The sequence below is a fragment of the Heptranchias perlo genome, chromosome 4, assembly GCF_035084215.1.
Source record: "Heptranchias perlo isolate sHepPer1 chromosome 4, sHepPer1.hap1, whole genome shotgun sequence".
Taxonomy (NCBI): domain Eukaryota; kingdom Metazoa; phylum Chordata; class Chondrichthyes; order Hexanchiformes; family Hexanchidae; genus Heptranchias; species Heptranchias perlo.
The window spans coordinates 134293336-134365424 of record NC_090328.1 but is presented as its reverse complement, the minus strand read 5'-3'; positions in this window follow the sequence as shown (position 1 = coordinate 134365424).

Genomic DNA, 72089 nt, shown 5'->3' with positions numbered 1-72089 from the left:
CATAGTGTTACTACTGACTGCTCACCCTTACTGATATCCCCTCTTCCTGTTGCTGTAATAGTGTCCCTTATCAATATTGCTACTGCTCCTGCTTTTCCAATTTCCCGTTCCATTCTAAAGACCTTATAACCTGGATTATTGATCTCCCAGTCATGCCCAGCCTGTAGCCAGGTCTCAGTGATGGTCACTACGTCATGCCCTTTAAGCTGAATTTGCACTTCAAATTCACTTGTTTTATTTCTTATGCTACGTGCATTAGTGTATAGAACTTTTAATTGGGCAATAGGCCCTGTCCTGCCCTTATGTTCTGATGTTTTTAACACACATTTTTTCATTTCTGTTGTATTTTTTATCAGTTATTTTGCTGTTATTTCTTGTACTTTTTTCTGAACCTGAAGTAGTTATATTAACTTTAACATTATTGAAGGCCGGGACTTCACTCTCATCCATTTTTTTAATCATTACACTATTTTTATTGCTGCCTGAGCCCTCCACTGTTACCCTCACCGAAAACAGTTACACAGTAATTATCAAAGCTCCGCCTCCCATTAAAATCAATGGTGATCGCGAGTTTGCTGGATTAATGCCAGTTTTCAAATCGCTTCCACTTAGACTTAAAAATAATGCCACTGATGGCCTGGCTCCTAGATCGGTTCCTTTAAACATATCTCTAATGCACTTATGATTATAGTGTCAACTAGCAAGCTTTTGCATTAGCTTACACAATCATTAGCTTTAGCAACAGCAGTTGATCGGAAGCATTTCTGTGGTTAGAAAACCGGCTCACCACACCCGTGGAACCTCCATGCTCAAATTCCACATAGAACAACGTGGTCTAAGCAGAAGCAGGCTGACTCTGGGATCTGAAATAAAAACAGAAAATGCTGGAGAAGCTCAGCAATTCAGGCAGCATCTGTGGAGAAATTGTTGTAATTCCTGCACACGTTCTTTAAATATTAGCCATTGCCTATTCACCGTCATCCCTTTTAGTAAAGTTCCCCAATCTATCCTAGCCAACTCGCACCTCATACTTTCGTAATTTCCTTTATTTAGATTCAGGACCCTAGTTTCGGATTCAACGACTTCACTCTCCATCTTAATGAGGAATTCTATCATGTTATGGTCGCTCTTCCCTAAGGGACCTCGCACAACAAGGTTATTAATTAATCCTTTCTCATTGCACAATACCCAGTCTAGGATCGCCTGTTCTCTAGTTTCAGGTCAAAGACCTTTCATCAGAACTTGCATCTTCGACCTGAAACGTTAACTCTGTTTCTCTCTCCACAGATGCTGCCTGACTTGCTGAGTGTTTCCAGCATTTTCTGTTTTTATTTCAGATTTCCAGCATCCGCAGTGTTTTGCTTTCGACTTTGGGATCTAATTACTCTTTCACCGTTCCCAATGAGAAGAGATTGTCCTGGTGGGAGAAGCGCTTTGGAAGAGTGCCATACTTTGGCTTCGCATAAAAACTGGGTGTTTTATGTCTTTAAATTGCCACTCAGTTTCTATTAATGTCGCATCACTTCTGATTCTCTGCCATGCTCGTTACGGTGAATTCTAATTACAAATGCAGGAAAATTTGGAGGAAGTTATCAATGGCAAGATTGGCATGCTAGACGGTGACATTTATGGTGTACACCATCGCTGTTGCAGGAAAATCTGGGCCGGTATTTTTTGGTTCAGCAGTAAATAAGATGGAGTTACCACTAATTTACTGACAAATGTGTCCTACCGCCTACCAATGTGAAAATCGGCTCCTTGATGTTTTCCCACAGAACAGAAACATTCTTCACTTTTGCTTTAAGTCCTTTAAAGCGAGCCGTGGAATACGTAATGTAAATTACAGTATTAGATTAGTTATACTGATGCAATCCAATTTTCGTAAAACTGCCTGCTTGGATAAAAAGCCTACAACTTTAAAAGGTAATTGTGAACTGCAGCAAAATTCCTCCATCAAATGAGGGCTCAGTGATGGGCTTCTGTGAGGAGCACATTCATTAACTGGAAAGATGAGATTGGCAGAGATGAGCTCAGACCAAATCTGCCAAAGCTTCATGTCAAGCTTGAAATCAAAACTGAATTTGAAGACTGGTGCTTTAAAGACTCAGCATGCTCAGCCTTTTATCACTGGAGCTGAGGTACCTAAATTGTAATTGGACCTGTCCAATGCTACAAGAAGCAATTGAAAGATAGTTTACAAAAAAAATTAAATAAAAATCTACTTAATAGGTATTAAATTACTATGAACTAGTAATATCTTTCCTTAAAGAAAATCAAATTGTTATTTGAGCCATCATCTCATTCCATCCCTTGCTGTCCATTTTTACTCAGGCTGAATGGTAAATTACATCTGCCGATGATTAATGGTTACGCTATATTACCTCATCAGATCACTACTTTGCAATTTGAATTTAGATCTCTGGGTTATTAATTCACCTGAACATCAATGTAGTGCACATTTGAAAAAGTAAGCTGCTTCTGATAATTGTCCAGTCTGCAGCCTCACAAAAATGCATCGGCTGTTTGCAACGTAAAGAAAGTTATCTGTTTTTAATTCTCTTTACGATTAGCGATTTCAAAATTAAGGGTGATCTGAAATGTTAAATCATACCTTTCCTCACCAAAACAAACTAATTGACCTGCTGTAAAGCCACCGCATTGACAGTTTGGAGCTATTTATTCTGCATACTAATATATAACATGGAGACAGCTTCTTTCAATACACTAAATCATGGACAGTCACAGTAATATATCAAATGCTTCCTCTTCCTGGTTCCTTTATAGCATTCGATGCTCAAATAGATACAAGAAAATTAGAAGGGAAAATGTAACTTGTTTTGCAGATGAGTTTCAATCTTGATGTGCATTAGATGCTGCAATTGGACAGCGCTGTAAATAAGATTGCAATAATTCACAAAGTTTAGTTAAATTTGAGCTTAGGAGGTGAAAAAAAATGATAGTATGTCGGCAAATGTGAGGTGGTACATTTTGGTAAAAAAAAGTAGTAACTATCTATACTTTTAACGGGAAAACCTGGGTGTTGTGGAAGAGTCGAGGGATTTGGGGGTTCAGATTCATAAGACATTAAAAGCAGCATTTCAACTGGACAAGGCCATAAAAGGTAAAGGAACACAGAGTTTAACGGTAAGAGATATAAAATATAAAAGTCGAGATGTAATAGTGAATCTCTATAAAACTTCAGTAAAACCTTCGTTGGAGTACTGTGCAGTTTTAGGTTCCATACTATAAAGGATGTTAAAGTAATAGAGAGATTACGCTGCAGAGTCACGAGGATGCTGCCTGGTCTGAGGAAATGCAAATACAAAGAAAGACTGAAAAATTGAAGCTGTTTTGATTAGAACAAAGGAGATTAATGGGTGATTCGATAGACGTGTTTAAAATTATGAAGGGATAGGACAGAATAGATAGAAACAGACTGTTTCCAATGAATGAGGGGTTTAGGATGATAGCACATAGATATAAGACTAAATGTAGGAGATTCAGGACAGAGAGCAGGGTTGTGAAGCTGTGGAATGCACTTCAGGAGTTTACGATTGAAGCAGAGACCAAGTCAACATTTAAGAACAAGGTAGAAAGCTGATTGAAGGGAAAAGAAATAAAGGGATACGGGAGCAGGGTGGATACATTGAATTAGGGCTATTGCTCAAGTGGGGGCTAAACACTAACATGGAATGGCTGGGCAGATTGGCCTGTTTCCACATTGTAATTTCTATGTAATTCTATGTCTTCAGGATAGAAAACAGATAACATGAACATAAAGGTTCAGATACGATGAAAACTTTTAGTATAACATATGATGCTTCTTATGGCCATTGCTTTTGCAACTTTTTTGCAGAATTTGCGACTTTCTTTTAATGACAAAGATGTGCAAACACTCTTACATATAACGATATATTTTATGTTTGAAATCTAAGTAAATTTGGCAATTCAAAGGCAACTATTTCAGGAAGCTACCTTTGCAATTTGTTTTAAGAATCGTGGTGAAAGGACTGAAGATACAGCACTCTTGTGGAGCGCTCATGTTGTGGCCTCTGTCTGGCTGCTAATCAGCCTACGAGTCCTTCGACAACTTCACACTAGACTCCAGTGTGAAACAGTGGAGAAATAACGCCAGGAAAACAAATCTATAGAATAAGCCACATTGTCTGGATATTGAACCCCATGAGCACCTACTAGTTGGAGCCTCTGCCTCCTTGGCCAATCTGGCAGTGCCTTAACCGCGTACACTCTGTTCTGGTAATTCAAAAGTAATGATGCAGGAATGGGGTTACAATGCCAGTAACTCAGCGATGTGCAACTGCGGTGATGAGCCGCAAATGCTGGACCATCTGCTTAGCTGCCAACTCCTGTCTTAGTCCTGCAATGCTACTGGCCTTGCCAAATGCAATGATAATGCCAAGGCATGTGTCGTCTTGTGTAAGGGAAGTGTGAGAAGATAAGATAAGATGACTGCTGAGGTTATGCCATTTATCTATCAGTTGCAGTATTATTTCATCATGATTTGCCCTTTCCTTTATGCTATACACATTTTTCCTGTATTTCCTTACTGATTTCATTGAATTTTTCTTGGGTGTCCAGATCTGAGAAATTGTTATGGAGCCAATAAAATTCTTACCGAAATATTCCGCAAAATAGCAAATAAGCATAGCACTTTCACTTGTTAGGAACTGGCGTGCCTCATCAATTGACAAGTATCACTCTAAAATGGGCTTCCGTATTGCAATTGCTCAGTTAGATCCGCAAGGATGTTATCTGTATCTTGCCTGTTTCAGGAAACACAGAGAACCATGACGTAGGTAAAACTAGGAATGAGGTTCTGCTGAGGGAGTTTGAGGAGCTCGGGTCCAAATTAAAAAGCAGAACCTCAAAGGTAATAATCTCTGGATTACTACCTGAGCCAGGTGAAAATTGATATAGGGACAGACAGATTAGATGGTTAAATGCATGGCTGAAAGAGTGGTGTGTGGAGCAGGGGTTTCAATTCACGGGGCACTGGCACCAGTACTGGGGAAAGAGGGAGCTGTTCCATTGGGACGGTCTCCACTTAAACCAGGCTGGGACCAGTGATCTGGCAAATCGAATTCCTAGGATGGTAGATAGAGATTTAAACTAACAAGGGGAAGTGGTGGGGGGTGGTGTTCAGGTAAAGAGAAAAGTCAAGGTGGTAGAGCAGAGTAGCGATTTGTGTAAATACAAGCAAAGTGTGTCAGGAAAGGACAGAGAGTTTAACAAAAGTAATAAGGCATAAGTGACTAAGGTCATATCAGGAAAAAATAGTAAAAAGTTCAAATTAAAGGCACTATATCTGAATGCATGAAGCAGTTGTGACAAGATAGATGAATTAATGGCACAAATAGAGATAAATGAGTTTGATGTGCTAGACATTACAGAGACATGGGGCTCAATTTTAGTCCCCAATATCGGGTAAGTCGAGAGCAGGGAGACAGACAAAAGCAATGTTTTTGGGAATGGGCAGACATCCCGGCTGGAACCCGCCCATTTTTGAATTAGGCACAGCAGTCACCAGGAAGTCCTGCCTCCACTTAAATCCGGCGGGCCGATACTTAAAGGGGCAATGTACCTGAGGTACTTATGGCACTTTATATTTTGTGTATTGGACAATTAAAATGATTTTAACCTTACCTGAGCGCCTTTCCCACTGCTTCTGATTCTTTTTTTATTACTCGTTCATGAGATGTGGGCGTCGCTGGCGAGGCCGGCATTTATTGCCCATCCCTAATTGCCCTTGAGAAGGTGGTGGTGAGCCGCCTTCTTCATTGCTGCAGTCCATGTGGTGAAGGTTCTCCCACAGTGCTGTTAGGTAGGGAGTTCCAGGATTTTGACCCAGCGACGATGAAGGAACGGCGATATATTTCTAAGTCGGGATGGTGTGTGACTTGGAGGGGAACGTGCAGGCGGTGTTGTTCCCATGTGCCTGCTGCCCTTGTCCTTCTAGGTGGTAAAGGTCGCTGGTTTGGGAGGTGCTGTCGAAGAAGTCTTGGTGAGTTGCTGCAGTGCATCCTGTGGATGGTACACACTGCAGCCACAGTGCGCCGGTGGTGAAGGGAGTGAATGTTTAGGGTGGTGGATGGGGTGCCAATCAAGCAGGCTGCTTTGTCCTGGATGTTGTCGAGCTTCTTGAGTGTTGTTGGAGCTGCACTCATCGAGGCAAGTGGAGAGTATTCCATCACACTCCTGACTTGTGCCTTGCAGATGGTGGAAAGGATTTGGGGAGTTAGGAGGTGAGTCACTCGCTGCAGAATACCCAGCCTCTGACCTGCTCTTGTAGCCACAGTATTTATATGGCTGGTCCAGTTAAGTTTCTGGTCAATGGTGACCCCCAGGATGTTGATGGTGGGGGATTCGGCGATGGTAATGTTGTTGAATGTCAAGGGGAGGTGGCTAGACTCTCTCTTGTTGGAGATGGTCATTGCCTGGCACTTGTCTGGCGCGAATGTTACTTGCCACTTATCAGCCCAAGCCTGGATGTTGTCCAGGTGTTCATGCATGTGGGCTCGGACTGCTTCGTTATGTGCACGGAGTGTGAACGGAGATCAGACATTGCACACGTAAAACACAGAATGCACGTCCTGTCCCTATGTTTGCACACTGATGAGTTATATTAATACACTGAATAAAGGTTGCGCATTACTAAATCCCACATCCTCCAATCTGCATGCTGGACCTCACCAATCTACCGATCTGAGTTGGTACCAGGCCCTGCGAGAGTGCATGCACCAAGGTTCTCAAATGATGCACTCGAATTTGGTGCCCGAAAATGAAAGCAAATGAATTTCTAGACCGGAGTATCTCCACGTAGTTACAGCCTCCCATCTGCAAGTCCCTTGCTCAACATCTTGCTTTGCCTGTAGAATGATCAAGCCCAGGAAGGTACATTTTAGGAACACTCAACCTCTCGTTGGACAGAGAGTTCCCAATTACTCATCCAGCTTAGAAACTTTGAGCTCTGGTGCAAGCAGTCAGAGACACTTCCTGCCCACACAAAGCATCCTGGACCTCTCATAACATGTGGTATTGTACAGCATGGGTTTCAGATTCCCCCATATTAAACTAAACTATCTTATTTCAAAACTCTAATTCAAACCCGTCAGCTCAGCTAATTTCAGATGTGAACAATAGCGAAGTGTCTCTCTATCTGCCTGTCTGCCTGACTCGCTCTCTCCATCTCTCTCTCTCTCAGCATCACATGCTTTCTGAAGTAAAAAATAATTTTTATTTAAAAGTCTTGTTGTAAACCTATTCAAATTCATCATCCAGTTTATATTAAGATCATTTTAAAAAGCACACAACCTGAAATATTAGACACCATATGACTTTTCCACTGAGAAAAGTAAATAATGGATTGTTTATAAATTGAACATAAACAAAAGCTGTCATTGTTCATGTGGATCTCTGCTTCTTTCCTTCTTTCTCGGGGTGAGAATCGGGGGCTGAAGCGGGCAGCAATCCGTCTGACCTCCTGGAGCGTCATCTCAACAAAACAAAAATTAGATGGCTTGTACGAAGCAGGCGTTCCTCTCCGCCAGGTTACCACCCAGGCATGAAGTTGAAAATTACCACCACAGCGTCAAAGTATTGGGCATGACTCCCAGCCAAAAGAGAGTTGCAGAATCACACTGCTTTGTGTCCTTTCACCTTCCTGATCTGTTCCTGCCTGTGGGCCACTATTACAGGCTCAGCACCGTCTCCTTAATAGTAGCGGTGATTTTTAGAAGCAGTAACTGGGCAGAAACACAGAAGTATCTTGGGCTGGGTGGTGCACTTGGCCATGCCCTCTTGCTTCATTTAAATGAACCAGGGCATATTCTAGCAAGTAGATTAGGGTCACACGGGGATCATGAAAGAAAAACCGCCATTTTTGGGGCGAAGTTTGTGTGGAAGGCCTCTCCGCCTCATTTTATTTGTCAGATAACCACTGACATGGAAAATCCATGCTAAAAATTTCAGTCACTGAGACAAAAAATTACAATTAAACTTTTTATCGATAAAAGCGTTTTGAGTAATTCAATTGGTTCACTTTGTCCTTTCTTTTATTGGTAGCTTCTCCTGACTGTCATTCAGGATTGATTGCTTTCATAAGTTTTTAGTCATTTCTCATTGGTACTTTCTAGCCACTTTCCTTACTTTTGATTCATGTATCCCCTCTATCTCCAGTTCTAATTTGCTGCTGTTTTCAATAATGCGTGACAGGAAAGTTATGATGACAAATTTGTGATGGCAAACGTGTGACATTACAGGAGGCAAATGTTACACAACAGGAAGTTCATGCAGATACAAGACCTTTAATATATAACTAGCAGATCTGCCTTGGCATTGCTCATTGTTTATATTGTTTCATAATAATAGAGGTGTTATCACCAAATTGCAATGGAAGAGTATTAAAAGAAGCAATTGTTACACTTACACAAGTGCATGTTATACACAAGACTATATTTATAGAATGTCAAACAAAAGGGAAATCTTCTTAACAAATAGTTCTTGTCAAAACATTAGATTTTCAATCGTCGTATTCTTTTTTTTTCACCATTTCAGATTATGCCCGGAATATCTTTTAGGCTACATAAAGGGGCATTGTCATTTTACTGAAGAATCAACCAGCTCAGTCAATAAATATGCCACATGTGATGATGTAACCACTTCACTGATTGCACATATCAAGATAATTTTAAAACTTCTTATTAAATAATTATTATTGGGAAAAATGCTTCGGAAAGAATATATTCTCCAGAGTAACAAAATGGCAATCTTTTGAAGTGAATGGTTCTAAGGAGTGAACCTGCTAACTTACCGATGGCCCTTTAAGAGCTGAATTTACATCAAGGACTCAAACCATAGTAACGCACCATAGAGGGAAGGTAGATCATCACCCTGCTGAGTATAGTCATCAGAACCCACAGTAATTTTACAAATACGTTTCAAGAACATCAGTTTGGTGGAAAGAGCTATTCTAAATTACACAAGTAACTACCATTTATTTTGAAATGTTTTAAATTTAGGTAAATCTACTACCTCTAATGCTCTGTTCCAAACCAAGAGTATTGTGAAGCCAAATCATAGCTTTGAGTGTTATTTGAACTCATCTGGTTCTCGCTAAATGAGCTCTGCCCGTTCCAGTGGGAGCAACAATGACCAGAGTCAGCCACTCTCTCTGGGAATATTTCTCCTGTGATCCAATCGTGCAATGAGATGTTCGATGACCACACATTAAATCAGGCTGTCTTGCTTCAAGAAGGAAATGCAGTTGGGGAGGCATATATAAAGGGGAAAAATGAGCAAGTAAGTATATTTCTGTTTTTTTTAACGGCTTTTATGTCTCAGATTTTTTTGTAACCTCCATATTGATATTTTAGAAAAGATAGGGAGCTCATAGAAACACAAAATGAATTTTTATAAAACAAAGCTTCAGCCTCAGATAAGACCACATTTTTTCAGATTAGTAGTTTTAAGAAGCGATTAAACAGAAGAAGTCCTTATAGAAAATTATCTTGAAAGATATTTCGTCATGGTTGAACAAAGAAGAGGAAACAATAATTATACAATGGCAGTGCAATAATGTCATTGATCAGTCCTTGTGCTACAATATTTTTACCTTTTTTGGCCTTGAAATTATGCCGTGAGATACTAGCATACAAATGAATAATGTGTTCATTTCAAATGTGGTCTCAGATTTTTCAATATTCCATTTAAAATTCCAGAGTGTCTATCTAATTTTACATCCCAGACCAGTTGCCTATGAGCTGAGCAGTTCAGGAACTATTGTGTTGCACACAGCATTAAATTATTTCTATCTCTGCTTATCCTTATAACCCTCAATTCTGCTCTTAATCACATATTCACTCAGATCTTTTAACAATGTTGATTGGCACAGAATGAACTGTGTTATCTGGGAGTGAAGGAAGCCTCTCCTCCCTTCCAAACACATGCATACGTCCCATGGTGATCGTGGTTTACTATATTTTTTTTAGTAATAGTGTGTTTGCCAATATTGTAATTTCTGAGAAAATGCAAAACAGGTTTTGCTGGTTCAGACGTAATGGCTGGCATGGAAAGTTTGAGAATTGTAAGGGTGACAATGCCCCAGTCTTTTTTCAGTGTTTCATCATATTTTTGACTGAACTTCTTGATGAAAATGCTGACTGTGAGCTGTCAGGGACATTTGTCAGAACTAGCAGTCTACCTTTGCCTGGTGCAAATTGATTTCCTGCAGCCAATGGTGAGATGTGAATCTACGACATGAAAATGAAATTAATCTCCCATTAGGTCCTAAGCATTTGCAGTAATGCATTCCTTTAGCATTTGGAATCATCATCACGGGGGGAGCACATATGAAAATATTAACAGCAAATATATCTTTCTTTACCAAAACCTATTGAGATGTTACAGCAGGTCTATCAGTCTCATCGAGCAATTTTGTAACCTGCGTTTTTCAGCTAGTGTCCACTGCCATAGGCACTAAATCTGGCAGCGAACGGGGAAAATTGAGTAGGTAGTGGAAAAGGATGCTGCCAACAGAAGTTACAGACCTCCAGATCAAGAGTGGCACTAAAAACTTCAATGCAAATTGTATGTTTCCTCATCCTAGTAAGTTTGTTATGACCAATTATGGAGCATTATTTGCCTCACCAGCATTGCCCTCCACTAAGCTTTTTTTAAGTACTGTATTTGTTTGTTCCTGTTTTGAACATATGGGAATGCAGCAAATGCTGGGTAATTTTCAGCATGAGCAGCACTGATACTGTTTTTATTAGTGAAAAGGCACAGAGCAGAGAGAGGGCTAAAAAGGAGCACAGAATGCATAGAACTCCCACAGCCATTAGACACGCTTGGGAACATGTCTACTGTCTCTGTGCAGAGCACTGCACGCAAATTCTGCTTTGAGGGAGGCGGTCGCTGGGTTATGCACGCAACCTACAGGGGCACATCACAGTAGTGAGCAAATCTCTGTTTGTGGTTCTTAAAGCGACCACATCCCAGAATTGTTATGCATGGGGGGATGACCATAGAATAGATGAAATAGAAATAGATGAAATAGAAGTAAAGGGAATTAGGGGTTACGGGGAGCGGACAGGAAATTGGACATGAATTTAGATTTGAGGTTAGGATCAGATCAGCCATGATCTTATTGAATGGCGGAGCAAGCTCGAGGGGCCGATTGGCCTACTCCTGCTCCTATTTCTTATGTGCTTATGTTACTATGACATCAATGCATCCACAATATTCCCAAGGATCTGGTGAGGCATGCCCCCCTCTATGTGCACATTGGTCCCCATCTGCTATAGTGGAGATACAGGAAGCAACACTTTTTAATATTGACAGTTTCCCAAGGGTGCAGGACATCATCAATTTTATACATATGGCCATCAGGTCAAGCAATGCCCTAGAAATAGAAAATAGAAATGGATATCGTTCAGTCAATATGTATATTCTTTATGGTGTTAAGCTCAACGTCCTCCAAGTTAATGCAAGGTATCTGGGGAGTTGCCATGACTTACACCCTGCAACAGGTCAACGTTCGAGGTCTCTTTCATGGAGATTCCAAGCAGGATAGATGGATATTGTGTGATTCTGGGTATTCTCTTTTACCTTGGCTGATGACATTGGTTGCCATGACATACAACAGGGCTGAAATCACTACTAATACAGGGGAGGAATCAGAGATCTGAGGCCTGTAAATGAAAGATTCAAAGATGTGGGAGCAAGGATCACTGAGCAGCTGCAGAACATTCTGGAAGGGGAGGGTGAACAGCCAGAGGTCGTGGTCCATATCGGTACCAACGACATAGGTAGAAAGAGGGATGAGGCAGAGTTTAAGGAGTTAGGAAAGAGATTAAGGAGCAGGACATCAAAGGTAGTAATCTCCGGATTACTCCCGGTGCCACGCACCAGCAAGTGTAGATTTAAGAGGATAGAGCAGATGAATGCGTGGCTGGAGAGATGGTGCAGGAGGGACGGCTTCAGCTTCCTGGGGCATTGGGACCAGTTCTGGGGGAGGTGGGATCTGTACAGGCCAGACGGGTTGCACCTCAACAGGGCTGGGACCAATGTCCTCGCAGGGAGGTTCGCTATTACTGTAGGGGGTGGGGGGGGGGGGTTTAAACTAATTTGGCAGGGGGATGGGCGCCAGGATGTAGCATTGGAAAGGAGAAACAAGGGGCACAAAGGATCGGGGGAGAAAGAAAGCATGAGAGCAAGTAATAGTACAGTGTTAGGTGGGATCAGACTAAGAGTACAAGGAAGTCTAAGACTGGTTTGCAGTGCATGTGTGTAAACACACGAAGTGTGGTAAACAAGGTTGGGGAGCTGCAGGCGCAAATAGCCACGTGGGAATATGATGTTGTGGCAAGAACAGAGACCTGGCTCAAAAAAGGACAGGATTGGGTACTAAATATTCCTGGATACAAGGTGTTCAGGAAAGATAGGGAAGGAAAGAAAGGAGGAGGGGTGGCAGTATTGATTAAGGAGAATATTGCAGTGCTGGAGAGAGAGGATGTCCTGGAGGGGTCAAGGACAGAATCTATTTGATTAGAGTTAAGGAACAATAGAGGTGCCATTACACCACTGAATGTATTCTATAGGCCACCAACTAGTGGGAAGGAAACAGAGGTGCAAATTTGCAGGGAAATTACACAGAGGTGCAAAAGCCATAGAGATGTGGTAATGGGGGATTTAAACTATCCCAATATAGACTGGGATAGTAATAGTGTAAGGGGCAAAGAAGGAGAGGAATTTTTGAAATGTGTTCAGGAGAACTTTCTTGACCAGTGCGTTTCTGGCCCAATGAGGAAGAAGGTGTTGCTGGACTTAGTTCTAGGGAATGAGATGGGCCAAGAGGAGCAAGTGTCAGTGGGGGAGCATTTAGGAAGCAGAGATCATATCATCATAAGGTTTAGAATAGCTATAGAAAAGGACGTGGACCACTCTAAAGTAAAAATACTCAATTGGAGGAGGGCCAATTTCCATGAGATGAGAACAGATCTGGCCCGGGTAAATTGGAATCAAAGGTCGGCAGGCAAAACTATAATTGAACAGTGGGCAGCCTTTAAAGAGGAAATGATTTGGGTGAAGACAAGATACATTCTAACGAGGAAGAAAGGTAGGGCAACTTGGGTTTCATTCATAATCTCAGGTAGGCTTGCTATTAAGATTGCAGCCCATGGAATAAAGGGGGCAATAGCAACATGGATACAGAATTGGCTAAATGACAGGAAACAGAGAGTAGTGGTGAACGATTGTTTTTTGGACTGGAGGGAGGTGTGCAGTGCTGTTCCCCAGAGGTCGGTGCTGGGACCACTGCTTTTCTTGATATATATTAATGACTTGGACTTGGGAGTACAGGGCACAATTTCAAAATTTGCAGACGACATAAAACTTGGAAATGTAGTGAACAATGAGGAGGATGGTGGTAGACTTCAAGAGGATATCGACAGGCTGGTGGCATGGGTGGACACGTGGCAGATGAAATTTAATGCAGAAAAATGCGAAGTGATACATTTTGGTAGGAAGAACGAGGAGAGGAAATATAAACTAAATGGCACAATTCTAAAAGGGGTACAGGAACAGAGAGATCAGGGGGTATATCTGCACAAATCATCGAAGGCGGCAGGGCAGGTTGAGAAAGCGGTTAAAAAAGCATACAGGATCCTGGACTTTATAAATAGAGGCATAGAGTACAAAAGTATGGAAGTCATGATGAACTCTTATAAAACACTGGTTCGGCCACAACTGGAGTATTGTGTCCAGTTTTGGGCACCACACTTTAGGAAAGATGTGAAAGCCTCAGAGAGGGTTCAGAAGAGATTTACTGGAATGATTTCAGCGATGAGGGACTTTAGTTGTGTGGATAGACTGGAGAAGCTGGGGTTGTTCTCCTTGGAACAGAGAAGGTTGAGAGGAGATTTGATAGAAGTGTTCAAAATCATGAAAGATCTAGACAGAGTAGATAGAGTAGATAGAGAGAAACTGTTCCCATTGGCGGATGGGTCAAGGATCGGAGGACATAGATTTAAGATGATTGGCAAAACTTTTTTACACAGCGAGTGGTTAGGGTCTGGAATGCACTGCCCGAGGGGGTGGTGGAGGCAGATTCAATCATGGCCTTCAAAAGGGAACTGGATAAGTACTTGAAAGGAAAAAATTTGCAGGGCTACGGGGATTGGGCGGGGGAGTGGGGCTAGCTGGATTGCTCTTGCAAAGAGCTGGTGCGGACTCAATGGGCCGAATGGCCTCCTTCCATGCTGTAACCTTTCTATGATTCTATGATTCTATGAACAAGAGAGACCTGCAAATAAAATAACAGTACATTTTAGCAATGATAGATCAGTAGCTCTGAAACTGCAAAAAAATCAAAACTAGTCAATAGCAACACCTCCAAACAGCGTTAATGGTTCTAAATATTGTCTTTCTGTGTGATAAGTTCATCTTTTCTACATTGATCTGTCTGCCATTTACAGAAACCCATAAGTGTCTTGTTACTAGCACAACAAAAAGAAATGCTTAAAATTATGCTCATAACAACTTATGAATAAATTGTTTTATCCAAATGGACTTACAAGTTCAAACTAATGCAATCAGGTAAAAAAGGATACAGAAGGGCAGCAGTGTGCTTTTAATGGTTAGCCAGGTGTCAGACACGTGTGTCGAAACCCATCACCATCCTTAAGAGTCTCCAAAACAAGTAACTGAGATATCCATACATGTAGAGTTTTGGTTCGTCCCATATGGAATGCATACTCTTATCCTTTAGGGGTCACACTCCATTTAACTATAGCCAGTGGGTCTGGCAATAGGTGGACAAGAGATTAGGTTTGGGGATCCCCAGGGATGCACAGGATTTAAACCTGCTAAAACCATGCACTTTACCAGCATACTAGCCTAGTCCTTATGGCATTGGTTGGCAGCATTATTGAGTGGGGAAAAAACCAACTTCCCTTCCAGTTCATATTAATTAGCCACAATGGCTGGTCAGTCAGTCCTCTGGAGTAAATGTCTGCTTTAAAGGTCAGATTACCAAATCTGTCACAGAGAGTTGACTTTGTTCCAGTCTTTCATCTTGTTAACTTGGAGCCAACTTGACCACAGAGCTCATTTACTCAAACTCCACCCCCCACCTTGAAGCAGGCAGCACAGGTACAATTGAAGGGTTCAGAAAATATCGTAGATCATGAGAGTATATTTAAATCTCAGAGATTATGAATGAAACGTTAACACCCTCACATTAATGAACTCTATGTAATATATGCTGATTTATTTCCCAGTAAATGACTGTTGGTTATCACTCAATATCTTAGTGATGACATTACAATCCTGCAACTGTGGACACCATCACATATCAACAAAGTCCGAGGGTCCGCTTGTAGTAAAGAAAGAGACAAACGCAAAAGACAAAATGGTGTTCCTTACTGTTAATGACTCTGTTAAAATAATGAACACAGGAATTTCATCAGAATATATTAACCAATTCACTAAAAGATGTATGTAACACACTGGGGTAGGAATGACTCGATGCTCCATTTTTAACAAATAGGTTTGACACATACAGATGAGAGATCTATGTTCACTATTTCAACAGTCACAAACCCAACTTCATTATAATAATGAACAGAGGAATTTCATGTGAATGGGCGAGACAATTTGTTAAAAATAGCACAGTCTAATTTCTACCCTGTAGGGAACAATTGACTCATAGGGGTGACTACAAAGCTGTAATCTTAATGAGGGATTTAAGCGATTGCCATTAATAATTTGAGTTTTGTTGCAGTTTATAACATCATCTGAATTCTGAGGTGAGATCATTACCTTGCAGTCACTCCGAGCTTACTATTATTCTCCATAAAATATAAATTGAATGCACAATTTCTCGATAATCAATTATTTATCAGTAAATTTGGAATAATTTAATCGCAGCTGCTAACTTATTACAGAAACTTGCAAGAGGCTCAAGAGGTGTAACTTCAATAAGTAAATCAATAAATTATCTCATCTTATGCCAAGTTCTACATCATTTTTCCTTGGCTCCTAAAAGTAATCTTGTAAAACTACAGAACATCTCCCGACCACCATCTTCCCACAATAAAACCCTGGCTGGCTGCATTCCACAGATGACACTTCTTGGGCCCAGTAGCACAGGAACTATGCGGTGTTTCACTATCTTTGCCTCAAATTCCTTTCCTAAGCAGATATTTATCTAGTTCTTTTAATGCACATTGTATTAGTTGTGTTTGTTTGGAGCCTGTTCGATGTATCCATTGTTCTGCAGGGGAGAGGCTATAATTTTCGTTATCTTCAGGGTGCATTAATATTACAAGTTTTGCTTTGGTACAAAATGGTATCCACTTTGCACTGATGCTAAAGTCATACAATGTAAATGTGGAATTGAACTCCAGCCTGACTATAGAGTGCATCATTTTGTTTTGCTCCAATGTCAGTTTGAGCTACACATGAGTACAGTCGTGTCATGGTCATGGTACCAGAAACTTAACTGGACCAGCCACATAAATACTGTGGCTACAAGAGCAGGTCAGAGGCTGGGTATTCTGTGGCGAGTGACTCACCTCCTGACTCCCGAAAGCCTTTCCACCATCTACAAGGCACAAGTCAGGAGTGTGTTGGAATACCCTCCACTTGCCTGGATGAGTGCAGCTCCAACAACACTCAAGAAGCTCGACACCATCCAGGACAAAGCAGCCCGCTTGATTGGCACCCCATCCACCACCCTAAACATTCACTCCCTTCACCACCGGCGCACAGTGGCTGCAGTGTGTACCATCCACAGGATGCACTGCAGCAACTCGCCAAGGCTTCTTCGACAGCACATTCCAAACCCGCGACCTCTACCACCTAGAAGGACAAGAGCAGCAGGCACATGGGAATAACACCACCTGCACGTTCCCCTCCAAGTCACACACCATCCCGACTTGGAAATATATTGCCGTTCCTTCATCGTCGCTGGGTCAAAATCCTGGAACTCCCTTCCTAACAGCACTGTGGGAGAACCTTCACCACACGGACTGCAGCGGTTCAAGAAGGCGGCTCACCACCACCTTCTCAAGGGCAATTAGGGATGGGCAATAAATGCTGGCCTAGCCAGTGATGCCCACATCCTATAAACAAATAAAAAAAACTGAACTAGTAATCACAGGCCTGAACTAATAACCCAGAGAATGTGAGTTTCAATCCCACCATGGCATTTTATGAACTTGAATTTATTTAATCTGGAAATAAAAACCTGGAATCAGTAAAAATGACCTTGAAGCTGTTGGATTGTCATAAAAACCCAACTGGTTAACTCATGTACATTCGGGAAAGAAACCTGCATTCCTTACCTATATGTGACTTCAATCCCATGCCAACGTCATTGACTCGTAACTGCCCTCGGAAGTGGCCTAGCAAGCCATACAGATGTATCAAACTGCTATAATGAATTCAGGGCAACTAGGGATGGGTAATAAATGCCAGCCTTGCCTACGGTGCCCACATCCCAACAGTGAATGTTAAAAGAAAATTACACCATTGGGATAATTTTACAAGTTTGCTCTACTGGTGACTGAAGCTCCCCATTGGCAGTGCTGACTAATTAAACTGTGGTGTTGATGCAAAGTGAAACTGCTTTCATCAATGCTACAGTTGTACTGCGAAAGCACCCTGTCTCACTTGAGGCTTGCTAATTTCTCTCTCACTCTATGCTTGCAGTCCAAGTCACTAACATACATTGCATCATCCCTGTCACTCAGTATTTTAAAGAGCTGCAGCCTTGCAATGACTCCCTTCTGTCCATTATTTTAATGTATATAAAAGTAGAATTCAAATTATTACATGGGTGCTGAAAATGCCAGGTGACCTGAATTGCTCACACCCTTGTGGACTGATATCATTTGACAACCTTTGTTATGGAAAGTTACTCTTTTCAATTGCGGAATCATTCACTATATTTACAACCTGATACACATTATGGGATCAATAATGCAATGCTAAGTGCCTAAAGCACAGTGATACTTCTGGCTCAGGGGCCCTATATTACCAGGCCTGGGCACTATTCTGCACCCAAAGCTCATAGAGCACTATGGAGGCAGGGAAGATGTTTCAGCACCCGGAGCTTCCATATAGGCTCATTAAAGGATATAATTTTATTTAAATTAGGGGCCGTCCCCATATGTGATTGGGAAGCAGGACCAGTGCTCAATAGATTGAGCTTCTGCTTAGAATGCTCTTCAGTTGGATCCTTGTTGTTAAAGGAACATTGCTGTATCTCTCACTATTTCTGCACTATTTTGGTCTAGGACAAATGAAGGTATTAAAACTTGTTCAAGTCTTTTTGATAGCTATTTAAAGCTGCACTGTATCTCTTGTCAATGACTGTTCGTATAGCCATAGTCGTTAGAGATTTTATTAGCGTCCTTGGGTATAGCTCTCTGTTTATATCTCTGGGTGTGGAGATGCCGGTGATGGACTGGGGTTGACAATTGTAAACAATTTTACAACACCAAGTTATAGTCCAACAATTTTATTTGAAATTCACAAGCTTTCGGAGGCTTCCTCCTTCCTCAGGTGAATGTTGTGGAAACAGGGGTGATGGGTGAGCGGGACTTGGTGCGGCTTAGGATACGGGCAGCAGAGTTTTGGATGAGTTTAAGTATATGGAGGGTGGGAGATGGGAGGCCAGCCAGGAGAGCATTGGAATAGTCGAGTTTGGAGGTGACAAAAGCACGGATGAGGGTTTCAGCAGCAGATAAGCTGAGGCAGGGGCAGTGGCAGGCGATGTTATGGAGGTGGAAGTAGGCGGTCTTTGTGATGTTGGGGTCATGGGGTCGTATGCTCAGCTCAGATTTCATTCATATGTTCTCTGGTTCTTCAGCTATGATTTATTGTTGTTTTATCATTTGAGTCAATCAGGTGCAAGTGTGCCACAGAAATTTGCATATACATGTTTAACTCCCAAAGTGTGACACATGAATTGTTATGTACAAGAATTTTTTAGCTTTATAGCTAGATGTTCATACTTATCTCTCCAACCTATTTTAAAGGAATGGAACTCTAAAGGCTGGGTTTTATTTGTACAAAAACAAACATTTTTACATTAAAAAAACACTCAACTATAATGTCTTGAATTTATCTTTAAAAACATAAATTTTGTTGCTGGCATGATGACCTAGAGTCAAAATTCACTGCAATGAGTGAAATTTTGGGCAGAATTGCAGAGCAGCTCCATTGTAAACAGTGGGGGCATTACCTCCAACTGGCCTGGGGGCTACTCTGATGGTATGGGAACCCAGAAAACCACACTACGGACAGGAGATCCAAAACCTAATCCGCATAACAGTCACTACAATTAAAAAAAAGAAATTGTTGCGGAAAGTATTTTTCTAATCTGTAGCATGGTTTCCTGAGGTTGTGTGGCTCCAAAAGTGCTCTCAGGCTGGCTTGAAGTCACAACCCCTCTTTCACTCCAGACACACATGGGGCCCAATTTTAGCACCTGCTATCGGGTGCGTTCTCGGCGGGGGGGCTTCGAAAATCGGAAAATCCAGGATCCCGAACGGATCCTGCCTCGATCCCGCCCACTTCCGGGTTCCCCGCTGACGCGCCGGCGTGCGCGCGCAGCCCCCGCTGGTGGGAATCCCGCAGGCAATTAAAGCCAGCGGGATGCCACTTGACAATATTTATTTACCTATTTCAGGTCATTAACTGACCTGATTAAGGGACTGTGTGTGATTTTTGAACAACATGGGACTGTTTCCCACACTGGGGGAAACACTCCCAGATCGAATGGACGTGTCGCAGCTGTCAGCCTGTGGCAGCTGCAAAGGTCCATTTGACAGGTGGGGGGGGAAACCCTCACCCATTGCAGGAGGCCACTCTGTCACTTGGGACAAAGTTTGGCCTCCACCACCCTCCTCCTGACGGTCAAAGTCACCAACCTGCACACTTACCCCGGGGTCCGGAGACATGTACCTACCTTGCCGACCCCCTCAGATGTACATATTGCGGATGGGGGCCGCCGTAGCTGCAGTCATGACCTCCTCAGAGGGCGAACAGCATCACCAGCCTCACCAGCCTCGCCATCCACGCCATCCACCTCTGACACGTGGAGCTCCACAACACAGTGCTGTGACACATCCACCTGTACAGCAGAAGGGAGGGCTACCGCAGAGAGAGATGCATCGCAGAGGGCACTACCCTCGCCACAGGTTCCACAGACCGAGGCTCAGCCTCCTGGACCTCTCTGAGCAGCAGTGCACACGGAGGCTCAGAGTCACTCGACATGTACTCGTGGACATCTGCAGCCTCTTTCATGCCGAGCTGCTCCTGGTTGGCCCGTGAACCATCTTCCTACCTGTCGCTGTCAAAGTCACCACTGCCCTCAACAACTTCTCCTCCGCAGCCTTCCAGGCTGCAACCGGGGACATCCCCGATGTCTCTCAGTCGTCTGCGCAGAAGAGCCCTGCAAATACACCTACACCCACTCTGCAGTGACACAATAGGTGGCATCAGTGGTGGGTCCTCATAGTGATACCCAGGAGCGGGCATTATTGCACAAACCGGACAGGATTCGCGAAGACATGGCAGTAGTGGAGCCAATATAATGTGTGATGTGAGTTGTTCTGAAACTCAATATAAGTAACAACCATGACAAACCCTCACACACCCTTGTGCATCCCCTTCATGCTCACGACACGTTTGCCTTACGCTTCCTACTGCACATATGTGATGCATGCTCTGTGGCTGCAGCACAGGTGGTGGCAGGTTGAGTGAGGCTGGCCGTGAAAGAGATGTATGAGAGGGTGAGTATGAGATAGAGCCATGAGATTGTATGAGGATTGGGTTGAGTGGTAATGGCGGGGTGAGTACTGGCGAGGTGAGTAGGTGCAGGTAAGATGAGGATGGGGTTTGAGTGGGTATGAGGAGTGATGTGACAGAGTAGTGTCGGCAGTGCTGAAGGAGATGTGGGGTGGGGGCAGTGATGTGGCAGACGGAGTGTAGGGGAAAGACTACGTGTTCTCACTGTAGCTGACCTAATGAGGTCATTGGAGCGCCTCCTGCACTGTGTGCAGGTGGGCGATATGTTGGTGGTGCTGGTGACCCCCTCTGCCACCTCGAGCCAGGCCTTCCTGGTGGCGGAGGCGGGCCGCTTCCTCCCGCCCGCCGGGTGGAAGATCTCTGTCCTCCCCCTCCTCCTCACCCCATGTATTGATATCTGGGGTGAGGCATCATTAAACCTGGGAGCAGCCTTCCCCCTGGGCTGCTCCATGCTGTAATTTTTTCTGTTTGTTGCAGCATCTGTCAGTGGAGGACTGCCCCTTTAAATAGAGCTCCTCCAGCTGACAGATCTTACTGCGCATTCGCAGCCCGCCCGACGCGCAGATCAGCAGTGGGGAACCCGGAGGAGAAGGTAAGTGGATCCAATTAGTGGGTTGCCTGCTACGATCGCGCGGGAAACCCACTAATTTCACCGGGTGCGTTACCAACGCGCCCGCTTGCCCATCCGCCGGGAACCCGCACCCCTGGTAAAATCGGGCCCATGGACTCTTTAATCACATCACAAAAGCAGGTTAGACGTGAGAGAGAATCTATTCAAGAGTTCCATGCCAAAAAAATTGACCAAGATTCTTCCTCTAAGATTTTCCTTCCACTTTAACCAAATATTCATTCACTTTCTCTTGAAAGAGTTAGTGGACATAGCATTGCAAAAAAATATCTTCCAGTCTCTAGTCTTGCTTGAATCTTGCCATTTAATTTCTTATTTATTTTCCACCTCTGAACAAATTTGAAGTTGAAAAGACTTGCATTTATATAGCGCCTTTCATGACCTCAGAACGTCCCAAAGCTATTTACAGCCAATGAAGTACTATTTTTGAAGTGTGGCCACTGTTGTAATGTAGGAAATGCGGCAGCCAATTTGCGCACAGCAAGCTCCCAAAAACAGCAATGTGATAACGACCAGGTAATCTGTTTTAGCGGTTGAGGGAAAAATGTTGCCTAGGACACCGGGAGAAAGGCCTGTTTATATCCATATTATCAATTCCTTTCACCATTCAAAAAACATGGCTCATGCCTGCTGCTCAATTTTCATTTGTTCAATGAGAGCAAGTTTTCAGATGGCCATCCATCAACATAATGTAGAGTCCAGGATCATGAAATGATCCCTAGTACTCTTAAAACCCTTCTCTATCCCTAACTATTCTTTTGAAGGTCGGATGCTCAAAATTTCACAAAATATTGCAAACGTGGTCTTACTGATGAGTTGTGCAAAGCTGAAATATCGCATTTCGACGACAAACTATGGGGTTTAAAGATCTCAGGCTGCTCTATCATGATACACCCAAGTTATGTTCAACTATCAGGCGGTGGGTGACTACAAAAGCACCACTGTGAATTGATCTTTTCCATAATGTTCTGTCTTGAGTAATCCGAAACCAATTTGAGAGGTGCAAAGGTTATAAGTCCAATCTCACGCTGTCATCATATCTAGTTTTTGAACACCCAGGAGGCCAACAACCAGATATCAATCAACGAGCATTTTGTTGGTAGACTGCTGTCATCCATCTGAGCTGCATGGCCTGAATAGAGCAAATGATGTGTTCTAAAGATATTACCCGTCAAGCACAATCTACCTTTTCTTTGCAAGACGGAGTTCTGAATGTGAACAAGTCATTGGAATTTTACAACTTCCACTTTTAAATATTCCAATTGTGTACTCACTGGAAGTTACTTATTATCACACTGCTTGGAGCCGATTTTCGGATGGCCGAGCGGGTGCATTGGGGGCGGGCGGGGGGCTCCTAAAATGGCGGAATCCCGGAGCGGGTTCGGAGCCCGGCTCCAACCCGCTCACTTCCAGGTTCCCCAGTGACGCGTTCGGGTGCGCACGCAGCTCCCGCGTGCGGGACTACCATCGGCAATTAAAGCCGGCGGGATGCTGCTTCACATAGTTATTTAGATACTTGAGGTACTTGACAGACCTCATTGAGTGGAGATTTTGGCAGGGGTGCAATTTTGAAGGATCCTCAGCGTGTTTCCCGGGCTGTGGGAAACACTCCCTGTTGGAGCAGACGTGTTTCAGCCAGCAGCCAGTGGGAGATGCAAAGGATTATTTGACAGTTGGGGGGAAAACCTCATTTATTGCAGCAGGGCACTCTGTCACTTCAGACAAAGTTTTGGCTGCAACACCTTTGTCTTTCCACTCAAAATTCCTAATTTATACCCCAAACTCTGCTGTGCAAACACATTTACCTATTTTGCGGACCCCCTCAAACTCACACCGTCAGGATGGGGGACGCCAGAGCTGCATTCATCACTTCATCCGAGGACGAGCAACATCACCAGCCTCGCCAGGCATGCCATCCACCTCCGCCTCATGGAGACCCACAACACAGTGCTGCGCCACAGGCACCTGAACAAAATAGTCGTAAAGGTGGTGGGGTAGCTCTGTTAATAAAGGATGAAATTGGTATAATAGTGAGAAATGATCTTGGCTCAGAAGATCAAGATGTCGAATCAGTTTGGGTGGAGGCAAGAAATAGTAAGGGAAAGAAATCACTGGTGGGAGTAGTATATAGGTAGCTATAGTAGCTACGCTGTAGGGAAAATATAAATCAGGAAATAAGAGGGGCTTGTAAAAAAGGTAATGCCATAATCATGGGTGATTTTAACTTTCGCATAGATTGGACAAATCAAATTGGCAAAAATAGCCCTGAGGAGGAGTTCATAGAGTGTATTAGGGACTGTTTCTTAGACCAATACGTCAGGGAACCAACCAGGGAACAGGTCATTTTGGTAATGGGTAACAAAACAGGATTAATTAATGATCTCAAAGTAAAGGATCCCTTGGGAAACAGTGATCATAACATGATAGAAATTCACATCCAGTTTGAGAGCAGGGATCTTGGGTCTGAAACTACTGTATTAAACTTAAATAAGGGCAATTATAAAGGAATGATGGTATAATTGGCTAAAGTGGACTGGGTAAACAGATTAGATGGTATGATGGTGGATAAGCAGTGGCAAACATTTAAAAAGATATTTTATGACTCGCAACACAAATATATCCCTGTGAGGAGGAAAGACTCCACAAAAAGGGTGAACCAACCATGGCTAACTAAGGAAGTCAAGGATGGTATCAGGTTAAAAGAAAAAGCATACAACATGGCAAAGATTACTGGTAAGTCTGACGATTGGGAAAACTTTAAAAACCAGCAAAGGATGACTAAAAGAATAATAAAGAGGGAGAAAATAAATTATGAGAGTAAACTAGCAAGAAATATAAAAACTGACAGTAAAAGCTTCTACAAGTATATAAAAAGGAAGAGGGCAGCTAAAGTAAACATTGGTCCCTTAGAGGATGAGACTGGGGAAATAATATTGGAAAACAAGGAAATGGCAGAGGAATTGAACAGATATTTTGTATCTGTCTTCACAGTAGAAGATACTAATAATATACCAATAATAGTAGAAAATCAAGGGGCAAAGGGGAGGGAGGAACTAAAAACAATCACTATCACCAGAGAAAAAGTACTAGGTAAACTAATAGGTTTAAAGGCTGACAAGTCCCCTGGACCTGATGGCTTGCATCCGAGGGTCTTAATGGAAGTGGCTACCGAGGTAGTGGATGCATTGGTTGTAATCTTCCAGAATTCACTAGATTCTGGAAAGGTCCCAGCGGATTGAAAAACCGCAAAAGTAACACCCCTATTCAAGAAGGGAGTGAGACAGAAAGCAGGTAACTATAGACCAGTTAGCCTAACATCTGTCATTGGGAAAATGCTAGAATCCATTATTAAGGAAGTAGTAGCAGGACATTTGGAGACTCATAATACAATCAAGGAGAATCAACATGGTTTTATGAAGGGGAAATCATGTCTGACAAATTTATTAGAGTTCTTTGAGGAAGTAATGGGCAAGGTGGATAAAGGGGAACCAATGGATGCAGTAAATTTGGATTTCCAAAAGGCATTCGATAAGGTGCCACATAAAAGATTACTGCACAAGATAAGAGCTCATGGTGTTGGGGTAATATACTGGCATGGATAGAGGATTGGCTAACTAACAGAAAACAAAGAGTCGGGATAAAAGGGTCATTTTCAAAATGGCAATCTGTAACTAGTGGGGTTCCTGCTGTGATCAGTGCTGGGGCCTCAACTATTTACAATATATATCAATGACTTGGATGAAGGAACAGAGTGTCTTGTGGACAAAATTTCTGATGATGCAAAGATAGGTGGAAAAGCAAGTTGTGATGAGGACACAAAGGACTCGATTTTAGCAGGCCTGCGGGTTCCCAGCGGGTGGTCCTCCGGGAGCGTGGAAAACGCGGACGGCTAATTGCGTGCGTCCCCCGCGCGATCGCGGGATAATTGAACTGATTAAGCCCTGCTTCCGGGTTCTCCGCTCCCCAGCTGCGTGCCGGCCGGCTGCGCATGCGCAGTACCGTCGACGCAATGTAGGAGCTCCACTTAAAGGGGCAGTCTCCCAAAGCCCCTCCTGATGCAATCAGTAGGCTGGTGATGATGGCTCACCCAAGGGGCAAGGCTGCGCCACGTTTTTCAGACCTTGCGCTGCAGCTGATGCTGGAGGGCGTGAGGAGGAGGAGGGACACGCTCTTCCCGGAGGATGGACGCAAGTTCCCTGCCGCCGCCACCAGGAAGGCAGAGGTGGCAGCGGAGGTGAGCAGCAGGGCCAACACCCCAAGGACATGGGAGCAGTGCCGCAAGCGCTTCAATGACCTGACTAGGTCTGGCAAGGTGAGTACACCAACGCACCCTCCCACAGCCCGTCCCCACCATCACGCCAAACAGATCACAACCCCTCCTGCAGAGCCACCACTGCGCTCCATCAGCAATCCTCACAGCCACTCATTCACCATCCTCGCCGTGCCCGCAAGTACCCACCATCCCTGTCCCCACCCGAACACTACCACACACCCCAATCCCTATGCAATGGGATGGGCATGTGGCACACGCATCCTCCCATCCATCTGCCCCACGCTCAACCCACCAACACCGATGCTCGATGCGTCTCACGATGCAATACGCACCCACTCACGCATCTGTGTTTTGCCTTGACAGGAGAAGAGGAGCAAGAACAATCGCGAAAGGGCACGCACCGGAGGTGGCCCGCCGCAAGTGGTAGAGCTCACCGACGCCGAGGTGGAGGCGCTCGACCTCGCCCGCACGCGACATTGCCTGTCAGTGGCTGATGGCGAGTCTGTCGCTGCAGAAACGGCCGGTAAGGGAAAGCTGACACTCAACACCCATGATCGCGAGTGACCGTATCATCACCTGCCATCAGGCGCACCGTAAAGTTGGTGCACATGCCTCATAGTGCCCTCTGTTCTCTTGCAGGGCCGTCTGCGAGCGCTGCGATCGAGGAGGGCGATTCCTCAGAGGACATGGCGGTCTCTGAGGGTGCATCGTCACATCAGAGCCAACCATCCACCAGCGCAGAGACACGCACCTCGGTGGGTCCCCCTCGCCAACTAGTTGGAGTAGCACTTGGTGAGTCACCGCGCACGAGTGAGCATGAGCAGACCCTGGTGGCAGTGGCAGCCGCGGAGGGTCCGCGACGGAGGGAGCACTCATCTCCAGGCTCTGCTCAGCCGGACCCAGATGCTGAACCCAGGGGGCCACCAGTGAAAAGGAGAGTCGTCGAGGGGCACCAGCTAATTGCTGAGGTGCTGGCAGAGGTGCCGCGTGCATTGTCCACAATAGCGCAGGCGATGGAGGAGTCCAACTCCTGCATGAGGGCATTGGTGGCGCAGGCACAGGAGGGTACCGGCGACACAGTGTCGCGGGTAGGTGCGGGACTGTCTGCGGTGGAGGACAGGCTGGCCTCCCTCGAGCGTCACGCACAGCTCCAGATCGAGTCCTTGCAGGCCCTGACAACGTCTGTATGGATTCAGGGTGAGCAACATTCCGCCGCCATCAACAGGCTGACAGATACACTGGGGGTGGCCTTGCAAGGCCTCACACATGCCATCCAAACTGCCGTCCAGCAGGGTGGAAGGGGTGATGTGGGCCGAGGCCACGAGAGGGATGATGGTGACCGGGGACATGGAAGCGGGGACGCTTCTCAAGGCGCCCCCACGTCCCACCCGTTGCCCCCCTCTCAACCAGTACCCGCAATGGTGCCTCCTCTCCAGGTGGCCGAGTCTGCCCCTGCCCCGGTGCAGGAGGAGCAGTCTGTGGAGGTGCCCTCACGGGCACCGAAACCCAGGGGCCGTCCGCCCAAAGCATCTACCCGGTCAAGGCGAGAACACGAGCAACCTGCCACTACCTCTGCTGGAGCCACAGGGGTAGCACCACGTAGGGGTTCCCGCAAAGAAATCCAAAGGCGTTATAATCACAAAGGGAGTGCACCAGGGTGTCTATTAATTTGTACACTTTTTGTTTATATTATCTCACATTGTACATATTAAATACTATATTCTCACCACTCCTGCCACCTCTCGTCCATTCTTCCGCGGCTTGTGCAATGGGTGCGTTCCGTGGAGGCCACCATGACGGCGAACACCTGCTGCCACCCATTGGGCACACTGCTGTGGGTGCAGGATTACTGGCAACACTCTTCAGTGGAGGGGGCTGGTATGGCCGCTCGCATGTGCAGGTGAGGAGATGCGAGCGCCTCGCAGTGTCTGACTCTAGGAGAACCGTTGACGTATGAGTGGCTCCCTGGCCCGGCGACCATCCCGGTGAGTCGTGGTTCGGCGCATGGGTCGTCCACTATCCTCTGGCGCGTCCGCGTCCTCCTCCTCCTCCTCCTCCTCCTCATCGCCGTCCTCAATGTGGGTGGCGGGTGTGGATGGGGCCTCCTCCAGCGGCACCCCTCTCTGTTGGGCCATGTTGTGCAGGGCACAGCAGACAACTATGATTCGTCCCACTCTGAATGGTGTGTATTGGAGCGCTCCCCCAGAACGATCGAGGCACCTGAAGCGCATCTTGAGCAGCCCTATGGTCTGCTCAATTGTAGACCTGGTAGCAGTGTGGCTGTCATTGTACCGACGCTCCGGCTCGGTGATGGGGTTCCTCAGAGGTGTCATGAGCCACGTGTGGAGCGGATACCCCTTGTCGCCGAGGAGCCAGCCGTTGCCGGCGTTGGGTGCCTGCAGGATGGGCGGGACGGTGGACTCCCTGAGGACGAAGGCATCGTGGCAGCTGCCGGGGTATCTGGCGCACACGTGTAGGAATCTCTGGCGGTGGTCACAGATGAGCTGGGCGTTCATGGAGTGATACCTCTTCCTGTTGATGAACAGCCCTGGCTCATGCGGAGGTGCCCGTATTGCGATGTGGGTGCAGTCGATTACACCATGTACCCGTGGGAAGCCAGCCATGGCATGGAATCCAACCGCCCTCTCCATCTGGCTGCGCTCGTCCATGGCGAAGTTGATGTAGTGGGAGGCCCTGCGGAACAACCCATCGGTGACCTGCTTTATGCACTTGTGTGCAGAGGACTGACAGACCCCGGTGATGTCCCCGGTGGCACCCTGGAAGGATCCGGAGGCAAAGAAGTTGAGGGCAGTGATGACTTTGACGGCGACGGGTAAGAAGATGCTGCTTGGTCCATCAGGGAGCAGCTCGTCGTTAAGGAGGCTGCAGATGTCCGCGACTACCTGGCGATTGACTCTGAGCCTCCGTATGCACTGCTCCTCGGAGAGGTCCATGAAGCTGAGCCTCGATCTGTACACCCTGTGCGGAGGGTAGTGCCTCCTGCGACGCATCTCTCTCTGCGGTTACCCTCCCTCCTGCTGTGCAGGTGGGTGTGCCACAGCACCGTGTTGGGGGGCTCCACGTCTCCGAGGCGGACGGCGTGGACTGCGAGGCTGCTGGGGCTGGTCATGCTGTTCGTCCTCCGACGATGTCAACGCACCACCCATCTGGCAGGTGTTGGTCTGAGGGGTTGTGCAGGGTAGGTAGGTGGTTCCTCGCTCTAGGGCTGCGGTTTCACGTCGGTCTGTCCTCTGGCTTGGCGGGGGGTGGTGGAGGGCAGGGGTTGCCCTACGTGACGCGGTGGCCTCCTGCGTGGGTGAGGGCTCTCCCCCGTGGAGTGCACCTTGGCACCTGCCACAGGCTGCTGGCTGGAACACGACCGGTTGAAGGAAGACTGTTTCCCCCAGTGTGTGAAACTCACTGCCTTGAAGCTAAAATCCCACACTTCCTCTTTTGACAGCTGCTTCAGCTCATTTAATGACCTCAACAAGCAAGGTAATACACTCAAGTGGAACCCCGCTGGCTTTCATTGCCTGCGGGATTCCCACCAGCAGGGCCTGCGCACGCAGCCCCGCACGTCAGCGCGGCACCCGGAAGTGGCCGGGATCTCGGCGCGATCCGGTCACGTGACTGGATTTCGGGATTTTCGGGGCCGCCCCGCTGGAAACCCGCAGGAAACCCGACGCGAAAATCGAGCCCAAAGTGTCTGCAAAGGGATATTGACAGGTTAAGCAAATGGGCAAAAATTTGGCAGATGGAATATAATGTGAGAAAATGTGAAGTCATCCACTTTGGGAGGAAAAATAAAAAAGCAAAATATTATTTGAATGGAGAAGTACTACAAAATGCTGCGGTACAGAGGGATCTGGGTGTCCTCGTACATGAAACACAAAAAGTCAACATACAGGTGCAGCAGGTAACCCGGAAGGCGAATGGAATATTGGCCTTTATTTCTAGGGGGATGGAGTATAAAAGCAGGGAAGTCATGCTACAACTGTACAGGGTGCTGGTGAGACCACACCTGGAGTACTGTGTACAGTTCTGGTACCTTTATTTAAGGAAGGACATACTTGCATTGGAGGCAGTTCAGAGAATGTTCACTAGGTTCATTCTGGGTATGGAAGGGTTGTCTTATGAGGAAAGATTGAACAGGTTGGGTCAATATTCATTGGAGTTTAGAAAAATGAGAGGAGATCTTATTGAAACATACAAGATTCTGAGGGGACTCGATAGGGTAGATGCTGAGAGTATGTTACCCCTCATGGGGAAATCTAAAACTAGGGGGCACAGTCTCAGAATAAGGGGGTCGCCTGTTTAAGACGGAAATAACATGGAATTTCTTCTCCCAGAGGGTCGTGCATCTTTGGAATTTTTACCCCATAAAGCTGTGGAGGCTGAGTCATTGAATACATTCAAAGCTGAGTTAGACAAATTTTTGATCAGCAAGGGAGTCAAAGGATATGGGGAAAGGGAGGGAAAGTGGAGTTGAGGTAAAAATCTGATCAGCCATGATCTCATTAAATGGCGGAGCAGGCTCGAGGGGCCGAATGGCCTACTCCTGCTCCTATCTCTTATGGTCTCGTATGGTCTTATTAACTACACATACACCCACTGTACGGTGACCCATTGGGTGGCATCAAGTGTGGGTGTTCATGGTGAACCTCATGAAAGGGCCTTATTACAGAAGCCAGTCAAGAATGGCCAAGACGTGGCAGTAGTGGTGACAATAATAATCTTTAATGTGCCATTAACAAAAATCAAATATAATAAAAAACATGACAAACCGTCAAACACCCTTGTGCATCTCCTTTGTGCTCACAAAACCTTTGCCTTACGCTTATGAGTACTCCTACATGGTGCTTCCCCTGTGGCCGATTAGATGCTTTGGGCCTATGTCCCCTGGGTTTCAGTGCCCGTGAGGGCCCCTCCAAAGACTGCTCCTCCTGTACCTGTGCAGGGGCAGACTCGGCCATCTGGAGCAGGTACTGGTTGAGAGCGGGGCAACGGGTGAGACGTGGGGCACTTTGAGTGGCGTCCCCACTTCCATGTCCCCTTTCGCCATCATCTCTCTCCTGGGCCAGGCCCACACCACTCCTACCACCCTTCTCGTCGACAGTTTGGAGGATGTGTGTGAAGCCTTTTAAGGCCTGTTTAAGGCAGCAGAAAGTTGCTCACCCTGAGTCCGAACGGCCGTTGTCAGGGCCTCAGTGGACTCATCGGTGAGCCATGCCAGAAGCTCGATGGAGGCTAGCCTTCCCTCCATCGCAGACATTCCCACACTTACCCGCGACACTATCTCAGAGATGTCCTCACATCCCTGTGACAGTGTCTCAGAGATGCTCTCCTGTATCTGTGCCACCATTCCATTCATGCAGTAGTTGGACTCCTCCATCCTCTGCGCGATTGTGGAGAGTGTGCGTGGCACCTGTTCCAGCACCTCGCAAATGTGCTGCTGACCCTCGATCATTCTCCTTTTAAAGGATGGCCCCCAGGGTTCAGCATCTGTGTCCAGCTGAGCAGAGCCTGGAGAAGAGTGCTCCCACCGACGCGGACTCTCCACAGCTGCCCCTGCCACCAGTGTCTGCTCGTGCTCACGTGTGTGGTGACTCACCATGTGCGACCCCAACGAACTGAGGACGGGGACCCACCGAGGTGTGAGTATCTGTGCTAATGGATGGCTCGCTCAGATGTAACGGTGCCCCCTCAGAGGCCAGCAGGTTCTCTGAGGAATTGTCCTCCACCATCACGGTGGTCGCTGAAGGCCCTGTAAGAGAACTGATGGCAATATTAAGCATGGTGACAGATGTTGAGGTGCTGAAGATGGCAAGGCATGTTAACATCATTTGCTATTGTTAGTGATGAATGTTAAAGTTCTGTCACCAGCCATTTGTTGGGTGGCAGTCTCGGCATCCCCGACGTCCAGGCACTCGAGGGTGCAGCTCACTTCAAGAGCCTCTTGCTCCGCGTCGGTGAGGATGACCAGATGTTGCAGCCCCCCTCCGGGATTAGCCCTCTCCCGTGCATTCTGGGATCTCTTCTCCTATAATGGGAGAAAGTAGAGAGGTGTGAGTGAGTGATGGTGACGTGGCCAACCGTTGAATGCTTTGGTTTGGGTGAGGCTGACCATGAAAGAGATGTATCAGAGGGTGAGTATGAGACAGAGCCATGACATTGTATGAGGATTGGGTTGAATGGTAGTGGTGGGATGAGTACTGGGGAGGTGAGGAAGTGCAGGTAAGTTGAGGATGAGGTTTGAGTGGGTGTGAGGTGTGATGTGATACAGTAGTGTTGGCAGTACAGAAGGAATTGTGGGTGGGGGCGGTGATGTGGAAGACGGAGTGTAGGAGAATGAGTAAGTGTACTCACTTTGGCTGACCTAGTTAGGTCATTGAAGCGCTTCCTGCACTGTATCCATGTGTGGGAGACGTTGCTGCTGCTGGTGACCTCCTCTGCCACCTCGAGCCAGGCCTTTTTTGGTGGCAGAGACAGGCCACTTCCTCCCATCCGCTGGGTAGAAAATATCCTTCCTCCTCCTCACCCCATCCAATAGGACCTGGAGTAAGGCATCGGTAAATCTGGGAGCAGCCTTTCCCCTGGTCTGCTCCATTCTGTACTTTTGGTTGTTTGCTGCAGGAGCAGCATTGGAGGACTGCCCCTTTAAATAGGGCTCCTCCAGCTGACAGCCTGTGATACAGGTGCACAGTCCGCCCACTGCGCAGGTTGATGACGGGAAACCCGGAAGCCACAGTAAGTGCCTTCAATTTACCCGCGATCGCGTGGGGAACGGACGGATTTCACTGGGCAGGTTACCCGCGCGCCCCGTCGCCCCCCCGCTGCCATCCCGCCTCCCTGGTAATATCGGGGCCTTTATATCCTATCTGCCTATCAGCATAGAATTTAATCAGTTTACAATTCATTTTTATCCAATTTAGCCTACCTAGTATCATAATACCAGCGATTAATTATCACAACTATCTAGGTTAAAACTCAGCAATTAACTCCAGGTACAAACAGCTGGCTTAGATCAATGAAGATGCATCAAACCACATTATAATGCCAACAGAACACCATCGACCCCCTTCTCACAACAGTAATTATGCCAAAGGACCACTTCCAGAAGTAACTCGCACAGGCTGTATGTGACACAGGGCACAAATGTCAATGAATCTTTGGTGAAACTATAATGGATTTTTGGCATTTCATGGATCCCACATACTATGTTGACACATGGCCAGTGCATCCTAAATATAAATGAGTTTGAAGTGTATGTCATTTGTGCACGAGGTGCTATAAAATGTGGAATCAGTGTTGAGACCCTCAGGGTACAACGCAGAACCAAAATGGTAGGCACCAACAGCACCAGCAGCAATGGATCAGACAGGAGAACAGCTACTACAAATGACAGAATGTGGAAGAAGAACCATTTTAATTCCTAGGCAAGTAAAAGAAGTTTCCAGCATGGGGAGGGAGGGCCTCGTCGATAAACTTACTTTTTCAAACTTGCCTTGCAGCCAATTTCCTCAAAAACGTCAACTACACCCCAAAACATTTCAATACTTATACCAATAAAGTGGCTTGCATGCTGCTTGAGAACATTAAATATCACCTTTGCAATTGCATATTGATTGACTCCTAGTTTTTCACTTCTGCTGACAAAATAACATTTTCAGAAATCTCTCGTTTCAAATCCACTTAATCCCACAATTTCGCGAGCGGATTGTTAATTATACCGACATAAGGGCGTAGTTTCTGCTTTCCTTTAAAGGAAGAAAATCTAGCTGAAGAGTGTTACAGCAGTTATCAGATTATCTTTAAATATATTTTAATTTCTTCGATATATATTAGGGCATCATCGAGCATACATCATGTGCACCGTTTAGTTCGGTTGGGGCAATACGCATGGGAGTGTAAAATCCCACTGCCCCGTAGTGTGACCACAAACCCCCTGAGGTGAACACTCAAGGCAGTACAAATTCATAGTTAATCAGTCAGGTGTTTGTTGCAGAATCATAGCTTCACATGGCTTCACAGTAAGCTTTTTGTTCTTGAATTGCTCTCCGTGAAATGTTGTTTTTCTATCTTCACACCTTGGAGAATAGTGTGAAGTAGTGAAACGATTCGCAGATTGATTAATAGTCTGACAGGTTGCAACATGAACGCTCCTTCCATTGCCACAGCCATCATTGTAGCAGCCAATAGGGTGGCTCGTATTATACGGTGGGAGGGTTTGATGGGCTCCCGCTCCCCACTGGACGCGAGTATCCCGATAGATGTCAATCCAGAATTCACAGCCAGAGCTCCGGTCTCCGCTCGCTGGGACAGACCGGAGCACGGTACAAACCCTGCACCTCCTGACTCATAGGCAGGATTACTACCTCGAAGCCAAAAGTTTACTCTGTTTGTGAATTTGACAATAATAAATCTACACAGGAGGCGGATTGATCCTTTGCATGGACTATCAACGGGTAATTAAAGAGCTGCAGTTAAACAACCTTCACAAGTACAGTACCTTTCTTATCAAGTCCGAAAATGATTTCGGGTAATTTAAGGTGGGGGACAACCCTCCCATTCAGTTAATTAAGTAGAATTAGTGACTCGATAATCCTTTAACTCGGGAGTACAAGGGAACACGGGGGTAACAACAGTTGGTAATCAACATTTTTCTTAGCTACAGCCATGTTAAAGTCAACTAATCTTATGGCTCAGCCAGTAAATGCACTGCATATTACCAAGCCTTATAGACGAAGAAAGCCCCAGGTTCACTTCCTAGTTTGTGTTGAGGTTCTCAATCCCACCTGGGGTGACAATGAAAACAATAGCTTCGGTGTCCCTGGGCGAGCAGGGCAGAATTTCAGCCAGGGTAAACGGTCCTGAACACTATCAGGTAACACCTGCTGCAAATGCACACTTGTGAACTTCAGATGAAGACAGTTTTATTGCCAGTTCCAGCTCTCTGTATAACGGTTCATCGGAATCGACCATCAAATTAAATTAGATTCCACCAATATGTGGCAAAAGTAAGCAGATAATAACACAGTAATTTGTGTTTTCATAATATACTAAAATCAGACTTTCGAAAATCAACTGGACCTTCTTGTCTTGTTATCTGACAGTAAACAGCCCTCTTTCATGTAGGTAAGATATGGGGAGCTGTCATTTGCAATACCACTTCACAATAAAATTATAATTTAAACAAATCTTTATTTTGAAATTCATTATACAGGCCATTGCCACCCCAAAGTACAGATTGTTTTTTCATTCGTTCATGGGTTGTGGGCGTCGCTGGCGAGGCCGGCATTTATTGCCCATCCCTAATTGCCCTTGAGAAGCAATTTATCACCTACAAGTTCTTGATTTCAGGGATACTTTCCAAAGAATGTATGTTGGGTGTGATTTTCATTTGCCTATCGCCCGCTTTTCAGACAATATATTTTTTTTAATTACCTGGCGCTCACTGGAAAAGAGAGAACAAATATATTTATGTAGCACCTTTCACAACCTCAGGACATCCCAAAGCGCTTTATAGCCAATGAAATACTTTTGAAGTGTAGTCACTGTTGTAATAGAGGGACTTGCCTCCCAAGGCCCGCCCGACTCAATTTTAGAGCGGGCCTCGGTCCTGCCCGAAACAAGTCGGAGCTTCGTTAAAATATTTAAATCGGAGTCGCTGACACAATATTAACTCTTCCACTAGGCAGAATGTGTGCACTGAGTGGCCAAATGGCTGCAGGCCGTGCCATTGGTTTTGAATCTCCTCCTGGCCCCACATAAATCTTCCTGCCCACTCCTGGTCCCTCCGTACCTCCCTCAGGATTGCCTCCCCCCTGCCCCGCCTCCTTTATTGACACAATTCCAGCTCAGCTCCACGGAGCAGCCTCTGGATTTCAGTGCTTGTTCAGCACTGGCAGCTCGCCCATATTACTATAATGAAGCCCAACCATATAAATAGTTCGGGCCTCTCGCTCTTACCAGCAGGTGGGCAGTTCAATTGCTCCGCTCACCGCCCACTGTCCACCTGACGTGCACCCAAAATTAAAGTTGGCCTCTATAAGTTTCCCCACAAGGATCAAGGGAAAATTAAAGGCAAAGTTTTTGTGTGACACTTTGGTTATACATAGAAACATGGAAACATAGAAAATAGGAGCAGGAGTAGGCCATTCGGCCCTTCGAGCCTGCTCTGCCATTCAATATGAACATGGCTGATCCTCTATCTCAATACCATGTTCCCGCTCTCTCTCCCATACCCCTTGATGCCTTTTGTGTCTAGAGATCTATCTCGCTCCATCTTAAATATATTCAGGGAATTGGCCTTCACAGCCTTCTGTGGTAGAGAATTCCACAGGTTCACCACCCTCTGAGTGAAGAGATTTCTTCTCATCTCAGTCCTAAATGTCCTACCCCGTATCCTAAGACTGTGACCCCTTGTTCTAGACCCCACAGCCAGGGGAAACATCCTCCCTGCATCCAGTCTGTCTAGCCCTGTCAGAATTTTATACTTTTCAATGAGATCCCCGCTCATTCTTCTAAACTCTAGTGAATACAGGCCGAGTCGACCCAATCTCTCCTCATAATACAGTCCTGCCATCCCAGGAATCAGTCTGGTGAACCTTCGCTGCACTCCCTCTATGGCAAGTATCTCCTTTCTTAGGTAAGGAGACCAAAACTGCACACAATTCTCCAGGTGTGGTCTCACCAAGGCCCTGTATAACTGCAGTAAGATATCCTTGCTCCTATACTCAAATCCTCTTGCAATGAAGGCCAACATACCATTTGCCTTCCTAACTGCTTGCTGCACCTGCATGTTTGCTTTCAGTGACTGGTGTACAAGGACACCCAGGTCCCTTTGTACATCAACATTTCCCAATCTATCACCATTTAAATAATACTCTGCCTTTCTGTTTTACCTTCCGAAGTGGATAACTTCATATTTATCCACATTATACTGCATCTGCCATGTATTTGCCCACTCACTCAACTTGTCTAAATCGCCTTGAAGCCTCTTTGCATCCTCCTTAACTCACAATCCCACCTAGTTTTGTGTCGTCAGCAAACTTGGAAATATTGAATTTGGTTCCCTCATCCAAATCATTGATATATATTATGAATAGCTGGGGCCCAAGCACTGATCCCTGCGGTACCCCACTAGTCACTGCCTGCCACCCTGAAAAAGACCCATTTATTCCTACTCTCCGTTTCCTGTCTGTCAAACAATTCTCAATCCATGCCAGTATATTACCCCAATCCCATGTGCTTTAATTTTGCACACTAACCTCTTGTGTGGGACTTTATCAAAAGCCTTCTGTAATTCTAAATACACCCATCCACTGTTTCTCCCTTTTCTATTCTACCAGTTACATGCTCAAAAAACTCCAGTAGGTTTGTCAAACTTGATTTCCCTTTCATAAATCCATGTTGACTTTGTCTAATCCTGTTGATATTTTCTAAGCTTCCTGTTATCACATCCTTTATAATTGACTAGTATTTTCCCTACTACTGATGTTAGGCTAACCGGTCTGTAGTTCCCTGTTTTCTCTCTCCCTCCTTTTTTAAATAGTGAAGTTACATTTGCTACCCTCCAATCTATAGGAACTGTTCCATAATCTATAAAATTTTATAAGATGACAACTAATGCATCCACTATTTCCTCTTTCAGTACTCTGGGATGCAGATTATCAGGCGTTCGGGGTTCAACAGCTTTCAGTCCCATTAATTTCTCCAGCACTATTTTTTTACTAATATTAATTTCCTTTAATTCCTCCTTCTCACTAGTCCCTTGGCTCGCTAGCATTTCTGGGAAGTTATTTGTGTCCTCTTCCGTGAAGACAGAACCAAAGTATGTGTTTAATTGCTCTGCCATTTCCTTGTTCCCCATTATAAATTCTCCCATTTCTGACTGTAAGGGACCTACATTTGTCTTCACTAATCTTTTTCTTTTTACATACTTGTAGAAGCTTTTACAGTTCACTTTTATGTTCCTGGCAAGTTCACTCTCATACTCTATAACTTAGCAAACTGGATCAAGTGTGGCCTTGGCACAGGACAGAGAGCCAGTCGCCTGCTGATCTTATTCAGTGAAGATAAAGGTGATACAAAGAGGGACAAAAGTAAACTCGAAAAGAAAATAATTAAATTAACAAACAAAATGTTTTTAAAAAGATCTTTAAAATTCTTATTAAAATATTACATAAGAATACTATTCTATTTCTAATAATTCTATTTATCCAGCATGTCTGCAGATAAATGGCTCTTGTGGTTTGATTAAATCAAGTCCTGCAGTCTCAGCATTAAATACGATCCATTTGTTAACCTATACACTCCTGACAAATGGAAGTTATTGTTTACTTACACCTTCAATTATTGGTTTGCTGCTGAGCTTTTCTTGCCTTAGCCCTACCAAATAATACTTTATTCTTCTAAATTGAATAGAATAATTATAATGTTTTACTGTATTATGTCAAATAATACCAGCTTGGGGGTCCTTGTGGAAAGCACTTGAGGTCCATTCTTTTCATTTATAACATTTGAAAGCTCTCTATTGTGCTGCGTCTTTATAACTCCATCCTACTTATCCGTTATTCATTATATAATGTTAGTTTTCATGCAAGCACTTCCTACAATGCTAATCATATCCATAAAGACAATAATAAAGACATCACATTTTGTCTCACTCTCTGTGATAGTTCTGTTGCTTGAGACCATTAACATGGAAGTGTATCATATGCTTCTGCTCAAACACAAGTGGCAGTCTCATTGTGATAATTAATACTGCAAACTCCAGAAGTGAGTAAAACCATTAATTACAATGACAGCATTTACTCTCTCAGAGACTTGAGTACAATAAATCATGGCATGCTATGGACGACTCAAAGTCTAAAACAGTCAAACCACACCATATAATTTGTCTTTACAGCTGATGAAAAATTCACTCAGTTAAGGCTCTTTCTCCAATGCTATATTTATCTCACATTTGTTTTTCTTTGTTTCACTGGTTCTTAAAATTGTTAGTAAAGAGGTGTGAAAGCTGCTGCCACTGTCACCACAGCAATGGCTTTTAATGATGCTTCATTCCTAAATCTAAAACTTTTGCTGTTTCGAGTGGAAATCCAGATGTGTGTACTTGTCAGTAAGAAATACAATGATTAAAAAAAATCTCTAGCATTTGCTCTCAAGATGATGTATGGAAGTTCACTTAGCTCATTTATAGAGCTGAAACGTTCCATCACAGCAGATGTGCAGCTTCTAATAACAATTACATTCTGTTCGTGCTGTTTACTTCTAGATTCCTCCTCAGTTTACTTTGTGACTAGGATGTCTTTAGTGGCATTTCCCTCAAGTGTCAGGGGACAATTACGATTCTAGCCTTTTTCTATTGTAAACAATTTTACAACACCAAGTTATAGTCCAGCAATTTTATTTTAAATTCACAAGCTTTCGGAGATTTCCTCCTTCCTCAGGCAGATGTTTCAAGAGCTCCTTGAAGCCTACGCATTTATACATATAGAACAATACATGGTGTTTACAGACTGCCCCTGCAACTGCCCGTTGCCAAGCCTTTTTCTAAGGGAAGTTAATGATTTTTGCTTTCATTTATGGTGGTTGTAGGGGGGAAGGGGGTTTGAGAGTCATGTCTCAATGGTCCTGACAAAATTTACCCTGATACTTAAGCTCAAGTATACTCTGAATATTGAAAGGTTTAAAAAAAATAATGATGTGGAGATGCCGGTGATGGACTGGGGTGGACAAATGTAAGGAATCTTACAACACCAGGTTATAGTCCAACAATTTTATTTTAAAATCACAAGCTTTCGGAGATTATCCCCTTCGTCAGGTGAATCGAAAGGGATAATCTCCGAAAGCTTGTGATTTTAAAATAAAATTGTTGGGCTATAACCTGGTGTTGTAAGATTCCTTAAAAAAAAAAGGCTAGGATAATCAGCTTTAGCAGAATAAAACAACAATAATTCATCAAGTTCAGAGTTCTGATAAAGATACTCACCCAGAACATTCATCTCTCTTTTTCTTTCTGACCTGCTATGTGTTTCCAGCATTTTTTTTTTGTTTCTATTTCAGATTTTCAGCATTGCAGTTTTTCTTTAAATCTGTTAATTATATTAATGTTGATCATGTGAATATTTAGGTAATATGAATATTCAAAATGGCAGTTATTTTTAGCAATAGAAAACCTTGCTTTTTTTTGTTAAAACGGTGTGATGATAATGCACATTCCTTATTTTCTGGCCAACGTGTAAAATTTGGATGCAAGGGGAAAGGAAATGACTCTGCTGCTGCACATTGATTTGGATGTCCTGCACCTACCACCCTCCCCCACAGCCTGAACCCGTTCCATTGGCAGTACTGTAATGCCAGATCCAATAGGCTCGTTAACACGTTTGATACTACACCCAGTATAGGGTGACTCTGGGATCGCAATGCCAGTGGGAAATGGAGACATTCCATCCAAAATTGCTTCTCTTCTCAATTTAAAAATCCTTAGAATAACAAAGAGTACATAACCTTTTCCACAAAAGTAATGATCCAATCCTACTACGTCTTAAATACGACATTATCAGATTGCTGAGATTCAGAAAAACAACTTAAAATCCGTTCTCTTACTTGTGAACAAACTCCAGCTAAAGATACAGTTTGAAATACGGTATCTGAGAAGATTTCCACTGCACGACTTTTTATAGGAATAACAGAGCTGCTTAGGGTGAATGAATCTGTACATATAAAGCTGTTTATATTAAGTATTTATGCATGGGACAAGAACACCCTGTTATTAGCAAAGACTGTGAGCCTTAACAAACTCATTAAGAACACCACTAATTTCCACTCTAACTACATGATGTTAAGTGGCATTATCCGCCTCTGGGGATTTGGGTATTAAACCAATAGAACATAAGATACAAAGGCCACAAACGGTTTTAAAATAAAAGAAATACTGGGGACAATTTTAATTCCCCAGGACGGGCGGGAGAGGGTGGGAACAGGAGGGTTAAATTCTTAAAAATGAGTAACCCGATCCCAACCTGCCCGAATGTGCCTACTTCCGGTTTAACCAGGGCGGGTTTGAGGGCAGGCGAGTAACCTGCTCTCGAGAGGCGGGTCAGTAATTTAAATACATTAATGAGGCTGCGTGACTCAGGCTTTAGCAGCCATTTGGATTTAACGGCTGCGGGCCGGGTTTCCCAGGGCTCGGGAAACCCGGCAGCTAAAGGGAGGTGAGAATGGACGGATCCAACAGGTAAGTGCTTTTCCAGCACTGCTTGTGTACCGAGAGAAGCAGGAGTGCTTCCCCCCCGGCCCTCCAAGCAAACCTGCTGCGATCGGTCACGCTCCTCGCGATCCGCTGACCCCTCCCCTCCCGCGATCTCTCCACCTCGCGATCTCCAGGCCAACCGCCCCGCGATCCGATGCTGACCCACGGTCTTCTCCCCCGGTCTCACGATCTCTTCCCCCCACCTCGCGTTTTCTCCCACCTCCCCGCGATGACTCCCACCGCCCAGCCCCCCACCCCACGCCCCGATCTCTTCCTCCCTCCTCTCCGGTCCCCGGCTGCAGCCTTCTACCACAGGCCTACCTGCCTGACAGCCAGCCAGCCTCTCAATCTGGCCGGCTACCGAGTGGGAAAGGGAGAACATTTTTTAAATGAGATCCTGCCATTACATTCGGCAGGTTCTCTGCTTTCGCCGTATTTCGGGGTTTCCCGGCCGCCAAAAGTCACCCCTGCTACCTCCCCACCTCCCTGTAAATATCAGGGCCACTATTTCTGTAAAGTTCAGGGAATTTCTCAGCATTGTTAATGATACAGTATCTGATCAGGCCAGTCAGTTTAACCTCGGTGGTGGGGAAGATTTTAGAAACGATAATCCGAGACAAAATTAATAGTCACTTGGGCAAGTGTGGATTAATAAAGGAAAGCCAGTACGGATTTGTTAAAGGCAAATCGTGTTTAACTAATTTGAGTTTTTTGATGAGGTAACAGAGAAGATTCGTGAGGACAATGCAGTTGATGTGGTGTATATGGACTTTCAAAAGGCATTTGATAAAGTACCACATTATAGGCGTGTCAGCAAAATTGAAGTTCATGGAATAAAAGGGGCAGTGACAGCATGGATACAAAATTGGCTAAGTGACAGGAAACAGAGAGTAGTGGTGGACGGTTGTTTTTCGGACTGGAGGATGGTGTACAGTGGTGTTCCCCAGGGGTCAGTACTAGGACCGCTGTTTTTTTATATATATTAATGACTTGGACTTGGACTTTGGTGTTTTTGTGCACAAATCTTTGAAGGTGGCAGGACAGGTTGGGAAAGCAGTTAAAAAAGCTTATGGGGTCCTGGACTTTATAAATAAAGTACAAAAGCAAGAAAGTTATGTTGAATCTTTATAAAACACTGGTCCTGCCTGAACTGGAGTATTGTGTCCAATTCTGGGCACCGCACTTTAGGAAGGATGTGAAGGCCTTAGAGAGGGTGCAAAAAGATTTACTAGAATGGTTCCAGGGTTGAGGGACTTCTGTTACGTGGATAGACTGGAAAAGCTGGGATTGTTCGCCTTGGAGCAGAGAAGGTTGAGAGGAGATTTGCTAGAGGTGTTCATGAGGGGTCTAAACAAAGTGAATAAAGAGAAACTGTTCCCATTGGCGGAAGAGTCGAGAACCAGAGGACACAGATTTAAGGTGATTGGCAAAAGAACCAAAGGCAACATGAGGGAAAACTTCAGCGAGTAGTTATGATCTGGAATGCGTTGCCTGGAAGCAGATTCAATCGTGGCTTTCAAAAAGGAATTGAATAAATACTTGAAGGGAATAATTTTGCCCGGCTACGGGAAAAGAGCAAGGGAGCAGGACTAACTGGATTGCTCTTACAAAGAGCCAGCAATGGGCTCGATGGGCCGAATGGCCTCCTTCTGTGCTGTGATCATTCTATGATTCTATGATTCTATGATCATTACATTCTTCTTACAATCTGATTTCAGTCCCATTTGACTTTGTCTTTTGCCTTACATGAATTTCTTTCTCCTCTTACGCACATTATATCAGTAATTTGGGGGTAAACTTTAACCCCCAAAAGCGGGTGGGTTGGGGGCAGGTAGCCGGTGAAAATGCTAAGTTTTCAGAGCGGGACTGCATCCCGGCTCCAACACGCCTACTTCTGGGTTTAACCCAGGCAGATTTTTATGCCGATGGAGATCAGACACCAAGAAGTCCCGCCCCCTCTTTAAGCAGGCGGACCGATGCTTGAAAGGGCAACTGTACCTCATTGAAATATTTGAGGTACTCAATATTTTGTGTATTGTACAATTAAAACAAATTTAACCTTACCTGTTCGGGTTTCCCATCACTTCCCATTCACGTCAGGTGAAAGCAGGCGGGAAGGGCAGGATCCATGAGGTGAGTGCCTTTACTGCACTACTTGTGGGCCCGAAGGAGCAGGAGTGTCTCATCCAGGCCTAACAGGAACTTCCCCGCCCCCCCCGTTGGTGGACCCCCCCAATGCTGGACCCCCCCCGCCAATCCCCAATGCTCACTGACAAGCCCCTGCCCAATGTCGTCCATATCCCCCCACCTCTGATTTCCTTCCAAGCCCGATGATCTCTCTCTCCCTCCCGCCCCCTCTCCGATTTGCTGTTCCCCTCACTGCCGACAGGCAGACAGCCCATCAACCATGCATGAAACCCGAAAGTGCAACCGATTGGCCTCATTAAAGTTGCGATCTGCCCTACACACTTACCTTCCGGGTTTTGCACGTGGAAATCTTCCTCCCTGCTCCCTTCCCGGCTCTCAGTTAAAATTTACCCCACAATCTGAGGGATGTCGACAGTTTCTTGAAGGATGGTTTAACTATTAAACGAATCACTTTCATGTGAGGTAATAAATAATTTGTGTATTGGCGCAGCCTTGGCATTAAGTCTGAACATGGGAGCCGTTTATGCCAAATATACAAATGAAAGTTATTATTATGCTATAATTCAGTGCAGTGTGATAAGATAGCATTGCATTGTATCGTGCCTTTCTGCCTTTAGGTGACACGACTTTTACTTAAAACACAAATGAGATGAAACCAGCACTTTTCCCCAACTGTATTGGTCACATGACTGATTAGTTGTTACATCTTACCTTTATAACTTACACAATCCCCTGTCCCATGCATTTTTAATCAACGCCTGTCTGTCAGTCTGCTGAAATGATTGATGAACAGATATTACATTTGTCTCCTGTATGTCCTCTGTGTTGATGTGATATATGGACTATAGGAAGTAGATTATAGGGTAGTTTCCAACCCAACCAGGAAGGAAGCAGTGCTGGATCTAGTTCTGGGGAATAAAGTGGGGCAGGTGGAGCATGTTTCAGTGGGGGAGCATTTGGGCAACAGTGATCATAATATCATTAGGCTTAGAATAGTTATGGAAAAGGTCAAGGAACAATCAAATGTGAAAATGCTTAACTAGGGGTGAGCTAATTTCAGTGAGTTAAAAAGAGATCTTGCCCAGGTGGATTGGAATCAAAAATTGGGAGGCAAAACAGTAATTGAACAATGGGAGTCCTTCAAGGAGGAGTTGGTTCAGGTACAGAGTAGACACAATCCTACAAGGGAAAAAGGAAGGGCATCCAAACCTAGAGATCCTTGGATGACTAAAGATATATGGGGAAAAAAATTTGATAAGGCCTATTATTGGGCGCGGGTAGCATGATCCGCTATTAACCCATGCCCAATGGCCCCTGCACAGGCAGGACAAGACTTTCATCAGGCCTGAGGACTTACCTGCAAGCAGCTTTGGAATTCAGTGTTGACATGAGGATTCAATGCAATTCGCACTTTCCACCTGCAGGGGGAGGCCCAATCACTTAAAGGGAGAATGTCTCTTAAAATCTCTTAAAGGTAGCCGGTACCTGTTATTTGCCAAAAATAGCAGTCTGCTGTCTGCACGGAGTCTTAACGGAGATCAGAAACCGCACACGTAAAACAGATGCACATCCTGTCCCTATGTTTACACACTGGTGAGTGATGAGTAAAACATTGAATAAAGATTGCGCACTACTAAATCCCACATCCTCACCAATCTGCCGATCTGAGTTGGTACCAGGCCTGCTAGAGTGCGTGCACCAAGGTTCTCAGATGATGCACCAGAGGCCTTGGTGCAAGAGGTGGACAGAAGGAGGGACATCCTATATCTGCGGGGGGTGGGTGGGGTGGGGGGGTGGGGAGGTGGCAAGAGGCCCTCCAGACATGTGCCCAAAAGGCAATGGGAGGCAATGGGGGATAAAGTCAATGCCAGGCGCACAGCACCATGAACATGGATGCAGTGCAGGAAGAAGTTCAGTGCTTTGAAATGAGTGGTGAAGGTGAGTGAGGTCAACTGTCAAGTGGCGTCTCCTACCAACTGCTCCACGCACTACACCCCCATCACACACATACCAACAAAATCTTTTCATTAATACTCAACTCTGCTAACCTGATGCTTCCTCTCACCATTACACATGACCACTGTTGCAAGCCGTCCACCCACAACTCACAGGCCACACTGGTAGCTATTCAACCATGACAGGCACATCACCCATGCACATGAAGAAGAAGTTGGTGCATATCAGGAGGCAGCAAGTGGCAGTGGCATTTAGCCCCTCGAGCCTGTTCTGCCATTCAATGAGATCATGGTGGACCTGTGACCTAACTCCATATACCCGCCTTAGCCCCATATCCCTTAATACCCTGGGTTTACAGAAATCTATCAATCTTAGATTTAAAATTCACAATTGAGCTAGCATCAGCTGCCATTTGCAGAAGAGTGTTCCAAACTTCTCCCACCCTTTGCAGGTAGAAGCATTTCCTAACTTCACTCCTGCACATCCTGGCTCTAAATGTTAGGCTATTTCCCCGCGGGGCAGAGAGTGTGAGAATAGATCAGCTGCTAACAAAAAAGGGAACCCAAAATTCTTTTATAAACATGTAAATGATAAAAGGGTAGTCAAAGGAAGGGTGGGACCGATTAGGGATGAAAAAGGAGATCTTCCTGTGGAGGCAGAGGGTATGGCTGAGGCATTAAATGAATACGTCACATCTGTCTTCACTGGAGAAGAGGATGCTGCCAATGTAGCAGTAAAGGAAGAGGGAGTAGCGATATTGCATGGGATAAAAATAGATAAAGAGGAGGGCCTTAAAAGATTGGCAGTATTCAAAGTAGAAAGTCACCTGATCCAGATGGGATGCATCCTAGGTCACTGAGGGAAGTAAGGGTAGAAATTGCGGAGACTCTGTCCACAATCTTCCAATCCTCCTTAGATATGGGGACGGTGCCGGAGGACTGGAGGATTGTAAATGTTACATCCCTGTTCAAAAAAAGGGGAGAGGAATAAATCCAGCAATTATAGGCCAGTCAGCCTCATGTCGGTGATGGAGAAAAGTTTAGAAACAATAATCTGGGACAAAATTAATTGGCACTTGGAAAAGATTGGGCTAATAAATGAAAGTCAGTATGGATTTGTTGAAGGAAAATTGTGATCAACTAACTTGATTGAGTTCTTTGATGAAGTAACGGAGAGGGTTGATGAGGATAGTGCGGTGGATGTGCCTATGGGCTTTCAAAAGACATTTGATAAAGTGCCACATAATAGACTTATTAGCAAAATTAAAGCCTATGGGATTAAAGGGACAGTGGCAGCATGGATATAAAATTGGCTAAGGGACAGAAGCAGAGAGTAGTGGTGAACAGTTGTTTTTCAGACTGGAGGGGTTGGTTCCCCAGGGGTCAGTATTAGGACCACTGCTCTTTTTCATATATATTAATGACCTGGACGTGGGTATGGAGGGTATAATTTCAAAGTTTGCAGATGACACGAAACTCAGAAATGTAGTAAACAATGTGGAGGATAGCAACAGACTTCAGGAGGACATAGACAGACTGGTGAAATGGGCAGACACATGGCAGATGAAATTTATCACACAGAAGTGTGAAGTGATACATTTTGGTAGGAAGAATGAGGAGAGGCAATATAAACTAAATGGTACAATTTTAAAGGGGGTGCAGGAGTAGAGACCTGGGGGTGCAATACACAAATCCTTGAAGGTTGCAGGACAAGTTGAGAAGGCTATTAAAAAACCATATGAAGTCCATGGCTTTATTAACAGATGTGGAGATGCCGGTGATGGACTGGGGTTGACAATTGTAAACAATTGTAAACAATTGTAAATGCGTAGGCTTCAAGGAGATCTTGAAACATTTGCCTGAGGAAGGAGAAAATCTCCGAAAGCTTGTGAATTTAAAATAAAATTGCTGGACTATAACTTGGTGTTGTAAAATTTATTAACAGAGGCATGGAGTTCAAATGCAAGGAAGTTATGTTAAACCTTTATAAAACACTGCTTAGGCCTCAGCTGGAGTATTGTGTTCAATTCTGGGCTCCTCACTTTAGAAGGAGGTCATGGCCTTAGAAAGAGTGCAGAAGAGATTTACTGGAATGATACCAGGGATGAGGGACTTCAGTTATGTGGAGAGACTGGAGAATCTGGGGTTGTTCTTCTTAGAACGTGGAAGGTTAAGGGGAGATTTGATCGAGGTGTTCAAAATCATAAAGGGTTTTGATAAAGTAAATAAGGAGAAACTCTTTCGAGTGGCAGAATGATCAATGACCAGAGGACATAGATTTAAGATGATTGGCAAAAGAGCCAGAGGCGACATGAGGAAACATTTTTTTACGCAGTGAGTTGTAATGATCTGGAATGCACTGCCTGAAAGGGTGGTGGAAGCTGATTCAATCATAACCTTCAAAAGGGAATTGGATAAATACTTGAAGGGAAAAAAATTACAGAGCTATGGGGAAAAAGCAGAGGAATGGGACTAATTGGATAGCTCTTTCAAAGAGCTGGCATAGGCACGATGGGCTGAACGGCCTCCTCTTGTACGTGTGATACTTGGTACTAGGAAATTCTTGTATGTGATAAGATCGTTTGCACCCATACCATATAGCTTGTATATCAGAAAAGTGCAGGCCCACAGCTCACGATTTTCCAACGTGCGTTCGATGCATGTGAGGCATCTCACCATGGGCACCATGGATCAGGAACTCAACCCTTATATGGACACTCATTACTGCATGTCATCCAAAAAAAATTAGATTAATGGGAAAACAGGTTAAGATGTGAAAACAGTTAGTCTAATTTTAAAATATTGAATGCACATGTGTCCTTTTAAGACAAGCGGCAACATCTACTTTTCACATCTAAATATATTTGAATGTTTCCTTTACTTCAGAGTGGGAAGAGTTCCTCTGGTCACTGTGTGTTAGTGACATTGTAAACATAATAGGAAGATTTCCTCGGGTCGCTGTAGGGGCGATTTTAACCAAACCTGCCGGGTAGGCGGTCATTTAAAATTGCCCGGGAGACTTCCCGCTCCGTTTCTGCTGTCTTCCATTTGAACTTGCTCTTCTGAGCAAACGGCAGTGACGCACGCCTGAAGCCGGCAGGCTCCTTCTTTAAATGTGCAAATTGGGCTCTGATGACATCATCGGGCCCCAATTGCTGTTTTAACTGGCTGCCTAAGCAAATTTTAATTGATAAGAATTTTTAAAATCTGCAGATCTTAAAGGGTTGATGGTCATCACGAAAACAGTTCAACTCATCACTGAGCATAAATGTTCCTTACCCACTCTGACGCAATGAAGCTTGTGCAGAATTCATAGGAACATAGGAACAGGAGTAGGCCATTCAGCCCCTCGTGCCTGCTCCGCCATTTGATAAGATCATGGCTGATCTGTGATCTAACTCCATATACCCGCCTTTGGCCCATATCCCTTAATACCTTTGATTGCCAAAAAGCTATCTATCTCAGATTTAAATTTAGCAATTGAGCTGTTATTTCCACTGGGGCTAAGGTCACCGTAGAGCTGTCACAATATAGGGGGTTAAATTTGACAACTCCTGATTCTGGGCGCGGGGGTCGCGGTGCGTGATTAAGCCGTGCCCGGTCGTTGAGATGCAGGCAGCATATAACATTTGTGCTGCCCGGTCATTTACCTGACATCTGCAAGCAGCCAGGCCTCGCTGTGCTGTTGAGTGGCTGCTCACCAGCAGGGGGGCTCCGATATCATGCAAATAGCTAGCACCATGTAAAGGCAGCCAACACCTCTTAAAGGCAGCCCACACCTCTTACTTACAAAATATAAGATACGGGTCCACAGAGTCTGAACGGAGATAAGTCATCACACATGTAAAATACAGATGCAGGTCCCGTCCCTGTGTTTACAAACAGATGAGTTATGTTGGAACATTGAATAAAGTTTGCACACTACTAAATCCCACATCCTCCAATTTGCACGCCAGACTTGACCAATCTGCCGATCTGAGTTTGTACCAGGCCTGCGAGAGAGTGTGCACCAAGGTTCTCTGATGATGCTCCAGAGGCCTTGGTGCAAGAGGTGGACAGAAGGAGGGGCATCCTATATCCGCAGGGGGACAAGAGGCCTTCCAGACATATGCTCAAGAGGCAGTGGGAGGCAGCTGGGGACGAGGTCAATGCCAGGCGCATAGCACCATGAACATGGATGCAGTGCAGGAAGAAGTTCAATGCTTCGACACGAGTGGTCAAGGTGAGTGAGGTCAACTGTCAAGTGACAGCTCCTACCAACTGCACCACTAGCCGCATCCACTGCACCATGCACTACACCCCCCCATCGCCCACCTACCAACAAACTCGTTCCATCAGTACTCAACTCTTCCAATCAGATGCTTGCTCTCACCCTCACACATTACCACAGTTGCAAGCCGCACACTCACAACTCACAGGTCACACACACTGGCAGCTATTCAACCATGGCAGGCACATCACCCAAACATCCTGCAGGACCCTCACCGACACACGTCCCGCTTTCTTGCAGGAGAAGGTGGCACATAACAGGAGGCAGCAAGCGGCAGTAGCTCCGTGGAACATGAACCTGTTGTCCTCTCTCAGGATGACAGCATTCCCGTCCTACCCCTGCCACTCCGCCAGTGTCCTTGCTGTTGCCTGACAGCTAGGCAGCCCAGTCCCTGCAGAGTATTGAAACTTTATTATAGGAACAGGAGTAGGCCATTTAGCCCCTCAAGATTGTTCCACCATTCAATGCGATCATGGTTTATCTGTGACCAAACTCCATATACCTGCCTTAGCCTCATATCCCTTAATACTTTTGGTTAACAAAAATCTATCAGTCTCAGATTTAAAATTAACAATTGAGCTAGCATCAACTGCCATTTGCAGAAGAGCATTCCAAACTTCTACCATCCTGTAGAAGTGTTTCCTAACTTCACTCCTGAAAGTTCCAGCTCTAATTTTTAGGCTATGTCCCCTAGTCTCAGTATTCAAGTATAGGAGACGTCCAAAAACAGGTACAAATGCATCAGCAGCCAGAAGCAATAATCCAGCCACTAACCTGCAAATCCTGCATGATCCCTTTAAATAGAGCTGGTGGGGGGGGGGTGGGGTCATCCATGCTGTTTATGACCTGTTCAGCTGTGCGAAGTTAAGTCTGTGTTGGCTGGAGCGTTGAGTTCCAAAATCATATCTGTCCTTTTAAATCAGTGTTGCACACTGATCTAATGCATATTCTCCTTACTTAATGGATTGTAAGAGCTTTTACAAGTATGTAAAAAGGAAGAGAGCAGCAAAAGTAAATGTTGGTCCCTTAGAGGCTGAGACAGGAGAAATTATAATGGGGAATCAGGAAATGGCAGATGCGTTAAATAAATATTTTGTATCTGTCTTCACAGTAGAAGGCACAAAAAACATACCAGAAATAATGGGGAACCAAGGGGTAAATGAGAGTGAGGAACTTAAAACAATTAATATCACTAGAGGAAAAGTACTGGACAAACTAATGGAACTAAAAGCTGATAAATCCCCTGGACCTGATGACCTACATCCGAGGGTTCTAAAAGATGTGGCTGCAGAGATAGTGGATGCATTGGTTATGATCTTCCAAAATTCTCTAGATTCTGGTTTGGTCCCAGTGGACTGGAAGGTAGCAAATGTAACCCTGCTATTCAAGAAGGGAGGGAGAGAGGAAACAGAGAGCCACAGGCCAGTTAGCCTGATATCAGTCATCAGGAAAATGCTGGAATCCATTATTAAGGAAGTGGAAACAGGGCACTTAGAAAATCATAATGTGATTAGGCAGAGTCAAGATGGTTTTATGAAAGGGAAATAGTGTTTGACAAATTTATTCGAGTTATTTGAGGATGTAACCAGCAGGGTAGATAAAGGGGAACCAGTGAATGTAGTATTTTTGGATTTTCAAAAGGCATTTGATAAGGTGCCACATAAAAGGTTGTTACACAAGATATAGGCTCATGGGGTTGGGGGTAATATATTAGCATGGATAGAAGATTGGTTAATGGGCAGAAAACAGAGAGTAGGGATATACGGTTCATTTTCAGGTTGGCAGGCTGTAACTAGTGGGGTGCCTCAAGGATTGGTGCTTGGGCCTCAGCTATTTACAATTTACATTAATGACTTAGATGAAGGGACCAATTGTAATGTATCCAAGTTTGCTGACGATACAAAGCTAGGTGGGAAAGCAAGCTGTGAGGAGGATACAAAGGGTCTGCAAAGGGATACAGACAGGTTAAGTGAGTGGGCAAGAAGGTGGCGGATGGAGTATAATGTGGGGAAATGTGAAGTTATTCACTTTGGTAGGAAGAATAGAAAAACAGAATATTGTTTAAATGGTGAGAAACTATTAAATGTTGGTGTTCAGAGAGACTTGGGTGTCCTCGTACAAGAAACACAAAAAGTTAGCATGCAGGTACAGCAGGCAAATGGCATGTTGGCCTTTATTGCGAGGGGCTTGGAGTACAAGACTAAGGAAGTTTTACTATAGTTGTACAGGGCTTTAGTGAGACCTCACCTGCAGTACTGTGTACAGTTTTAGTCTCCTTATCTAAGGTAGGAAATAGTTGCCTTGGAGGTGGTGCAACAAAGATTCACTGGATTAATTCCTGGGATGAGAGGGTTGTCCTATGAAGAGAGATTGAGTAGAATGGGCCTATACTCTCCGGAGTTTAGAAAAATGAGAGTTGATCTCATTGAAACATATAAGATTATGAGGAGGCATGACAGGGTAGATGCTGAGAGATTGTTTCCCCTGGCTAGAGAATGTAGAAATAGGGGGCAAAGTCGCAGGATAAGGATTGGCCATTCAAGACTGAGATGAGGAGAAATTTCTTCACTCTGAGGGTTGTGAATCTTTGGAATTCTCTACCCCAGAGGGCTGTGGATGCTGAGTCATTGAATATATGCAAGGCTGAGATAGATAGATTTTTGGACTCTAGGGGAATCAAGGGATATGGGGATTGGGCAGGAAAGTGGAGTTGAGGTCGAAGATCAGCCATGATCTTATTGAATGGCAGAGCAGGCTCGAGGGGCCATATGGCCTACTCCTGCTCCTATTTCTTATGTTCTTATGCTCTTACATTTACATGTTGCCGGTGTTCATTAGCTATGCGTGCGCAAATGCCATTACCAAAATGGCATACCAGCGCACGTCACGCTAGAAGCGTGCACACGCATTCCGGATGCCATTTTGGATCCTTAGGAGGCCGCATAGCGCCTACAAAACGGGCGCCATGCGGCCCAATTCATAGCCCCCCGGGTTTACAAAAGATAAATGGACAATGAATAGATGCAGTCCTTGCTTCATGTTACAACAGATGAGGTGAATGCCAGCCTCCGTGTCGGAAAATAACATGCAAACTGTCTTGACTCCATATATATTCCTACTTCTTTGGAATAGCGTTATTTGAGGGAACAACTTTTGCTACAAAGTGTAAATACCTTCTAGCTAAATCCATTCAATGAAACTAAAATATTGTTAAGAAGGAGCCTCATAGCCCAACTATCCCCAGGCTAAATGCTGACCCGTTCTTTATTACTGATTGTGGATAAAGCATTGGGCATAGGTGGATAAAGCGAAGGAAGTTTATTGAGGCACACAAAAGTAGGTTATCCTGCAACACAGCCAGGCCATATGCCATGTTGGAAGGCAGTACAATACACATACTGGAAGTAATCCAACAAGCTACATAATTAGGGCTACTTTGGCTGTTTTCACTTGGCACATGACTATGCAAGATAACTTCTGTTTTTTTGCACTGTTGTATCTTAAGTTATTTATTACTAATGTTACATATCATTGAATCTAGTCTCTTATACATCTTCTGGCTCCAAATGGTCATATTTTCTTTATCACTGGTAACAGCTATGCTGTTTTTATACTATGCAAGACCGGCATCGCCAGCCCCCTAAAGTCTTGCCGACAGCCAGCAATAAATGAATCCAGCAGGATTAGCTTTAGGTTGCAGCAAGCTCCGTGAGCCCCATGCAATGGAAACCAGCACTGCTAGCACAAGTGTTGTTTAATATAAAAGCAGTTTTAGAGAAGAAGAGTGAAAGAGGAAGAGAGAGACAGGGAAGGAGGGAGAACAACTTAACTCAGAATTTTGATGGAAAAGAGAATTTTTTGAACTCAGTCTAATTACACCAGTAAAATCATCCTGCAACTTGTCAATCAAGTTCTATCACAGCTGTTCCAGTTTCTCCGTCTCTGTCGCATCGACTCTGATAATGTAACCTTCTGCATCAGAGCTTCTGAAATGTCCTCCTTTTTCCTTAGCCATACATTCCCCGTCTCCATGACAGACAGGACACTTGATTGGGTCCATCCATTTTGAATTCTTTTACTCTCACCCTATTGCCCCCAAGCGTCTCCCTTGTCCTAACCTTCCACACCACCAGCCCCCACATTCACCAGATCACCTTCAGCCATTTCTGGCACCTCCAAACACATCTTTTCCCTTCCCTGCCCCTCTGCTTTCTGAGAGGGCTATTACTTCTGTGCCATTCTGGTTCACTGTTCCACCATCCCTACTTCCAGCTGGCACATTCCCATGCGAATGCAAGAGATGCAAGACCTGCCCATTCACCACCTCCCACATTACTAACCAGGGTCCTAAGAACTCATCCCGTGTGAGAGAGCAGTTTGTGTTTTTTTTTATTTGTTCATGGGATGTGGGCGTCACTGGCGAGGCTGGCATTTATTGTCCATCCCTAATTTCCCTTGAGAAGGTGGTGGTGAGCCGCCTTCTTGAACCGCTGCAGTCTGTGTGGTGAAAGTTCGCCCACAGTGCTGTTAGGAAGGGAGTTCCAGGATTTTGACCCAGCGACGATGAAAGAACGGCGATATATTTCCAAGTGGGGATGGTGTGTGACTTGGAGGGGAACTTGCAGGTGGTGTTGTTCCCATGTGCCTGCTGCCCTTGTCCTTCTTGGTGGTAGAGGTTGCGGATTTGGGAGGTGCTGTCGAAGAAGCCTTGGCGAGTTGCTGCAGTGCATCCTGTGGATGGTACACACTGCAGCCACGGTGCGCCGGTGGTGAAGGGAGTGAATGTTTAGGGTGGTGGATGGGGTGCCAATCAAGCAGGCTGCTTTGTCCCGGATGGTGTCAAACTTCTTGAGTGTTGTTGGAGCTGCACTGATCCAGGCAAGTGGAGAGTATTCCATCACACTCCTGACTTGTGCCTTGCAGATGGTGGAAAGGCTTTGGGGAGCCTGGAGGTGAGTCATTCGCCGCAGAATACCCAGCTTCTGACCTGCTCTTGTAGCCACTGTATTTATGTGGCTGGTCCAGTTCAGTTTCTGGTCAATGGTGCCCCCAGGATGTTGATGGTGGGGGGATTCAGCGATGGTAATGCCGTTGAATGTCAAGGGGAAGTGGTTAGACTCTCTCTTGTTGGAGATGGTCATTACCTGGCACTGGTCTGGAGCGAAACTTCCTCCAACCTGGTATTCTGTGTCTGCTGCTCAGTGTCTCTATTTTGGGAAAGCCAAACACAGATTCGATGATTGCTTTGCTGAACACCTCCATGTTGTCCCTAACTGTGATCCCAAGCTCTCTGTCACTTGCCACTTCAATCCCCCGCCCCACTGCTACTCTGACCTCTCTATCTTTGGCCTTTACACTGTGCCAGTGAAGCTCACTGCAAGCTCATAAAATAACACCTTATCTTTCCAATAGGCACTTTTCAACTTTGGCCTTAATATTGACTTTAATAACTTCAGACCATAACTCAGCTCTCATTTTTTCTTTGGCTGTCAACTTGGGATGGGTATGTTGGCACTTAGCAACAATCAGGGGGAGATGCCCAGGTCCCCCCACCTCACCCTGTGCCCTGTGTAAGGAGGTTGAAAAATATAACTTTAAAAACTCACCATCTGTGGGGTTCCTAGCCATTACCCTAGCCTGGAGCCACCCCCACTCCCTCTCTTCTGGAGGCTGGTATGCCTCATCTTATTGGATGTAGCCACTTCCAGTGTCACACCAGATCCTTCCTGAGATGACAATGTGCGAAGTCCCAGCATTTGGAAATTCCCGCCCCACCTAAGTGACCTTCTAAGGGATGAGCACAGGGGGAATTCCAAACTCAGGTCGGGATCTGGGTCTCAATCTTTTTCCAAGCTTTTCTGCCAGACTCCTGCCATGAAAGGGAATTCAGCCCCATGTTTTTTTCTGAGCTATTACAATCAATGATGGTTTTCTTAATCATCGACTTGATAAAATATATGGTGAAGTTATCAGTCCTGAAACTCTGCTGGGGTTTTTCCAGTCACCTGTAGGGGCCCAGCAGAACCCCTGTGGAATTTCAGGGCCATCATCTATAATTAAAGTCTTACATCTCGCACGAGCTTCCTGCTTGTCACACTTTTGTTGTCTCGCTTTCTTGATTGGCTTAAGCAAAAGAGCAACAAATCAGAACCAATGTGATAGGAAATCAAAAGCAAGATAAACAGTTAGAACACCACCAGTGAGAAATGATTGAGGACTAATGAGCACAACCAGTCCTGAAATGAGATAAAAGAGAAAAAAAATACACCAATCGAATTACTCAATCTGTTGTTTGAAAAATAATCAGCTGCCACTTTGTTCTCAGTAACTGAAAATTCTAATGTCCAAAATAATGTTTTAAACAAAATAAAAACCTCAAAACGTACATTTTTTTTACAACAACATAATTAAACTTGTCCACTGAATAGTCTTTTGTATCTTTCAATATCTTCATTAATTTTTATATTTGAAGGCCTCAGCCTCTCCCAACAACTTGGGCTTGGAATTAATGGGCCAGAAATTGCTTGTAAAATAATGGTGTACCCAACAGCGCAAATGGAAGAGCAAGTTCCGGAGACCACATATGAGCAGTAAATCGCAGAAATCCGGAACTTGCTCTTCCTGATTCCCTGCTGACCTGACAGCTTTGTGTTAAAGAGATATCACAGGCTGGAATCAATGGACCAGCGTGAACTTGCTGCACTGCCCAGCTGGAAACTAACTAATCTCACCAGAAAAAAGGTACGCTGAGTTATATCAGCTCTAAACTAACTTATAACGGCATGGTGAGTATCAATGACTGCCAAACAGCCACTCTGGCACTGAAAATTTACTTTTAAAAATGTGGGGGGAAAAAAATTGACTGGGCCTATTATTGGGCGCGGGTAGCATGATCCACTATTAACCCGTGCCCAGTGGCCCCTGTGCAGGCAGGACAAGACTTTCGTCAGGCCTGAGGATTTACCTGCAAGCAACGTTGGAAATCAGCGTTGACACGAGAATTCAATGCAATTCGCACTTTCCATCAGCAGAGGGGGCACCAATCTCCTAAAGGGAGGATGTCTCTTAAACTCTCTTAAAGGTAGCCAGTGCCTGTTAATTGCTAAAAATAACAGTCCGCTGTCTGCACGGAGATCAGACATAGCACACATGAAACACAGATGCAGGTCCCATCCCTACGTTTACACACTGACGAGTTATGTTATAAAATTGAATAAAGGTTGCACACTACTAAATCCCACACCCTTCAATCTGCATGCCAGACCTCACCAATCTGCCAACCTGAGTTGGTACCAGGCCAGCGAGAGTGCGTGCACCAAGGTTCCCAGATGATGCACTAGAGGCCTTGGTGTAAGAGGTGGACAGAAGGAGGGACATCCTATATCCGCGGGGGGGTGGGGGGGAGGCAAGAGGCCCTCCAGACATATACTCAAAAGGCAGTGGGAGGCAGCAGGGGACAAAGTCAATGCCAGGCGCACGGCATCATGAACATGGATGCAGTGCAGGAAGAAGTTCAATGCTTTAACATGAGTGGTCAAGGTGAGTGAGGTCAACTGACAAGTGGTGTCTCCTACCAACTGCACCACTAGCCACATCCACTGCTCCACGCATTACACCCCCATCACCCACATACCAACAAACTCTTTCCATCAGTACTCAGCTCTTCCAATCAGATGCTTCTGCTCACCCTTACACATTACCACTGTTGCAAACCGCCCACCCACGACTCACAGGCCACACACACTGGCAGCTATTCAACTATGACCGGCACATCACCCATTCACACATCCCACTTTCATGCAGGAGAAGGTGGCGCATATCAGGAGGCAGCAAGTGGCAGTGACATTTAGCCCCTCGAGCCATTCAATGAGATCATGGTGGACCTGTGACCTAACTCCATATACCCGCCTTAGCCCCATATCCCTTAATACCCTTGGTTCACAGAAATCTATCAATCTCAGATTTAGAATTCACAATTGAGCTAGCATCAGCTGCCATTTGCAGAACATCCCAAACGTCTCCCACCCTTTACGTGTAGCAGCATTTCTAAACTTCACTCCTGCACGCCCTGACTCTAAATGTTCCCGTGTCCTAGTATTCAAGTATAGGAGACCTCCAAGAACAGTTACAAATGTCTCGGCAGCCAGAAGCAATAATCCAGCCAACAACCTGTAAATCCTGCATGGTCCCTTTAAATAGCGCTGGTGGAGGGGTCCTCCAGGTACTCGAATACACTTTCAGATGGTTGGGGTTTCGGCTGTGCATTGAGTTGAGCGTTAAGTTCCAAAATGGTGTCTATCACTTTAAATCAACGTTGCACACTGATTGTATCCATATTCTCCTTACTTTACATGCTGACGGCGTTTGGTATTTTCGCGTTGCGCTAATACCAATACCAAGATGGCGTCCGGCGCACATCACGCTGAAAACTTGCGTGCGCAGCCAAGACGACATCTTGGATCACGGGACGCTGCCTCGAGTCGAAACATCGGGCGCTACACGCCTCCAATTTAGCGCCCGCGGAGTCTCATTTCTCCCATTTTTAATAGTTTTTGGAACATTTTTTAAAAAATTATTCATGAAAAAAATTTCAAATTTTTATTTCTTTACTTTCTCTTTCTGTCCCTTTTATCTCAGCCTTTTAATCTTACCCTCTCTTTCGCTTTTACTATCTGATTTTGCCTCAGGCTGATTGGTGAAGGGGGCAGAGGGATCCTTTCCTCCTCTCACTGCTCGGTGGATCCCAGGAACGATGGCTGCACTTGTCACAGCACTCAATTAAAGCAAGTTGGTGCCCCCGAAGACCTCAAAAGGTTTGTGGGCACGTTAGTTGCTTATGAGCAGCGGGCGACGTGTATCCGCCGCACTGCGCAATTTCTGACCCAATATTTTTGCCCAGAGTTAGCTGTAAGAGAAACCTGCAGTCAGAGCACATGGAATATGCACAATATCCCCAGATGCAACAGTAGCATTCGAGTTAGCTCAACTGCTGCAATGTTTCTTTTCAATCTCTCACAATATCTTTCTTGGTGTGTTTTAAAATTATTTGAAGAAAAGCTAGAAGACAAATTTCACAGCTTTATTTGGGTAAAGTTAACTGTGAGTATCTTTTTTAAACAGAGTGACTGTGTGTGTGTGTGTGTGTGAGAGAGAGAATGAGAGAGAAAGCATCCATTTCAAACTCAACAGACAGTGTTGATTATAAACCTGCTTTTGTTTGCGTTCAAATTATAAACATTCTATAAACATTCAGGAACACGTCAAGTTGAGAGACAGAATGAAAGAGAAGGAGTGACTGCTTTTCCCAATCCTGATTTCCTTCAAAATAAAAAAAAAATGAATCGAATTTTCAAAGCTTCTCACACAAATGAAAAGGCTGTTACCATCACTTTTGTTTTGCTGATAGATAAAAAGTGTAATTGGTGACAGCTGTGAGACAGAGAGAGACAGGCAGACAAAGAAAAAGAGAGGCAGATAGGCAGGCAGGCGAAGACACAGAGGAGAGTGACAGACAGGACAGGCACACAGAGAGATACACATCCAATAACCAAACAAAACACTGAATTCAATGTTCGCAGAGATCTCTTAGAAACTTACAGACCTGTGATCCCTCCCCCCACCAGTGCTATCGTGCCTCTCCCCGAACTGCTGACCGACACCAGGATCCCGATATTAACGCAAAGTTGGGTTTCAAACCATCGGCAGGGGGGATTGCGTACACAAAACCCGGAAGTGAAGCTAGTGGGTCGGATTCTGCGATCTTAACTTGATTGAGCAATTAACTTTCTCCTTCAGGGCGTTGCGTCTCCAAGCTGTACAGCGGGCGTACTGCGCACCCGCATCTAAAGTCTGCTATTTAAAGGACCAATGCAAACATGGAATTTGGAGGAACCAAGAGGTACTTACCATGGATTCACGAAGAGCAAGGTCAGCACCCAGATTCAATTATGTTCCCTTCAAGTACTGCTGGGTGCAGTGAGGAGCAGGAGGGATATCATTTTCCCCAGCAGTGGGAGGAAGAAAACTGATTCTCTTACCAAGAAGGCATGGCTGGAGGTAGCCGAGGAGGTGAGGTGCAGGAGCATTGTGCAGTGCAGGAAGCACATCCTGTAATGTACAGCAACCCCCCCCTTACTCTGTCTTGCCAAGTGTACTCCATCACATCAGTCGTGCAGGAGATGTTTGCCACATTAAACACCTTATCCATGGCCTTATCTACACCAAGCTGCTCCCCAGCATAGTGGTAGGAGTGATGTGGTGTTGGCTCAGGAGAGAGATGATGGTGAAAAGGGTCATGGAAGTGGGAACTCCACTCAAAGCATTTCCATGTCTCACCTGTTCTTGTCACCTTTTTTTCCACAACATTCACCTGAGGAAGGAGGAAGCCTCCGAAAGCTTGTGAATTTAAAATAAAATTGCTGGACTATAACTTGGTGTTGTAAAATTGTTTACAATTGTCAACCCCAGTCCATCACCGGCATCTCCACATCATCACTTAAGTTTCAGCAGCCCCCATCCTTCACTTTCTATGCACTTCCTCACCTCCCCATGTATCCATCACATTGCCACTCACCCCAATCCTGATGCAATGTGATGCATCTGCCTGATAGTCACCCTCACCCAATGCACTGCATCCATCAGGTGAATACATGGCCTTCAGGCCTGTTCTTTCTCCCCTTGTAGCCTTGCAGGAGAAGTGAGCTCAAAACGCAAGGGAGAGGGCGAGGACATCAGGTGGCCTGATACAGAGATGCGTGACAACGATTCCTCAGAGGACCTCATTCCTTCTGAGGGTGCACCGTCACACTACATACAGCCATGCACCAGCACAAATACCCACACTTCAGTGGATCCAGTTAGACAGTTAGTTGGGTTTTCACCTGGCGATTTACAGTTCTCAAGTGAGCACGAGCAGACATTGGTGGCAGGGACAGCTGTGGAGAGTCCGTGACAGGGAGTGCACTCCTCTCCAAGCTCTGCTCAGCTGGACACTGATGCTGAACCTCGGGGGCAATCATCAAGTGGGAGAATGAGAATGATAAAGGTACAGCAGCAACTTTGTGAGGTACTGGCAGATGTGCCACGCACACTCTCCACAATAGCAGAGAAGATGGAGGAGTCCAGCTCCAACAGTAGTTGATCGGTGTCGCAGGTAATTGCGAGAATGTCTGCCATGGAGAGAGTGGCCGCCTCTGTGGAGCTTCAAGCACGGCTCTCAAATGAGACTATGCAGGCCATGACCACAGCCGTGCAGGAGATGTTTGCCACATTAAACACCTTATCCGTGGCCTTATCTACACCAAGCTGCTCCCCAGCATAGTGGTAGGAGTGATGTGGTGCTGGCTCAGGAGAGAGATGATGGTGAAAAGGGACATAGAAGTGGGAACTCCACTCAAAGCATTTCCATGTCTCACCTGTTGCTCCCCCCCCCCAACCAATGCCCAACATGCTGCCCCCTCTCCCGATGGCCGAGTCTGCCCCTGCACAGGTGCAGGTGGAGCAGTCATTGGCGGGGCCCACACGGGCTCCAAAACACAGAGGTCATAGACCAAAAGCAGCTCAGCAGTCAGGGCAGGGAGCTAAGCAGCCTGTCACTACCTCTGCTGAAGCCACAAGGGATGCACCACGTAGAAGTTAAAGCAACTATAATTCACCAAGGATATGCACAAGGGTGTTTGAAGAAATGTTATGTTGTGAAGTTTCTGTTTTTTATATCGGCACATAAAATTTATTGATTATCACCACTTCCCTGTCTTGCCTATTATTGCGTTCCAAGTGCCAACTCGCCCTTTCATTTACTTGGCGGGGGTGTTGGGGGATGGGGAGGGGGGGCTGTTGGTGGTGGTGGTGGGAGCAGGTCAGTGTAATTCAAATTTTATTTTCCTAGTCTGACTAAGTGAACCTCTGAGCTAAGAGGGAATCCCTGGCAGCAATGTACGCAGCTGGTCTGGTGATGGGTGCCCCATCTTAATATTGCTTGCTGTCCTCCTCCTCCTCCTTCTCTTCAATGTTCTCATCGTCAGAAGATGATTGATGAGCGCCTTGGTTGTCCTCCACATCTAATCCTCTCTGCTGTGCTATGTTGTGCAGGACGCAGCACACCACCGTCATTCTGGAGACCCTCGCTGGCGAGTACTGAAGGGCACCTCCAGGCCTATCCAGGCACCTGAAGCGCATCTTCAACATGCCGATGGCTTGCTCGATGACACATCTGGTGGTCGTGTGGCTCTGGTTGTAGCACTCTTGTGCCTCATTGGTGGGATTCCTCACAGCTGGCATGAGCCATGTTTGAAGGGGGTATCCCTGGTCTCCTACAAGCCAGCCCTTAAGTCTGTTTCCTGGTAGGAAGAAGTCTGGAATGTTGGACTGCCGCGGTATAAAAGCATCATGAAAGCTCCCACGGAATCTGGCGCACACCTGCATGAGTCTCTCCTTGTTGTTGCACACCAGCCGTGCATTGATGGAGTGAAATCCTTTGCAGTTGAAAAAACTCCTTTGTTCACGGGGTGGTCCTCGGATTGCACCGGTGGGAATCCAGCCAGAGGCGTGAAACCGACTGCCCGCTCATTCTGGCTATTGACGTCACGGCGGAAGTTGACATAAGTGGACGCCCTGACAAACAACCCATCCATTATCTGGCTTATACATTTCTGTGCAGCTGACTCAGAGACCCTGGAGATGTCACCGGTGGTGACCTGTAAGGAGCCAGAGGCAAACAAATTGAGGGCAGTGGTGACTTTGTCAGCGACGGGCAATGCATGGCCACCAGGTCCATCAGGGAGCAGCTCTTCTTGAAGAAGGCTGCAAATGTCTGCAACCACATGCCTGCCCAATCTGTTCTTCAGATAGGTCAAGGAAGCCTCTGTCTATAGACCCCTTCATGTGGGTAGTGCCTCTGGCAACCTTGGCCCCTCTGTTGCTCTCCTTTCTGCTGTTCTCCACTCTGCTCTTCCCTTTGATCTTCTCCAGATCTGAGTTGTGAACCTGCAGATCCCACCACAGCACGACATGGCTGCCGTGGATGGTGATTGTCTTCTTTCTCCGATTGTCCTTTCACAAACATCCGTGGCGCTCCCCCCATCCTGATCCTGTCCATTTGAAAGCTTCCAAACTTCTGAAAAACCTGTGTGATCACAAGAACTATCTGCCAAAAATTTGCCAGAGGGAACTGAGACCCCAGCTGTAAGCACTGAACTTTTATACACATCGGGCAATCATTACTCCAAAGACCCCCATGAACTGCAACTCAGTCTCGCCTTCGTTTCACTGGCGAGTTTGGAAACCCCGTGCTGGAGGCCTTAAATTCAAATGCCTGTTGAATTCAATTTAAAATCGCCTCATTAACATCTGATAATTATCTAAATGGCTGTGATGATTACCAATCTGCCTGTCCTAATGATCGACCCGCCTCTGGCGAGTAGATTACTCGCAAGCATCCATTAAACGCGGAAGCGTTGAAGCCGTGTTGTGGTCGTGCTTCAAATTTCTAGAATCTTTACTTCCCACCCAACCCCAGCCCACCTGTTCTTAAAATCCCCCCCCCCCACCACAGGTATCCACCAATGAGCCAAACCCCGACATTGCACCCTCCATGTTTGTCAAACTTCAGGTCACTCCCTTTGCACAGATCTGCCAGACCCCAGCAAGCCCACCACAGTGTTACCAAACCCTGAGACCATTCCCCACTACTACAAGGACTAATACCGCTCCCAGCGCAACTAAACCCCCCTCCCATTCCAATACTGCAAAGTACTGGATGCATTGCCTCCAATTGGCGCACCTTTTTGCTGCGTATTCTCACCTTTCAAAATGGTAAGGATTAAGCATTAAATACATAGATAAAGGAATACATTGAAAATGAAGATCCCCTCTTTCACAGTTTTCACACTGCATAACTTTAAACCACTTATTTCAAGTAATTTTCAAAGTGACAGAGCCAGGGGCTAAAACTTGTGTTGATAAAACATTTGAAATTGCTCTTAACAGAATTTCACGAAATCTGGCCTTGAAGGACAGTTTGGATAGAGGATATTGCACAGCTGAGTAAAATGATCGTCGATGTATAAAGAATTCTGTACTTCTATAATGAATAGTGCGACTATAGATTTGATGGGCACTGCATGGCCATGAAGGACTGTCTTTATAGTTGGAGAATATACTGCACTGTAATGAAAAATGGTATGTTTATGTGGTAGAGAATATTGCATGGCAAATAGTTTGATACAAGTGTTAGTCCACAAATAACACAGACAACGTAACTCACAAATGTCAAAGTGATTAATAAGTTATGCAAATCTACGGGATTTGGTTTACACAACTCATCTTACAGAAAGGAAGTGTTGCCTTTTTATTGATTTTGTTCTTTGTTATTGATCTTGGGAACTGTAGAGAATGCACTGAGACACAATTCCAAACATTTGGCCCCAAACAATATTAATAATGTGATTGTGAATAAACAAAATATCCTACAAATTTTCTCTTTAAATTTGTTTTTAAAATCCAGCCTACAAAAGATGAAGAGAAGCAATGTTGAGATTATCGCTGACCAGTCTATTTCCATCTTTCGATCAGCGGCTTCTATGCCAACATTAAGATTGTTTTATCAAGTGCTGAGTGCACTGGTAATTTAAAGCTATGGTGGAACAGATTTTCGCCTACAGGTCTAGGTCAGTTTAAAACGGTTTAACACTGGTCTTAACCCTGCTCAAAAGTCAAGTGTAAATAAATTCAATTCTCTGATGTAAGCTAATTTGAATAATGATTCACAGTTCCAGGTGCAAACTCACATGGGTTTAGGGAGGATGCTAGTTGTGGGAAGGAAAAATTCTACATGAAATGTAAAGGAATGCATACAATCAAAGGGAAGTCACAAGAAGCGCAAACATTGAGAAAGCTTTTTGAGAGCTTTGAAAGGTACCGACAATCCATCAACAGTCTCGGCCAAGCTGAAGGGGCAGGAGATTAAGAAGTGACAGACAAAAATAAAGAACAAGATGCAGGTTTGAGTCTGAACACAACCAATAGAGCAACCCAACACCCACACCCTTGACTGATGGCTGCTGAACTCAAGGTGGTGCTGCACGAGACGCTTGCAGGGAGGATTAACTCTGTGTCTCTCAATGGTCAGCCAAGTTTCAGGCCGAAGCTGACCATTACTCTTCCTACATCCACGAGCCATCTACTGCATGGCAGCAGATGACACAGCTCAGCGTCTGATTCTCTACTGATCCAGGCACTGAGAAGACAAATCCCCAATGTCATTGGCAGGTAGCTTGTTCCAAGGCCCTCAGAAATGGTTGGTGGCAGCTGCAACCAATCATGGAACACTGGCTCTTGATCACACTGGCACGCCTTCTTTGATGCAGTGCCGTGTTAAGTATAAGGTACCGTGATTGGGCTGATTCTAAAGAACCATCCAAAATAATTGTCAGTCAGACATTCATGTATTGCAAGAGCCCACCAGGGGTCCAATGATTCAGTTTCCTTTGAGGGTCTCTATCAGCATTACATCTACCAAAACAAGATCATTTCACCTCTTTGCAGGTGCAGAGATGCAAACACTAACGGAGGGCATGGACCCCCCCTCTTGGTGCCAAATGAGCCTGGTATCCCTCCATATGTCCTCCTCGCCTTCTAAGCATGGCAGCTGGGGGCTTCCTGTAGGTGCCACGAAAGGCAGCAGGGGTGAAAAAAATAACTAATAACAACTGGTACAGAGGCTCAGGGAAGCCGATGTACCAACAGGAAACAAAGAAATGGAATAACAAAAGGGACCTAGAAATGGCCTTAAACACACCTAACTGAACCACTATACACCCTTCATAAGCCCTCTCACTAACAATCCACCCAAAGGCCCCCTTCCCACCTAGATTCTTGGGTGTGGTAAGAACTTGGCATTCAGCAAACTCACTGGCTGTAAAATGAAGCTGTCCCTTTTTGAATATTATAATAAATCTCCTAACTGCTTCAGACAAAAACAAGCACAGATAGGGCATATTGGACACTAACACTGGCTTCTGTGTGTCTCTATTTCTCCTGGTTTCCTCCCTTATGAACCAGTTGAGCCCCATCATGTCTTCACCCAACATCCACATGTGTCTACTTCTAGCTGGAGGTCACAGGACAGCAGTTAAGAATGGAAATCTTGCCTGAGTTGTTTCCTTCTATGGCCCAAGAGTGTTGAATGCAACTATTGGTAAAAGAAAGCCATTATGGTTGACAAGGAATGATCAGAGGCAAATTCAATTGAAACAGAAGGCATTCTACACAATTAAGGCATTTAATTCACAGGAGAACAGGGAAAAGTATCACATGCAATTAAGGAAGACAAAAACAACCATTAGAGATCTCTTGGGAAAAAAAATGGTGCATAATTATGGCAGTAATAGCAAAAGTGTTTTCAGATATGTCAGATATGTCAGAAGACCATGAAGGACCGTATAGGGCCTCTAAAGGATACTGTAGGGCAGATTCAAACAGATTCTCAGGTTATGGCCAGTTGTTAACTGCCTATTTTGCATCAGTCTATACTCCTCTAGGTGATGCTTATGTTCCATGTGATGGGTGCTCAGTATTAAATAGCATTATTAATATTCAAATAGATGGTAATGTCATCTTGGATAGATTAGGAAAGCTCAAAATTGATAGGGCTCCAGGTCTGGATAATATCCATCCAAGGGTGATGAAAGAGATGGGACAGGTGCTCTGCGAGCCTTTTGCCCGTATCTTTAATAGTTCAATATACTCAGGGAAAGTTCGCTGAGACTGGAAGCTAGCTGGTGTCGTTCATATTTTCAAAAAAGGGGACAAATCAAAGCCAGGGAATTACAGGCCTATCAGCTTCACATCCATTATTGAAAAGATGCTAAAAGGGATTGTAGGAGATGTCCTTAATGATCACTGGGAAAGGGAAGGGGCCATTAGATATTCACAACATGGCTTCTGAAAAAATAGGTCGTGCCTAACAAATTTGATAGAGTTTTTTGAGGAAGTCACCAGGGTAGTCAATGAGGGAAATCTGGTAGACATTGTCTACCTGGACTTTCAGAAAGCCCTTGATAAGGTTTCTCACAATAGGTTACTTCACAAGATAGAATCTTGTGGCATCTGTAGAAATTTGAAAAGCTGGATTAGGAATTGGCTCCAATCCTGCAGCCAAAAAGTTGTAGTTAACGGATGTGGCTCAGCCTGGAGACATGTTACTAGCGGTGACCCCCAGGGATCGGCCGTAGGCCCGCTACTCTTCATGGTCTCTTCGTTAATGACCTGGACAGTGGTGTTGGGAGTATGGTAAGTAAGTTTGCAGATGACACCAAAATTTGTGCAAGGGTTAAGATGGTGGAGGAATGCAATCAAATCCAAAAAGATTTAGATGTGCTAAGGGGACACACATTGACAAATGGTGTTGAATTTAGAGAAATGTAGTGTAATGTATGTTGGTAGGGCCAACTCAGAACACACGTATCATTTGCCAGGAACAGTACTGAAAGAGGTTGAGAAAAAGAAAGATCTTGGTGTTATTGTGCATGGATCACTACAGGTTCATGACCAATGTAGAGAAACTGTAACTAAAGCTAACAGGGTTTTGGGCTGTATTAATAGAACCTTTCAGTATAAATCAAAGGACACCATTTTGACACTATGTAAGACACTAATCAGACCGCATCTAGAGTACTGTGCCCAGTTTTGGTCCCCCCACATGGTGAGTGATGTAGTGGCTTGAAAAAGGTCCAGAAGAGAGCTACAAGAGTGATTCCTAGCTTAAAGAACCTCAGCTATCAGATAGGCTCAAGGACCTTGGTCTATTTACTTTAGAGCAGCGTAGACTTAGAGGTGAACTGATCAAGCTCTATAGGCTGGATAGTGTCCCTCTTGAGAGATTATTCCAGTTTAACAGGTTGGGGAGAACCAGGGGACACGTGTTTAAATTATGTAAGAGTAGGAATAGACTGGATGTTAGGCGGTTCTTTTATTCCCAGATAATTGTGAGCCTCTGGAACACATTGCCAGCTGGTGTGGTGGGTGCTGGCTCTCTTCAGGAGGGAGCTGGACCGGTTCCTGACTGGGGCAGAGATCACATCATAGAGAAGGTAAGTGTCTTTACAGATAACACTTGGTCCATGTGATCTCCTGGGCCGGTTTCGATCACCTGAGGGGATCGTAGACAAATTTTCCAGAGTATTTTTTCCCTTATTGGCCCTGGGTTTTTTCTCTGTTTTTTTTTTGCTTCTCTCAGGAGATTACATGGCTGCGGGGGTGGGTGGGAGGTGGGTCGGAGTGGGAAGAAGTGTTGGCCATGATGGTCCAGCCATCATGGTGTAGGGCAATCTTGATGGACCAGGTGGTCTTTTCCTGCCCGTCAATTTCATATGTTCGTTGTGCTCTCCAACCGTTCCAGTGAAATCAGCCAACTCAGCATAGAACAGGAATCAAAGCTTTCCAATTATTTACTTACTAAATCAAATAAACACCTTAGATTCAAAACCAAACATTCAATTATCTCTCAATGTTGCACCCCGACTGCTCCAAGAACAGAGCCATGAAGAAGATTTGAATATAACCTTTTTAAGAACAATGATCAGGATGCCAGAACTGTTGAGATCCAAACAATGGGGAGTTCACTTACGTTTTTATGTAGATATCATTTGAGTTATATAAGACACAAAATAGTGGATTCCGCAATTTTAAAAAGGAACCTTAACCTTCAGAAGGGCAAAGTCTGGCTTCTTAATATTGACACTGCTTTATTACACTGCACAGTGTACCACAACCACATATCTCCTGAGGGCTGGGGTGAGGTGGGCAAAGTTTGCTCCATTGTGGATGCTAAAATAAACAGGATTTTTGCACAACTCTGTGCCATTACATAAACCCTGCTACTGTGGCCTAACAGAGTGAGGAATTCTGCATTTTTTGAGGTCAGCCTGTCGGTCTCAGTCATATTGATCCCCAACAGTGGAGGAGGCTGTTATAAGCAATGATCATTGACTGGCCCAGTCCATACCTTACAGTATATTATCTGAATGTTCTGAATTAACAAAATGCCTTGCAGTGCCTGCCTCAGAGATGAATCCAAAGCCCTGAGACATTGTCAGATTTATCTGTAAGACAAGCTACCAAAGACACAGATATATTAAATTTGGGCTGTAGGCTATAATTTAACACACATTCAATCAAGAAATTGATTTAAGATGTTGTCCCTATTCCCAGTGGTGACTATTGTTCAATAAATTTCTTGCAGCTATTAAACTTCACCAAGAGTGGAATACCAAATAGATCTGGTATATAATTACTTGTTCAGTAAAACATATATATTAAGATTGAAGACAAAATGAACCATTGCCATGTTAAAAAAACATGGTTACAACAGGTTCATGCAAAAAATATCAGGATGAGCACTTTAATAGTTAGAGAAACATAATTCTAAAAACTTTGTTAGGAATTTTGGTAATAAAACAGAGCCCCTGAGAGTCAGTATTATATGAAGTTAGACTTGTAACTTCAAAGGAATTCTTGCAGTTCTACATTTTTTTAAATTTGCTCTCAGGATGTGGGCGATACTGGCAAGGTCACATTCATTGCCCATCCCTAGTTGCGATGGGAAGCTGGTGGTGGGCCTTCTCCTTGAATGGCTTCTGTCCTTATGGTGATGGTGTTCTCAGGATGGTGTGTGGTAGGGAATTCTAGGATACTGACCCAGCGACGATGAAGGAACAATGATGTATGTCCACCATAGGATGGTGTGTGACTTACACGAAACTTGGAGGTGATGATGTTCCCATGATATGGATCCTCTGTTCATTCTCCGTGGTAGAGGTTACAGGTGAGGGAACTATTGTTGAAGTAAGCTTGGTAAGTTGCTCCAGTGCACCTTGTAGACCATATATACTGCAGCCACAGTGTACTAGTGATGGAGGGGATGGATATTGAGTCCAGTGGCAGGGGCACTGACCAAAAGAACTGCTGTATCTTGGATGATGTTTTCCATACATACAAACAATGCAAATTTTTGGATCTCATTGGCATGTTTATTTAAATTTAACATTCTTGTCAAAGTTAGCCCTACAACACCAGGTTATAGTCCAACAATTTTATTTGAAAATCACAAGCTTTCGGAGGCTTTCTCCTTCGTCAGGTGAAGTGTGGGATTCCATGGAAGGTTACCGCATTTATATTCAGAGAACAATACCTGATGATTACAGATAATCTTTCCAACTGCCCGTTGTCAAGGCAATCAAAGTGTTCAGACAGAGAGATGTTACCTACAGGACCACCGAATATACAAATGGCCAGAACACAAAACAGAGAGAGAGAGGGAGAAACATCCGAAAGGAAGAGAAAGATGGCAAATGACCCGTTGTATTAAAAACAGATAACTTTTATTCGCTGGTGGGGTTACGTATAGCGTGACATGAACCCAAGATCCCGGTTAAGGCCGTCCTCATGGGTGCGGAACTTGGCTATCAATTTCTGCTCGACAATTTTGCGTTGTCGTGTGTCTCGAAGGCCGCCTTGGAGAACGCTTACCCGAAGATCGGTGGCTGAATGTCCTTGACTGCTGAAGTGTTCCCCGACTGGGAGGGAACCCTCCTGTCTGGCGATTGTTGCGCGGTGTCCGTTCATGTACCATGGTACATTGGCGAGGCCATGCAGACACTGCGACAACGGGGAACACTTCCGCAGTCAAGGACATTCAGCCACCGATCTTCGGGTAAGCGTTCTCCATGCGGCCTTCGAGACACACGACAATGCAAAATCGTCGAGCAGAAATTGATAGCCAAGTTCCGCACCCATGAGGACGGCCTCAACCGGGATCTTGGGCTCATGTCACGCTACACGTAACCCCACCAGCGAATAAAAGTTATCTGTTTTTAATACAACGGGTCATTTTCTGTCTTTCTCTTCCTTTCGGATGTTTCTCCCTCTCTCTCTCTGTTTTGTGTTCTGGCCGTTTGTATATTCGGTGGTCCTGTAGGTAACACCTCTCTGTCTGAACACTTTGATTGCCTTGACAACGGGCAGTTGGAAAGATTATCTGTAATCACCAGGTATTGTTCTTTGAATATAAATGCGAAACGTTCAAGGATTCCCACACTCACCTGACGAAGGAGAAAGCCTCCGAAAGCTTGTGATTTTCAAATAAAATTGTTGGACTATAACCTGGTGTTGTAAGATCCTTTACATTTGTCAACCCCAGTCCATCACCGACATCTCCACATCAAAGTTAGCCCTGACCTTCATAAAACAGTGCTACCTGGTAATCTTACGATTCACACGGTAGCATGAGTACATGTGTGTTATATGGAATATGCATAGATCATCCAGGAATGAACTGAAACTGATTTAAAGCCATGCCCCCATATATATGTTAAAATGTTGGCATTTTTAGCAAATTAGCATTTTAAAAAAGGTAAGAAGAAAACCAGCAAATGCTAGAAGTCTGAAATAAAAACAGCAATGTTGGAAACTCGTAGCTGGTCAATCAGCTTCTCAAACAGAAGGAAAGGTTCATCAGGTTGACTTCATGATAACCCGTCCCCCAACATAGAATGGTGCTCACAGGGAAATAGTCCAGAGGGACAGAAAATCAGGCACCACGTAGCCAGAATTTTCCTTCAAGCGCCATTCTGTGTCAGGGTTCCCAATGGTAGAATCAACCCAAATAATTCAAGTCCTGATGAAAAATCACACGCAGAGCCTTTCCTTTTTCAAACGTTTATTGACCTCCTGTGCATTTCCAGCATTTTCTATTTTTATTTCCTTTAAAGTCCATTAATAAAGCTACAGCAAGTTACATTGTCAAATTGTGAGATTAAGTTAGGATCAATTTGGCAGAAACCAGCTGAGGATGCAACAGGCTGTTAAATTTAATACTGGGAAATGGTGTGCAGCTGTGTAAATGTGGCAAATTGCAAGTATCAGTAAAAGTTTTTATAACACACCATAAGCACATTCCTATTAAAAATAATTGAGTCCCAAACTAGTCAGTAAACGTCCAGACTGAGCAAACCAGCTGTCATGTTCAGCAGCCTCTGTGCTGGCTGTCAGAACAGCAACTCAGGAGACAGACAACGAAACAAACAGGGAACAAACTATCACATAATACTTAAACAAGGAAGAAGAAAACAACACACTCCGGGGAAGATCTGCAAACATTGTGCGTCCGTGCAGCAGTTTTCTTGAACATTTTTTGTAGTTCTGCATATGTTCATATGTCTACTGTGTGCAATTCAATGCGTTTGACCCTTTTTAAGCAGAATAAAATGGGTAAACAGAAGGGGGAAGAGGTGATGAGCAGGCAGCATGTGCCAGCAGCAAAGCTCCTCATTAAAATATTCACAGAAATCTTGCTGTGCCATGAACTGGCAATTTTGCCTCATGACACCAGATTGTATTTGGTCGACACTTGGGACAAAAACGCAACATCTTAAAAGGGAAACATGTTAACTTTCAAAAAATGTCAATATATAATTATTTTAGGAAAGATATAGATGCACAATATAGCTTCTTTCACCAGGAATGGTTTCTGACAAATGCTAATTTTAAGGAAGATAGAAGGCACTTTTCAGCCTTCCTGAGCAAAAATGCACAGACACTCTGATGCCCAAAATAACAGTGTTGAAATTGCGTTGGGGTTCTCTCGATTGTCCACCATAACTTCGGTGGAGGATCCATGGAAACCCAGAAAAAGGGTATAAATGTCACAATGGCAGACAATCGGG